The sequence below is a fragment of the Furipterus horrens genome, unplaced genomic scaffold, assembly GCF_987537825.1.
Source record: "Furipterus horrens unplaced genomic scaffold, mFurHor1.1.pri manual_scaffold_3, whole genome shotgun sequence".
Lineage (NCBI taxonomy): Eukaryota > Metazoa > Chordata > Mammalia > Chiroptera > Furipteridae > Furipterus > Furipterus horrens.
In genome coordinates this window covers 181049850-181121938 of record NW_028327173.1, presented here as the reverse complement: position 1 = coordinate 181121938, position 72089 = coordinate 181049850, and the positions used below count along the sequence as shown (strand labels likewise).

General features: G+C 38.9%; 1 protein-coding gene and 1 long non-coding RNA gene across 2 annotated transcripts in view; both read right to left on the bottom strand.

The window, feature by feature from the left end:
* The window catches only part of LOC150016885 (uncharacterized), an 11357-nt gene extending 453 nt beyond the window's left edge, over positions 1-10904 (bottom strand). Inside the window, exons 1-4 of the long non-coding RNA XR_016509842.1 lie at positions 10689-10904; positions 9479-9599; positions 625-740; positions 1-514 (exon numbers count right to left, since the gene is read on the bottom strand). The exon at positions 1-514 is cut by the window's left edge and continues 453 nt beyond it. This is a non-coding gene — a long non-coding RNA (uncharacterized LOC150016885). The remainder of the gene's footprint in view (positions 515-624; positions 741-9478; positions 9600-10688) is intronic.
* A 17114-nt stretch (positions 10905-28018) lies between these two features.
* SYT16 (synaptotagmin 16) lies at positions 28019-58129 on the bottom strand. Its single transcript, XM_090268363.1, has 5 exons — positions 57862-58129; positions 51884-52140; positions 46195-46635; positions 43142-43331; positions 28019-28960 (listed from the first exon to the last, which is right to left on the bottom strand). Exons 1-5 carry the CDS (start codon positions 58127-58129, stop codon positions 28647-28649), a joined length of 1470 nt encoding a protein of 489 aa, XP_090124489.1. The 3' UTR covers positions 28019-28646.
* Positions 58130-72089: the final 13960 nt, after the last annotated feature.

The window sequence follows — 72089 nt, the reverse complement described above, 5'->3', positions numbered from 1 at the left end:
CCAGAGTTCTCTCCGATCAGTTTAGCATGCATCTTGTCTTTGATCTCAAGTGCACTGATAAATAGTGCCTATGTTAACGTCTTCACAATAAACAGTTCAGGCATTTAGAAACAAAGCATCAATGGACTTAACAGTTACTTTAATTCATTTTATAAATAAGCAACTGAGAATTTTGCTCCAAGTGGCTGCTAGTGTAGCCCATTCCATAAATGGCATTTTCCGAAGCATAAGGCACAATATGATACGAATGCAGCTCTTCATAATAGAGAGACTGAGAACAGCATTCCTGTACCATAAACTTCAGCCGTTTTCTTGTATCCGAATAAGCCGTCTTATAACAGGGAGCTTCTTTAAAGTATTCATAGCTCTCCTTCTCCGTCTCTAGGTGGATCTTCCTCAGCAAATTGTTAATTAACACAGACCTCCTCAGGTAGGTTTCTGGGTCTTCAAGAAACTTGAGCTTCTCCAGAGACAGTTTGAGAATGCAGGTCCTGTCCTCGGGCAATATCAGGTGCTGGAAAGCAAACACATCATTAAATCTACTCCTTTAGAAAAATGAAAACCGGAGCTTTTTTGCTATTGACAAGAGTCATAAAAATGAAAGAATAATAAGTAAACCCTTACTTTTGGAAAATACCCATGGCAATCTTGATGTAAATCTTCTTCTTCTGCATATTTTCTCTTAAAGTAGGCTACTTTCGACGTTGTTAATGTGTATGTTAATACTTTTGTTGGATAAGCTAAACAAAATAAAATAATTGGAGAAAAGTCAGATTCTGTGACAAAATATTTTATAATAACAGTTCTACCTGTAAAAAGAAGCTGGTGGCCCCAGAAAATAATATCTCCTCTTCATTTACTAAGCAACGTGGTGAAGTAGTCAGTGACAATTGTCCTGTGACTGAAAAGCCTGTCTGCAGGTCAATGCCACTCTTCAGACACAAAACAGATATTCTAAGTTGCAGAATTGTGCTAATTTTCTCAGGCACCTGCTGGAAAATAAAATACTTACCAATCCTCTATTTAATTTCATGCCATTTAATATCAAAACATACCCAAATTTGAAGTAGACTCAAAAGGAAACAAACAAAAAAAAAGATACTATTTTCATCACTCTTTTGGTTAAACTGCCTAATTTAAAGAGTTAACTTAATGTTTCTGGGTTAACCAAACGGTTCCAAAATTGGTTGGTGGCCCAATTACACTTTCTAGAAATAACTGTGCATGTCTATGGACAAACCCTATGATACGGTCATGGAATATAACCATCCTCATAACACATGGCTTAACAGAGGTTAATCATCAGTAAATGAGAGAATTAAATAACGTTCTGACTAGCAAACTTGACCTTTGTATAATATCTGAAAGTGAAAATCTTTGTTCTTGCCTTTAAAATACTATTGCTGACTTAAGGAAGGACAGTGTTCTGAAAGCAGAGTTTCAGAAAAGAGATGGTTTGGTTAAAAAGCAGTTCCTAGTGTGTCCTCTAGGTGGTGCTCATATCACAGAAAAGACGCAAATTCAACCTTAAAAGCAAAAAGCAAGGCGCTTCCTAATGAAAGCAGTGAATGGATTTAGAATACAAATTGAATCCTGTTCAGGACTCATTCAACCTCAGAGGGCCAAACCAGGAAAAACAACGTTCATATTTAGATATTGTCTATTATGCCTTTAATTCATACCCTCAAATATTTCTAGGGGTTGAAACCATTTGATTCAGAAAATGAAATGTTTATTAATGTGTTGGTTAATTAAGTTTTGGTTAAGACATTTGATGTTTTTCCTCTAATATATTAAATTTTTTAAATCATAAATATTAAAAATGTGCTTTTCAAGAACCTACCTCTCTTTTAGTTTTTCCTTCAACTTGATGACATCTGTATGTTTCCTGTGGCTTTTTTAGTTGGATGGTTTTTCTAAACCATTAGGAAAAGCCACAAAAATCACACCTAAAACACTCCAAATGTTCAATGCTCCACAGTGGATTACAACCCAAGAGAGCCTTAAACTAGAGTTAGTATGTTTTGTAAGTACAATAAAAAATTTTAAACCAGCGGTGTGTCTGACCTCAAAGGAGACAAACATGTGATGATTACTCAAAATCTAAGCAAAGACAATAATTGCTACTATTGTATACAATCTTTGAGTTTAATAAGCAAAAGTCAGCTTATATGGAGTTTTACATGTTTCAAAAGGTTAGAACAAAAGAACAACATTGATTGTATAAAAAAAAGGAAGCATGCTGAACCCAGTTTCCCCAGGGGCTGTTTTTTTTTACTAAACTGCATTTTTAGGTGTATTTTAAATAAATTTAATCAAATAATTAGGTGAAGCTTTAAGTTATTCTGTGATGACAATTAATTACTATGACTGACTGATTTTTAAATTGCTTAATTAGTCGATGCCAGAGTGGTTCTCAAATCTTAGGGAGCATCAGAACCAACTGGAGAGCTCCTTAAAACACAAATTGTTGGGTCCCACCCCCAGAATTTCTAATTCACTAGGTCTGAGCCAGGAGCAGAGAATTTACATTTGTAACAAATTTCCAGGTGATGCTGCTGTTGCAGTTCTGAGGGCCACATTTTTAGATCCTCTATGTTAAAGCATTAGGCTAGCTTGGTAGCAACAGTAAGTTAAAAAAAAAAAAAAAAGAGAGAACATTGAGCCAATCAGCTGATTGCCATATCATCGGAATGCCAAGCAATTGGCTTGATGGATTTCGGTTGTTGCTGTTGCAACATTGGCTATATTGGCTTAGATGCTTTGGCATCATGAACAAAGCCAGACTGCATTTTAACTAAATAGTGAAGAAAGAATGATGCACTTTTCAACATAAACTTCTGGGCTCACATTAAGAAGTACCAATTGCTGTTATTAGCATTACAACTGGAGAAGTTACTGATTTTTTAAAATAAGGTCCAATGAATTACTATAGTGTAGCAAAGAATGAAGAAAGACTTGGAAAGTGAGAGGAGTGACTTTGCCGTAAGTAAAACATTACATATATACATATATCTTTAAATGCTCGTTTTATTTTCCAAAGCAATGCAATGTCTACATCATTTATGACCAATTAAAAACCTTTGAATGAATGATACAAAGGAGGGCAGGTGGCAGCTTGGAGAACCAAATGTCAAATAAAGTGAGTGATGCTCTGGGGAAGATATTTTTATTTAAGAGATCAAAGCCAAATATATATATACCAAATGTTTATATATAAACCAAAGGTTTATAAAGATTCTGTCTGGCTGTATTCAAGCAACCAGTCTAAAATTACGAATGTATCAGACCCTGAAAATACAGAGTAAATTCTCAGGGGACTAGATTCGTGTCTCAGATCCTTGAGCAACACACTCAGCCACTTAGTTTATTGCTCTTAAGAAAACACCCCCATGGGTTGTTGAAATGCTGAAAAGCTTTCACAGCTGGTATCAGTTTGACAATTACCTCCTTGCAGGCTGTTTTGCTATTTGCAATGTTTTCAGCATCAAATTTTGGAGGATGCTTTTAGCCACTTTGAGGCTAAAATATATAGCAAACATAAGTTCCTACATCTGTTTTCTTTGCTGAACTGTAAATTATTATTGATGACCTGGTTCAGCCTCCAAAGTTTATAGATGAGGAAACTGTGGCCCAGAGGAGCTCAGTGACTTACAGTCTGCTATGTGCTAAGACTTCGAGTGTTGAAGTCAGATGAACGTGGGTTTGAATTCTAGCTCTGCTGCTTCTTAATTGTGTGACCTTGAGAAAATTATATCCACTCTCTACAGAGCTCATTTGTAAAGTAGGGAAAGAACTAATACTGGCTCATAGAATCACTGACATCATTCATGGCAAGTGATTGGCACTGTGCCTAGCATATAGTAAGTACACAATAAATCCTAGCTCTTCTTAGTGCCAATGGAACAGCTCTGTCCCACAGAAGCAAATCCCAGTCTGGCCTCCAAGCTGACTCTTTAGAGTCTTTTCATCACCCTGCCTCCCAGAGATACTAGATTATAATTAGAGAGTTAAAGAACTGAAAAGGAATGTATCAAAGAGCCACATTATAAAATATACTACAGGTACTACAGAGGCTCCAAGCAAATTTTTATGGATTTATTGCCACTAGGCATACATTTGGGGTAAGGAAAATGTTTTTGAAACATCCAGACAGTCATTTGCAGTTAAAGTTACTGTGAATACCCAAAGAAGTTTACCTGTTATAATCCAGCAAATGTGTGTAAATCTGTTCCTATAAGTCTCCTGCAATTAAAAAGGCAAACTCAACCCAGCCTATAATTCAAATAAAGCTGATGAAATAAACAAGAAAAAGTAAAATGACTTTGTCTTCATACACAGTGTCCTGTGCTCTGAGAACAATATATATATATATATCACAGAACGGAATTAGGCTGAGTCTAAATGTATCTCTGAAGGTAAAATAGCTAATTCTGGCTTTTAAACTCAAATTGTTGTCAATGCTATACCCTTGGGGCACACAAAACCTCTGTGCTGGGCTCAGTGTATTTCATAGTAAAACAAGCAACAAACTAAGAGTCACAGAACAGAATGACCATCCCTGTCATTAGAGTCTGGCAGTGCAATTTATACATATTTCTTTAAATAAGTTTTTAAAATGTAATTACAAACGATTGCTCAAACGTTCTTTCTTATTGTTCTGCTTCTGCCTCCAGACAACTGAAACCCTATTATTGCACAAGTGATTTCATTTGGTACACGGCCCAGGGCAGTACATTAAGGAAAGATCATCAGCAAATTAATTTACAAACACTTTGAGAGAACAGAGAATAACAAAAGAACAACTCCTGTCATCGTAGCTCGTTCTTTGTCCAAGATTGTGAAAGCCTGAGAGATGATGAGGAACTGGTGAGTTTAACATATCTGAATTTTGGTAAGGTTCTCATGTTCATTGTGTCAATACACCACACAACCAGTATGGAGACCATTCTATTAGATGTGGGCATCTGCAGCCACGAATGAGAGAAGAGTCCATCTAATCAATGGGGAAAATAAGGTGGATTCTTGTCTCAGATCAACAGCTGACTCGTGTTATAAACAACTCATGGTTTTCAGCTTCTAGTCTTGCACTGATTTCACTTTGTATGGTGTTAGCCTGGCATGAGTCTTAAAAAAGTATGTTCCTGCCCATCTAAATAGTGCTTTGCTGGTGGTAGAGCTACCAGACATCCCACTTTAAGGGCATGACCACTGTTGTTTAGAAAGAGCTACCCCATCTGCCACTGTTAGCCACATTCTGCAATCTTGCCGCACGGCTTAAAATACAGACTTCGGCCTGACTTTCTAGTGCTATCCCACAGCCCTGGTTTAAATCCCAGCTCTACAATTCGTTTGCTCGATGACTTTGGGCAAAGTGTAAAACCTCAAAGAGCCCAAGCTTCCTCATCAATGAAATATCAAACTCATTGACTTCTTTGCAAAATAAATGAGATGAGGTTTTAAAAGCATGTACTCAGTGCCTGTCACAGATCCACATATTTTCTGCTTGATGTTAGGTATTATTATTGCCATGACCTCATTTCTGAAATCACACATATATCCTACTCAGCAGTACTATGTTATATACAGGATATTTGTTCTCCCCTTACTGTTAAGCACAGGTTTCGTGAAACATTCACGAGTGTATTCAAGAAGGTAGATGGGGGCAACATCCAAGGCTGTAATGCTGGGCTCTCTGTAGACCTTTAGTTTTGTTGATTACTTAGCAATATTTCATCAATCTCCCTCATAAGGCTTTGCCTGGCATATTTCTGGGAACTATGTTTTATGGGAGCAGAACTCAGTGCCAGTTTTGAGCTCTGAATCAATGAAACAATCTGTTTCTTCAAATTTATCATCTATCCCAAGCACAAGATTGACTCTGACAGTTTAAAATTACCAACACGTTGCAGGTCCTGGAAAACTTTCTTAGAAACTTCCATTGGGCTACTGACAGCCAGTGAGTTAGAAGGGTTTCTCAAGAGCCCAGCAGCATTTCAGATAGCCCCAGTAACAGGCACAGAATATTAAATAAAACTCCACCAATTCCACAAGTCTATCTTGTGCCACACCAGTGGCAGTGATGGCCTCAGAACCAAAAGAGAAGAGCACTAAATGGGATATGACCAGCCATGTCATCGTGAAGTTACCTTAGATGCTGCACCAAAGCCTAACTTCTGTCCTGATCTGGCCCTAGTAATGATAGATACCAAGTGCTGGGGTCTTCATGGTAAACTTTGTGATTCACTGTCCCTCAGAAGTACAGCCCTTGTTTTGAAGATGATGCTCCCTGTCACTACACCTTTCACTGAGGAAAGTAGAAATAAGAAAGTTAGCAAAGCAATCACATAGCTATATGTAGATTCCAAGAAACACCTTACCAATAACGTCTGAGGAGATACGATAACTGCCTTAGAATCCCAGGTCTATTACTCAGAGAGGAGGGTCGTAATCCCTAATATTTATATAGGCAGCAGTGGTCCTTTGAAAGTACCTGCTCTATTTTCACCCACATTATCTTCCACTTTGACACCACCCTCAGGTTTGGGTACATCACCAAAAACATTTAGCCAGGTACACCAAAAGGTTTGTAGAAAGACATAAATGTAGCTACTCATTAACAACTTTACCCACTAAGAATATGTAAGAATTTACTCTGGAAAAGGAACTAGTATAAATAACCCATGGATTGACTGTGGGAGAAGGGGTGGGCTATGGGAGGAGCAATGGGGGAAAAAGTGGGACAACTGTAATAGAAAAACAATAAAAATAAATTAAAACAACAACAACAAAAAGAATTTAATCTGGAGTCAGGTGATTCCCTACCCTCTATTACATGGTTCCTGATTTTTGTCACCACTTGGAGTTGCTTTAGTGGGAAACGGTTCTTCATTCACAGGGTGTCTATCTTCTAAAGAGCTAAAGGTACTTAAATTAAATAGCACTGTGTTCAAGCTCAAGCACTCCACCTAAGTTAAGAACAGTTGATTTATCTCCCACATTAAATGCAGAGAAACTAAGTCACAAAGTGGTAAAACAAGGAGCACACGGGGACAGAACTGAGACTAGGCTCCTGAGTCCTACTTCTCTTTGCAATATCCCCAACTATTCCTGATACATCTGATCCATGCTCCCTTTTGATAAGCATTTAAAATATAATACATACTCTTCTAAACCACCACAGAGAAGTTCCAAACAGTCCTTTCTCCCCATTCTAAGCATCACTGAGATTTAGAAGACACTTGGATCTCTGCCTACCAAGAAGACTTTTTGTTGTACTTTACATTCTATAATTTATAATGGAAAAAGCTTTAAAATTCTAAATACAAAGCTATATTAAAACACTGAACATACACTAGCCAACCCTTAGTGTTTTTCATTAATATCCACCTACCACCCCACTGAGAATTATTGCAGTAAACTAGATGGCTCTGTTACTAGCCTGTTTATATAAATTTAATCAGAAAAAAATAAAAATCATTGTGTTAGACTGAAAAAGGGATACACTGAAGGAATGATACTATTTAGACAGACAACTTATTAAAAATAAGATGTGGTGGGAGGGGAGTTTGACAAGGAACACCTTCCCCTAAACCCGAACATGTACTTCTTCCTCAATTTGAGTGCTGAATGATTATCATCAATTTACTCCCCTGCTTCTGAAATTATTTTAATTTTCGCTTTTCCTGAGTTTCTAAAGCATCTTTCTTGGGTAAACAGAACAATATGAGTTGGTCGTGTCTTCGCTTTCGAGCTGTCGTTGGGAAGCCGGTGTTCTGGCAGCGACAGCCAGCTGGCAGGAGTCCTCAGTGGAGGGCCCAGATGTGCAGGCAAGATGCTCCAGCACCTTCATCAAACCTCTCAACTTTGCTTCATGCGTCAAAGCATCTTCTTAAGCCCATAAACATAACATGACAACACTGAACACAAAATGTGCATAAACATCGAAAAATGTCCAACCAGGGTTGAGAAGACTGAAATTAGGACTTGGTTTCGGTTTTGACCTGACTGATCTCAGCTGTATCTAAGCCTCATGGACCAAATACAGCCACACTTTATAACCCATGATATGTTTAACTGCAGCTGGTATTCCCACTGACGAGAGTGACTACATCCTTAACTATAAATTGGTGGGAATTTTTTCACAGTCTACTTAGGACCCACCCATGTCTTTAGGATTCAATGTTTATGTTATAATAATACTATTTAATTTATTTTTATTTATTTAAAGCTAAATACCATGATAACATTTTCTGGTGAATGACTCTAAACAGATCTGTTCATCAAAAGCACACAACATATTCTGCATATTACACATTCAAGATAAAATCAAAATGAAAATTTGAAAACCTCTTTCACTTGACCTTTTTGATTATGACAGTGGTCTTCATGAAAGGGCAGACTCATTCACATAACTAAAGGGCACTGAATGATTTTAAAGTTCTATGCATATTGCATAAGAAATAGAATGTACATAAATTGCTGAAACATAAGACTAAGGCATATACATGAATCAACACTTGTGGCTGCTTCACTCAAGCTTTTCCCAGATTGAGAGCATCACCAGATCTCTATATACATCTCAGGGCAGGTAACAGTAAATCTTTTTGGTCTCCATGGCTTTGTTTCTCACCATAAAATATAGTAATTTATGATGGAGGAAGAAAGAATGGTGGGCAGTGGCAAAAGCTAATGGAAACCAACATTTTGATGGTTCAAATGTCTTTAACACTTAAGATTATTAAACCACAGATATTTCAATATCTATGGAAACCAGTATTTTTAAAGTCTCCTAATATTCATAAACACTACACTAATATAACTGATATAGTATTGTATACTAACTACACTTAAACAAATAAAAAGCACTACACAACAACCAGAACAGAATAAATTTTCAAATAGGTTTCTGAATAAAATTGTTGAATCACTTATTTTTACAAAGGGAAGTAAGGAAAGGGAAAAAAATGCAGCATGGTATATTTTCATGAATTTGAATGTAATTTTCTAGGCTGGTTGCCTACAGGAAGTGCACATGGAGAGCTCGGTACATGTGAAAGTTACACAATGCTGGAGGGCTAAACACTCATTAAAATACTGTATTCAGTCTTGAAAATAAGTTTAAATGCTTAACACTGATGGGTTCATATCATCAGGATGTAATGCAAATTAAATTTAAAACATCACTACAATCTCTTTTTGCAACTCAGTGTGTTCTTCATTTCCTTCATTCAGACATGCACCATTGTACTGATAGGGCTTCCACCTGACCTGTTCCCCGAGTGAGGCTACCTAATTTGACCCACCCTATTCACATAGGTATAAGAGAGGAAGATCTGCCAGCCCGCAAATGTCCTTTCTACAGAAAACCTCTATTGACTTCTACCCAGCAACCATCTATATAAACAACGCCATATATTGATCTTGTAAGTTATGGTAATGCTACATTAGCATTTATTTCTTTCAAGCTAGTGATTACCTGGTAATGCTGAATCAATCTGAAAAGTGTATTTCTAGGACAGCTTCAGAAAATCTGGTGAGAGTTCCCCTTTGCACAGAGAGCATTTCTCACAGTCTCCGGCTCATGAATGAACGGCTACCTGAGATTTTGAAACAAGGAGACAAGCACAAATAACATGGGAAGAGTCAGGAAGGACTGTACTGACTTGAACTGGTTAACAAGTCAGAAGAAAGCATTTAGTAAGAGGTCACTAAGATGTTCGAGGTGGGCTTGATCTGGACCAGAGAGATAAATACACAAGCCTTGGAACACAATTAATTTAATCTCCTCTAGATTTCATTTCAAATATGAGGAATCTTAATTATCCTAAGAAATTAGAAATAACTGAATAATTGATCTTACCAGTAATTTACTGGGAGATGATCAGTAGGTTAATGTTTTTAAAAAATCAGTCAAAGGTACATAATTTGTTTTTAAATGCCAGATGTTGTACAATTTCAGAAAATAGTCTCTCTAAAGTAACAATCCAGCAGTTAACTCAAAACACTAACTCAGTCATTCTTCGGAATACACACTATTTCTCACAAGATTTGAAATAGCTAAATGGTACTTTTCTTTAAAGGACCATGTTTAACTGCACCGTTTCTACATAGATGTAGGCTTACAGATCTCATCATCTTCTATATTTAGAGAAATGAGCTTTCCAAAGGAAGATAGGCAGCCAATGAGGAAGATCCCATCAAAAGAGAGGTGAGTTACTATGGTTACTTTTCAGGAGGTTGAGTAACAGTGAAGGGCTGCTCTCGGCCAAATGGACCGTTTCCAGAGCAGGACCTGAAAAGATGTTGCTCTCCATACGTGTTGATTCAATTAGTGGAGACTACACTACGTATACCATTTTAGCCGTAACCACAGGCTTTCTATGGATGATAGCTGCTTCCAGCTCTGCTACCGCGCATAAGCTTCCAAGTCAAAGGGAAAACAAGGGCTGAAAACTTCGGAACAAAAACCTAACAGCCACAGACAGGGAAATCCTCAAGAACCAATTTCAAGATTAAAAAAATAATAATAATAATAAGGTCACGTTATTTGGGGCCACCAGCTGACCACTTTTCAATGGCTGGGGGCAGGGTGGGATCTCCAAACACATTCCTACCCTCACCCGCAATGAAAGGACTCTTTTCAGAGCCCTGAAGGAAGGCACCTGGCCGGAAGAGTCCACACCTACCGTGCGAGCTGGGTCCATTCACCAGGAAATGGGCGCGTGCACTTGTTTCGTAAAGGCGCGGGGTTCAGTGCTCCCTCCTGCTTTTGCGTCGCTGTCACTCTTCAGACGGGCGCTGACAGCAACAGCGGACGGTGGAGGCAGCGCGACAGCGACAGCGGCGGCAGCAACTGCAGCACTGCCGGAAGCCCTGGCTGCTGCAGGTCGGTCCCTCCAGTCTCTGAAGCGCCTCTCGCTCTGGTTCGGAACGCGAGGCAGGCGCGCAGCTGTTCTCGGCTCGCATTGGACCAGAGGGAGCAGATGTTACCCGGTTGCTAGGAGCGTTGCTAAGAGGCGATGACGCCCCTCCAACAGCTCCGGCGCAACTTTCCTGCAGGTCTGGTGCACTGGCGAGGCTGCTAGCAACAAGGTTTGAAAGCAGGAACCAAGGAAGGTCGGCGTACAAAGAGTCCCAAATTGGGAGGGTCCTGTTGTTGCCTAAGTTGGGTCTAGGAGGGTGAGCAGGGGATCTGGGGTGGGTGAGCGCCGCAGCGTCCAGTGCCAGGCTTCTTCGGGCTGGGCTCCTGCAGGCTTGGGCAGGTGATGGTGGGTGTGCATGAGCTTCCCAAGGCAGGGTCATTCTCTGTAGGCCCTAGCTGGGTGTCCCCTGCGGGGGTCGGGTTTGGTGACCGGAGTGGGACAGCGCTTTCAGCGGCTGAGGAAGCAGCAGGACTTGGTCAGTGCTTTTTAGACACAGAATTCCACTGGGATGCTCTGTTGCCTTGGGGCAGGTCCTTGGCAAGGGGAGAGGTAGAGGAACTGCACGTGTGAGGCGTGTGGGATGAAGAGCATAAGATCTTCTGCCTTCTGGGACTCTCCTCCCCAGAGTATGCCTTTTGGTGTCTGCGGGTTTGAGCAGTTGATAAATTTTAAAGAGGGAAATAATAACTAATTCATGAAAATCAGACCAGAGTCTAATTCCCCTTAATGCTGTCTGTGGCTGACTACCATCATGGTATCAAAGATATCAAAGATTTCAGAAAAATGTCTCCCCTGGTCTAAGACTTCCTTTATACAGTAGAAAGTCTTCATCCAATGACTAATTAAAGCCTCAGGCTAATATGCAAATTCTTGAAAACAAAAATACACAAAAGGCATTTTTCACAAAGAAGATGAGAAATTTTGCATGTTTCAGTCATTTAGTATAAGTTCACCCAAAAGGTTACATCGTCTCTGATATCTCATTCATGTTATATTTCTTTTTTACCATTGCTTATTGTTGTTTTTGTTCAATGAAGTTGTTGTTCCTGGGTGGAGAGGATAATGAGAACATTAAAGTGGGCAAATTTAGGTAGCCAATGAGCCAAATTAAAGGCAGGAAAATGGCAAACCTGGCAGAAAAATTTTGTGCAAAGCTATTCTCAGAGGGGAACTCTCATTGAAGAAGGAGATACACCACTTCCCTTGATCCCTATAGGGTCAGGCCAGGGCCTGGAAGGAGAGAGCACCACTGGGAATCAATTAAAATGACAAGCTGCTGTCTTTGGAAGCAGAGCAGGGCTGCTAGGCAGTATTAGGTTGATTCTCTGCAAAACTAAAGGGGCCACACAAAGTAACCCTACTCCTCTTAGAGGTCCCTAGTTACTTAAGATAAACCTTACAATTAACAGTCTATTGGCCCTAAGGCTCTCCCCTTCGCTCTTCAAGGTCTAGTCACTCTGGACTTATTTCTGTTTCCTTGAATGGGGCAGGTTCTCATTTGTCTCAGGTATTTTGTACACGCTGTTTCTCCTTCTTTAACACGCCTCCCTTTTACCTGGTTTATACTCCTACTCAGCCTTCGAGTCTGCTTAAATACCACTTCCTCACAGTGACTTTTGTCCCCTTACAGCCTCCCGCTGATTAGTCTCCTAATTACATTCTCAAATCATCCTACTCATCCCATTTCACAATAGTCACCACTCCAGGTTTTAAGGTAGTTCCATCTTGTTAACACGCTGTCCCCAGCACCTAGCTCACAGTTCCTGGTATGTCGAAGATGATCCAGAGCACATGTGAATGGATGGAGCCGCCCTTACTGGACCCCACGTCCCTGTTTATTCCTTAGCTGTGTAGTTATCAGTTTGTGAACTTACACAAGTTGCTGTCCTTTTAGTTAATCAAGTAGAGGGGAAAAAAGCCTATTATACAGAAAATTGTTTTCTGCCTTTAATGAGACATTGTGTGGATACAGCAACGTCTTTTCCTTTTCAAAGATTCTTATAAATATGGTTACCTGGATTTTAATGGATTTGGAAATAACCTAAAAGTCCTTTATATATTTTCCTAATTCTCTTCTCTATCCTCCAGAGTAGGTGTGAGGCCTCTGAGCTGAATTGCTTCATCTTTCCTTAAAATACTCTCCTACCTCAGGTGAAAAGCAGCCTCCATCACCACATGCTTATCTTTACGGAGAAAATAAAAAATTTATTTGTGAAGCCGCTAGTGAACTTGACCAATATGGGCAGCACTTCTAGTTTACTTTATCAGAATAGACCAGGATATATTCCTCTCTCTGTTGTCAATATAACTCACCAAATAGTTGCCAAATCCCCTCTTCATCTGGGACCGCTTCAAGAAAAATAACAGATGTTGAAAGACATGAAGGAAAAGGTCAAGGTAATCTCAAGATCATAGAGTTGCTTGGTGGCAAAGCCAGGAATAGAACACAGGTATGAGTTTAATCTTTTCTGGATTATTTATATTTGCAGACTTGGTTTTTAAATTCTTCAACTCTCCAGGCAAGTGATTACAGCAAATCTTTCACTAAACAATTTTGGGTTTTAAAATTAAATATTAAAATACCATGCAATCTACCTTAGACTTCATCTAAATTCTAATCTTCTCACCACTGAACCTTGTCCCTCCTTGAGACAACCACAGATGTGATACTAATCCTGTCTCCTACTTCTTGTTTGTTTGCTGAAAAGAATGAGATGTTTTATTATGTAGTAGAATGAACATTAAAATTCATCAGAGCTCTGAATTGTCAGCCAATCTTCCTCTTGAGTCATGTCTCTGAATGTCCCTGGAAAAACCCTAGGGAAACTGTTAAGAGAGACTAAAGTTTACAAGACATGAAATGTAATTTGATTCATCAATAAAATGTTACTCAGGATGGTGAATATTTTTTTTAGTTACTACAAAAGACTTCAAGAACCAGAATCATAAATGGCTGTGTCAATTATTTTAACATTTAAGGATGGGTAAGTCTTTGTTGAAGGAATGTCAGAAGTGGCAATTATTTGTCAAGATTTAGATTCTACAGATGATTTACTCTACAAGTCATATACTGAAAAACCTGTTCCCCCCACAATATTCTGCTTTTCCTCAGAATTTGTTAATGATCTGCTTTGGTGTTTTTCATACACATATTTCAAATATGTACATATTTACTAGTGTACTTACACATGTAAAAATGTTCAACCTTGCTCAGGTTATCAGTCCAGAAATGTGAAGTCAAATGATCTTTTTTTGCAACAGCAGCCCCCCACCCCTCAACAGTGTTGAAATGCTCTGAGATGACTGGGGTGAACAAACAGAATCCTTAATCAACCCATAAGGTTCTAGTGCCACCATGGGTTAGAAAGAACACAAGCAACAGAGAGCTTGCAGTTAGCAAGCTTTCTTTAAATAATCATCACTACCACAGCATTTGAAGTAATTTTTTTAAAAGAAAATGTACATGGTGCTAGATACTATCTAGAAAAATCTCACCAAACTGATTTATTTTCCTGTATATACAAACCACAATTCCCAGCCTTAAATATAAGTGGGGCCATGTGACTAGTTCTGACCAATAGAGTATGGACAGTAGGGGATCTGACCACCTCTAAACATGGCCCCTTTAATGTACGTTTGACTCTAAGACCTTTTCTTCCTCCTCCTCTTGCAGGGCAAAAGGATTCCTTCAGGACTCTGAGATGGCCCTCAATCCCTAAGATGTTGCTAAGAAAGAAAGCTGCATGGACAAAAACACATTAGTGAGAAGCAAATCTTTCTTATGGTGACCCTCTGATATTTAGGGCTATGTATTAGACAGGTAACATTAATTACCTCAGCTAATACAGTGTTCAAAATAGGAAAAACCCATTGGTTGGGCATCCTCCTGCAAAGCAAAAGGTTGCCGGTTCAATTCCAGGCCAGGGCACACGCCTGGGTTGCAGGTTTGATCCCCAGGCTGGTTGGGGCCTGTGTGAGAAGCAACTGATGTTTCTCTTCCTCTCTTTCTCCCTCCCTTCCCCATCCTCTAACAATAAATAATCTTTTTTTTTAATAAGAAAAACAGACTTTCCCTGAGACATTTATAGAATTTTCTTTTTTGCTCCTTTTTTGTTTTGTTTTGGGGACATCAGCTATGCTTTTACTGCTATGGAGGTGTCTAATCATAATAGCCCTGATCCCTGTACTTCTACTTTGCTGTATGTGAGCCTCATAAAGTTATTAGAACTGGGTACACATAGAGGGAAGAGGACTCCAGACAAGAACCTCTCTAATAAGCCATACCTACATTTCATACAAAAATACCTACGTTTTACCTTCTCAGAATCCTCTTCAGGTGGAATCAAGTTATTTCAGATGATCTTTATATTTATATAGCTCTTCACTTACCCAATATCCTTAATTTAAATTCTGCACTTTATCATTTGAGTTGATATACATTGATTTTTACACATGTTCATCATAAAAGCCTACAGCACCTTAAAACCAAAATAAATTATATAGATCATAAATGTAATGCTTGTAGTTCTAATATATATGTCTTAGTTGGTATGGTTTTGGAGTTAATGGTTGTTGTATATACTAAAATAAGCAATATCATTCAGGCCCATAAAATTTGCATGTTGATTCTACAAAAAAATGTATCTTTTTTCACATAAAAATTTCACACATATACAGCTAAGCCATCTGCTTAAACTTTATTGACAAAACCAGTAGCAGCAGTTTTACAAAACTGGAATGATTTTCAGATTCGAACTATCATGAGTTCAGTTGCAGCAGACATTTTGTACAAACTGGGGCTAGTGCTTCTATGTTTCTGTTTTAAACAAAAAGCAATTAGAATTTTTCCTCATGCATTTAAATATCTAATACAGAAATAGTTTTTAGGCTGCATAAAATATGCTTCCAAAATCATTGTGAGACTGAATATCTGCCTTAAGCATTATTTGTACAAGAAAAACAGTATAATTTTTTTAATCACAAACTTATTTTTTCTCACAGGTAAACAATTTTATATTTTTAACATATTTTCAAGAGATGATCCTAAAACAAGAGTATCACCATTAAAAATTTACTGACTTGCGCTGTTAAAACACAAGACCTAACAGTGCAATAGTAACACGCTAAAACAATTGTTATGAAAGTTTAAAAAGTACTCTAGTTTTTAACCATTAACATTTTTTTCAAACCTTTTCCTATGTACTAATTAGTCACCGATAGAAGTAATCTTAGAAATGGGCTGGGTCGTTACATTCTATAGCTGTTTGTTCTGGTAACAGCTGGAGTTACATTCATGCTTCTTAAGCAGGAGACACCGTAGGTCAGTAAGTCATACCATGAGAAACCTAAGGACACCTACATGGAATGTTCTGAAGATGTTTGGAAGTTTCTGAAATTAGAGTTTAACCCTTTGGAGGAGAAAATATTTTTTTGTTTCTTTCTTGAAACTCTGGACCACCCAAGGGTTCTCCTCTGGAAAACTTTGGATAAGGACAAATGTCAGCAGCCAGGCCTGGAAATGCCCATGAAACAATGGGGGAAGTTTGTGGCCGCTCCCACCTTACAGTTAAGTCGGGCTTTGAACAATGAATTTGACCAGGAATGCTGTCCAGTGATTTAATAATCTAAAGGAGGAGCAGCCGTGGCTGCTGTGGCTCAGTGGATTGAACGTCGACCTGTGAACTAAGTGTCGCAGGTTCGATTCCCAGTCAGGGCAAATGCCTGGGTTGCACACCACATCCCCAGTTGGGGGCGCATGAGAGGCAACCACACATTGATGTTTCTCTTCCTCTCTCCTTTCCCCTCTCTCTAAAAACAAATAAATAAAATAATAAAAACATTTTAAAAAATAAAGGAGGAGCAAGTTTTATATGAAACCATGTTATGCTAAACTGTCCTCATAAGTGAAATCCATAAAACTACTAACCACCATTCACAACCACCAAAACTTCAGGACAGTCTAGTGCATATAAATAACTCATTCAAATAAACATGGGGTAGAAAAGGTACAGATTTACAATATTAAGAAACCTTCGTCATCCAGCTGTAAGTAGAACAGAAATACAAAGTACACTCCCTGCTAAGAGCAATGTGCTCCACGGAGGGTAAAATTTCTCGAAAATAGTTACATATGTTCAAAATGAATGAATCATTCATGTTTACATTTTTAATGCAAGTTCTTCAAGGACGCCCATCAAAAACTGAGATAAAACAGAAAGCCAATAAAATATTTTAAAACAACAGAGTTGCACACAGTATACATACAGGGAAACATAAATGTGTGAATGTGAACTGTTTTGGATGCCCTGTGAAGAACCCCCCAAAAAACAAGAAAACCAGACTTATCTTGCCCTGTGAACACAAAATATTGTTATGAAATCTCAGATGTCCCTTGAAAATATTTTTTATTTTCCTTTTTTTCTGGGAAATAATAAGTGGTATTTAGGAAGAAATGATTACATGGGTGAAGCAAGTCACTTGGAGCAGAGAGACGGAGAAGACTAATTCTTCAAAAGAAAAATAATAACATAGGTTGGAGGATATTTTTAGGTGGGGGAATCATCTTTACAAATACTGTATCTAAATCCCACTTTATGGGGAAAAAATGCTATTCAATTGAATACTTTCCCTATACTCAAAGTTAAATTGTTCTTTAAAAAAAAGTCTGCATTCAACTCAAAGATTGGCAAGTCTGCTGAAAGATGGATTTTCAATTTGTTCTGTGGTCAAGGTGTCTGAACAAAAGAATTAGAAGCTAATACTTCATTTTTCTCAGAGGCAGAATGGCTTAAGACCATTCCAATGTAACTTTTAGTCAAATTACTAACATTCTGTGAATATAGCTCAATGATTGGCAGAGATCTAAAAGTGTCAATTACTTTGATATATCAACATAAACAAATGATTTGACCTTAAAGTAAAACTAATAAAATGTCTTGCAGTCTTTCAAAACTCTTAATTCTGTGAAGTATTTTTCCATCTATTACTCTGTCATGCTACATAGTGGAAACACAGAATGTTTGGTATATTAATGAAGGAATGAAGGAATCTTATTCTTACAACAATCTGGAGAAAATGAACAAAGTAAGTATCACTATTTTCTTCTGACAGATGCCAAAATGAAGGCTTGGAGCCCTTGTGAGTTGACATTCATTTTAGAGCTCATTAGGGAAAGATTTGGTACTAGAACACAAGCCTCATTAATTTTAATCTAATCCAATATTCTTTCCACAACCACACTGTCATCTCTGCAGTCATGCCAGGTTCCACAAGTTGCTGCAGCTACAAAGTCAAGGGCAGTCAGTACACATATAGATAATGTCACATGTTCACCAGATATTGATCATTAGTCAGGCCTCCCCACTCACTCAATGTGATTACCCACATTCACCCACTAGCTCAGTCAGCCTGTGCACGATCATGGGTCATCCTCCATTCAGAACTCAGAGATGCTGTAGGAGCCAGATGCTCACATACCACTCTTAGTTTGTACCATCGACATTGGCAGGATGCAGTCACAAAGCTTCCCTTCTCTTGGCAGCAGCGGGAAAATCATATAAAATAGTAATAGACAGTAGTTTTCTATTATGAATCAATAATAACACAATTAGCACTTTTTCACAATGTATATTTAAATCATTGTTCAACAACAGAAAATGCTACACAGTCACTAAATTTGGGGATCACATCCTCACAGCCCTCAGGTCGTCCTCTGTTTAGATTCCAGTGCAAGTTAACATAAATTATGAAATGGTGACATTTTTCATACATCTTCTCAGATGTAAAACAAGCCCAATATCAACTGAAATAGATTCCAGATTGGAAGTTGCTACATTTTAGTTGATGAATCATGTGAATTAATCCAACTATTTTTCTTGAGAACAAGCACATTAACAAAATGTACCATAGCAATTAGCAATTAGAACTACAAATAAAAGTAAATAAACAAACTGGTACATCCAGACAATGAGATATTATTCAATGCTAAAAAGAAATGAGCTATGAAACCATGAAAAGACATGGAGGAAACTTAAATGCATATTAGTAAGTGAAAGAAGCCAATCTGAAAAGAATACATACTATATGATTCCAACCATATGACATTCTGGAAGGGGCAAAACCATGGAACAGTAAATAGATCAGATAAGTGGCCTCCAAGGGTTTGGGGGAGCAATGAAGAGGCAGAACACACAGGATTTTTATGGTAGTGACACAGCAAGAGTGAAACCGAATCTGAACTATGGACAGTGGGTGACAATGATGTATTATTGTAGATTCATAGATTGTAACAAATGCACCCATCCTGGTGTGGGATGTAGGTAGAGAAGGAATTTATGTGAGATCAGGGGTAGAAGCTATATAGAAATTCTGTGTACTTTCCACTCAATTTTGTTGTGAATATGAAATTGCTTTAAAAATTAAAGTTAAATATTTTAAAAGTAGAGAGAGCACAAAGTCCCTCATGCTTTATCCTAAAAATATAGGTCAAATCTTATTCCAACAAAGATAATTACACAAATTTCTCAATCACAATAAAGTATGTAAATACTAACTTATTTATAAACCTAAAATCTGCAATAAAATTAAGTTTAAAAATTCTAGAAAAGACTTTGTATATCATAGTAAAGTTTAATTTGTGGCTGTATTAGTATGGTGGCATAACAGAAGATTGCATTATAATTTGGTGTAGTTGTGAATTAACAAAGATTATTATGGGTCACAAGAAAATGTGGCAAAATTAGTAAGTTTTGCTCAACGTGTCAACTATAAGGAACTTGACCAAGAAACTCTTAAGAGAGATATGTGGACCTAGAATGTGAATATATTATACAGAATAACATAGATGAAAATATTCTTTTAGTATACATGTTCCTCGCTAATCAGTTTTTATTCGCAGCCTCCTGATATCTTTTCCAAAATATCAGGTCTTCATCAAAAAAGAGATGAAGCAACAGGGCAACACTAAAAATTTGTGTTCAGTAAGAATTTCTAGGACATTATAGATTCTGATTTAATTCACATGGATTGAGACTTGTTTAATATGGCAGCTACTGTCTTCAGTTCACTCTTTCAAAAAGTAAAAGATGGCAATGCCTTTCAACTATTGAAACACAGAGCTTACAAGAACTGTGTCACATTTGTTAGTACAGACCTAGCCTTCCAGGGTGATTTAATATTCAATTATAAAAATAAAAAATTCTAAACATCTAAGTTCTATTTCATGCCGTAACTCAAGTAATTACTGGAATGGAATGCTACATTGCTTCCTTCAGATGCAAAGGATATCCCTTTATTTCAAAAGGGAAGCAAAGACTAACCAAAAAAAGTAGACTTCTTAACTAGAAGCAGAGTAGTAACTCCCACTTTTCTTAAGTCTTTTCCCTTTCAGTGAGGGGTGGGGAAAAGAAGGAGAAACCATGAAAGATAGCCAGACTGAAAGGAGGGTAGGTGGACATGAGCTAAGGTGGGGGAGGGGACAAAAAGAGACTTTGCTTGAGGACATGAGCACAGGATGCAGTGTGCAGAGGATGTTTTGTTGAGTTGTACACTTGAAACCTGTATTGTTTAGTGAACCAATGTCACCCTAATAAGTTCAATTTAAAAAATAAAATAAAAAACAAAACTTTGTAAATAATTAAATTAAATCAAATTTTAAGAAAGGAATATTTAGAAACAAAAATGATAGTTAAACTCAAACTATTTTACATATCTGCTATTCTACTGACCCTAGCCTAGAGTCTGAGACATAATATACTTAATAAATGTCCTTTGAATGACTATGTTTTATATAAACTAAAGTAATTTTTTTAAAAAACAGCAAGTAGACACTTTAAGGAGAAAATGAAGTGAACAAAACTAATGCACAAAAAAGGCAGCCTTCTCACATCCTCAAAGTAGAATTGGTTACATTGATATGAACTAAAAACTGCCATGGAGAATGGAGACACCTCGAGGCAGCATTAATGAGCAACAGAGGGCAGGCAGGAACATCCAGTGGTGATTTTATTCTCAGAAGGCACAAGCCTCCATAACTGACCGCCTCTGCATTTGTTCTGTGAATACTCAAGCTGTTTCCCAGGTTCCACTGTGGCCACAAGTAGAGCTGATTCTTGTCCGTGTGTCTAGGATATTGTTTTGTGATCCAAGGGTAACACAAATAGTCAAAGCCCCATGAGAGAGGAAACTCACTTGGAAGCCCAGAGACATTCCCAGTCACCTAATCAAAGCCTTGACAGCAGCTAACTCCCCAGAGAAAGTCTTGTATGATACAGACTAAAACCAATGTGGAAAAATGTCCAAAGGGGAAGAGGACAGGCCTAGTTTTCTTATTGTTGATTCTGTATGGAGGTGGAATATAAACTATTAGACTTAAAAGGAACTTTATAAAGGCTTCTTCCTGGGGGCCCTTTCATTCTCCTGTAGACAGAACCGACAGCTTATGCAGATGTTCCTATTTTACAAGACTTCCAAAGATGATGATTCTGTGATCTCCCTGGGTGATTCCCTTTCCTATGTGACCATGGCTTACTTCAAGTCCCAGGCTTCCTAGACATTTTCTTCAATAAATTCAGTCAATATATTTTTACTTCTTTCCAATAACGCATAACAAGGAAGTCTACTTTTTAGGGAACATGATTATACTAATATGTTGGTGAGCACTGCTGGTGTTATTATGATGACTAATGTTTCCATATGTTGTCACAGCCCCAGAAAACATGTTAAGTCTTGTGCTATCCCAAAAAGCATGGTGTTAGACACAAGGAACCCCAATGAATACATTTTTAGTTAATTCAAAACAGCCTTCACATAGTTCTCCTTATATCTTAAACTCTCTTGACCTTGAATTAGGTGGAGGCTCTGACTCTGTTCACATGGTCAAGAAGAGAAGGAGGGCATTGTCCTCTTGGTAAGAACCCTTTACATCCTGAACTACTATTACTAGAAATCATTCCATAGCCTTCTCAACTCCCTGCCAACACCTTTAACCTCTCTATGTGCTGAATTATTCCCAACTAAAACTCCTAAGCTAAGCAATTCTTCTCCAATTTCTTCATTTTTCTCCTGAATTGGGGAGCCCAGAACTTGAGTCAACATATTGACAATTTGGGAATATTGGGAATATAGCCTTACACTTCCCCATCCCAGAATCATGCTTAGTTTAAAAACACAAAGAGTACATGACTGGCTCATGGCACCTGTTACACTAAACTTGAGGAAGTTAATTATCGACCACTTCTTTAGATTAAATGTTCACAAAGCTCTTTCAGCTCTTTCTAAGTTCTCAGAAAACTTGCCTCTTCACTTAAGGTTTGAACACCAGAGAATAGCTGGATATGCTTTCTATTGTATCAACAAGCCACTCTTAAAACTTTCCAAAAACAAGCCAGTATCAACTCTGATGAAACTCATCACATTAAGATCTCTTAAGTGGAGACTTCCGGCCAAGATGGAGGCTTAGACGGACACGCTAGGTCTCCCTCTACAACTATAGAGGAATACAACTACTTCAAAACAAAGGATAACTAGAAATTCCAGAAAATAAAACTACACGGAAGCCCAACATATGAACTTATAAACCAGCGGTGCCATTTGGGCAGGTAAGAGTTAAAGAAGGCAAAGCTGTTTGCGGAGCGGCGGGCGGGGTGGCGAAAAATCCCGGAGGCAATCAAGCCCCTGGCGTGCGCGACTCCGGCGCTGGGGAGAGCGGCCGCCGCATCGCCTTGAACAGTGAGGCCCAGGGGGGCGGGAGGACGGATCCCGGTCTCCTAGCTGAATAACTGTGTGAATCCATCTTGGACCCCCGCCCCCACAGAAAGCACCACAGGGCTGCGAAATAGGTCGCAGACAGGCACCGGTCGCTAATTTGTGACGCGTACACAGGCACTGCCCCGGACAGCCGGCCCAGGAAAACAAAACGCATCTGTCAAAATGAGGCAGACAACTATAGAAATCCCGGTGGCACAACTCACCAGACAGCAGATAGAGAACCTGACAGATGAACAGATAAGAAACCTGTCAGAGGCTCAGTTCTGGGCCATTGTTATCAGGTGGCTTACAGAATTCACAAAAGAGCAGGAAAAAGATATGAAAGAAGCGAAAAACTTTCATAACGAAAGGAACTAAACCACATACGAGACAGATGGTGAGGAATCCAGAGTTCATTTCAACAAACTGGAATATGGAGAAGGAACAAGCAGTCAACCAATGCAGCGAGAGGAAATGGGAAGCAACAATGAGAGGATCAGAAACCTCTGGGACAGCTATAAAAGGCCCAACATAAGAATCATTGGTTTGCCAGAGAATGAGGAAGATGAACTAGAACTTGAAAAATTGAGTGAAAATATAATAAAGGAGAACTTCCCAGACTTGGGGAAGGGAATAGACTTGCAGGTCCAGGAAGCAAGGAGAGTTCCCAAGAGACTGGACCCAGGGAGAACCACTCCAAGACACATTATAATCAAAATGTCAAAAATTAAAGATAAAGAGAGAATCTTAAAAGCAGCAAGAGAGAAGAAAAGAACTATGTACAAAGGGGTCCCAATTAGACTATCAGCAGACTTCTCAAGGGAAACCCTACAGGCAAGAAGGGACTGGCAAGAAATATTCAAAGTAATGAAAATCCAAAACCTACAACCACGAATACTCTATCCAGCGAAATTGTCATTCAGAATAGAAGGACAGAGAAAGTGTTTCCAGGACAAAATAAAACTGAAAGAGTTCATTAGATCCAAACCACTGTTATATGAGATGTTAAAGGGACTGGTTTAAAAAACAGAAGCTAGGGAGATGAAACAAAGGCAAACGAAACAGGCAACGAGAGTGGAAAAGGAACTGTGGGTAAGGGAAGCATATTGGGGGGAGGTCAACAGGGAGGGGGAGTGGGGAGAGGGAGGGAGATGATATAGGAATTGGGGATCATGGTAGGAGGGAATGGAATAGACGGAGAGAGGTTGGGAGGAACTGTATGCACAACTAATGGACATAATCTAAAAGGGGGGGACAACTGGAGGGAGGGGGGCCACTGGGTGGAGGGGAGCAGAGGGAAGGGAAATTGGCACAAATGTAATATTTTAATCAATAAAACACATTAAATCTGAAAAAAAAAAAAAAAGATCTCTTAAGTGAAACAATGATAAATAACTGATCCTAAATAGAAGTTCCCATTCCAGCCAGTTTGATAAGTTTTGATAGTTGCATTATTAGGTCATTTAAATTTTCCCCTGTAAAGAAATAGTATGGATGTATAATATTGGCCAAAAAAAAAAAAAAAAAAAAAAAAAAAAAAGTGTTGTCTGCTTTATAAAGAGTGTCAGTATAGTGCCACAACATTTACAATATCTTAGTTTTTCAGATCAAAATTGAAATATGAACTCAAGTTGCTCTCTTCACCAACTCTTTTTCATGGTGACAAGGTGCTCTGTCCAGATTCAAATAATAGAAAAGAACTGGGGATAAGGAGAGGTCTTATGATTGTTTGTTTCTTATAGTTTGCATAGCTTTGTTTTTTCTTTGGAGAAAAAGAATGATTTTTTTTTTTTTAGAGAAAAGAGAAATGGAAGGAGAAAGAAAGGGAGAGAAACACCAATGCAAGATAGAAACATTGATCAGTTGCCTCTTGTATGCACCCCAACCAGGGGCTGAACCCACAACCTAAACCTGTGCCCTGATTAGGAATCAAACTGGTAATCTTTCACTTTGCAGGACAACACCCAACCGACAGAGCCACATTGGCCAGGGCAAAAGAGTGACTTTTTTTTTTTTTTAAGAATGGGTTTTTATTTATTTATTTATTTATTTTCACTGTGTGGTTGCCTCTCACTCGCGCCCCTAACTGGGGACCTGACGTGCAACCTAGTCATGTGCCCTGACTGGGAATCGAACCAGCGACACTTGGCTTGCAGGCCAATGCTCAATCCACTGAGCCACAGCAGCCAGGGCTTAAGAATGATTTTTTAAAGGCAAAAATACTTTTGCCACTTCAGGATTACCCATCAGTTGCTTTTGTTGTGAATCAAACAGAACGAAATGTAGGTTATTTGGACAGTTTTCTCAAAGGTAAGAGGAGATGATGCCACATGAGTTTTGCAGTCCTTTCCTTCTCATGGAAGAATATGCACTCACGTGGTTCTAAGTCACCTCCCAACAACCCTTCCCTACTCAGTTATCTGATCTGAATGTACTAAGTGCTCTGCAGCAAAAGAATAACCAGGCTTGGGGCAAACTCACAATTCAAAGTGCACACCGAACCATCAATTTAATCAATTCATTGGCTATCAGAGAAGCACTTTCATGTAACCTGAGAGTAATTTCCACTTAAATAAGGCTTTACTCGAAAAGAAGAGAGTTCCGATTTTCAGATAAGACTGCCCGGTACAGCCAGGATGTAAAGCAGCACAGTTCCCGCCTGAGGTGCGAACCATTTGTAAAGTTTGTGTGGGCCTGCCTGTAGCGCCTAGCACAATGGACGGTACTGGCGCTTGAGGTCAATTATTGTCTTTGAAGGAGGAACAGGGTGAACAAATGACAATGCAATGCTATACTCTCTTTTCTTTTGAAATTACTATGACGAGGACTCTTTCTCAAACTTTGTGCAGGTAGAATGCTGAGTATAATACAGCTCACAGCATTGCAAGTACTTTTGTTAGGAAGGCAAGACCTTCCCTCGCAGTTATGCAACATTAGCCAAAACAGGTTCCCAAACAACTGAACGGCACACTGGGCACCCGTGAAGGAGGGAGGAGAGAGAGCAGGTGCTCAGCTGCCTAGTGAATGGCCCATTCACAAACCCAGCAGTCGTCAGAAGGGTGGCAGGGAGCATAAGAGCCACCACCGTGATGGTGAAACCAGCACTTCACGATTCAGTTATAGACTCATGCCCTGCAAGAGGGTACACTAGGAAATTGATGTCCATAAACCTAGTGCATCAATATCCCTCAGAAATTGAATTTAAAAATCACCTCTTCAGGAAAAATCATGGAGAGAACCACTCATGCAACAAATACTGGTGCTTCCTTAATTTCAAATGTCCCTATGAGATATTAATTATAAGCTAGACGAAATACATAAACGCAGCATTTTTACTTCAGAACCAACTAATTATCTTTCATAATCTTTTGAAAAGCAAATATACATGTAAAAGCTCAAGTGAAACACAAGTTAAATGCATCATGTCTGAACTGCCAAGAAAAAAAAGGAGTTTAAATGCACAAAATCGAAAGATCTTACTAAACTAGAATTTCAAATCAATGTAAAAAAATTCAACCTCACATTTTAATGTATCTTGTCATTGGCATTTTATATGGATACATCAGTTTTAGGGTGGTTTTTGCTGTATAATCAAGATGTACATACATCCCACATGGTGAGTAGCACCAATATTGTAAAATTATAAAAATAAAAAATGCTTTTCAGGTGTCCCTTCCCTTGAAATGCTGACATTCCTGTAACTGTATGTGATGAACAGACTGTTGGGAAACAGATCAAACACACAAAGATATCTTTACCACACCAGCAGAAAACCTTTAAAATGGGTGGGTCAAGGCAGCAGCAAATGAAGTAGAGGTGATTATTGGGTGCCAAGAGAAGAGGGACACAGCAGAATGTAAGACAGGGAAATATGAGGGAGGAAGAAATGTACTGTCTGTACAATATATGCAGGTTTTTTCAAATGTAAATTTTTAAGTGAATGCTGCTTTTATGTGACTGCATAAAGGAACGCATAACAAGGCTGCTCCACTTCCCTTTAAACACAAGAGCATAAAGAGAGTAAGGGATGTGAGAAGCCAATTCTTTGAGCCACGACTTAATCAATTGCACTCAGTTCTCCTTATTGACAAAGCCACACTGCAAAGACCACTCAGCAGTTAATGGATATAATGTTGGAGAAGCACTTTGAGGTCTTCCAAAGGAAGATAGGGTAAAAACCCAAAGGGGCATGGTTTTATTACTTATTCCCAATTAACTGAGCAGCATTAAATGTGAAACTCCCAGGACCTGGAAAGAAATTGAGATCATTTATTTTGCTTATTTGGATTATCCCATATGAAAGCACTTTATTTCAAAGTTGGAATTTGAAATCCTGGTAGGGTTATTTTGTGCCCTGCTCTGGTCTTGTCGGGGTAACCAGGGTAAGGAATAAATATGTTCTTCAAGTGTTACAGACTACATTTATAATCTGTCAAAATGGAGAGCTGAGAGGGAGTTATGTGTTTTTAACTGTATATATCCATCACTAGCTATCAGTCTGCCCACAGACAGCAAAAAGTCAACAATGAAACATAAAAAGCTAAAAATAACTGACAACGATTGCTCAGAAGAGCTGCACATGGGCACAGTGTTTCATGTACACACGTTCCTTCTATATTTTATTACTGGCAATTTAAAGTAATTGAAATTAAGGGCTCAGACCTAAGAAAAACTAAGTAAACATGCATTGCAAAAATATGTAAAAATCATTCGGAAGTAAAATTTCATGCTCATAATCAAACAGCATCACTGTTCCAAATGGCACATGCCCAGATACAGGTAGTAACTAATATATGTTGCTATAAATGCCATAAAAAAAAAAGGATAATTATAGGCACATCAAATGCTCCAAGAAAAATGTAGTGTCATTCCATACAAGCTGGAAATATTTCTCCACTCACAGGTATCGTAACATGTTCATTTCTAAGAGTCAATAGAATCAATATTATTAAAGACCCATTGTTTACAATTTACTATGCTCTAATGATTGAAAATATTGCATTAAAAAAGAGTATGGTTTACATGCAGGCATACATTCAAAATATGTCTGAGCATACAACTGCATATAAAAAGTATAATCTAAAAGGAAAGCACTAGATTCAGAAAAATCAACAAATCCATGACTTAAACAGATTTTTTGGTTTTCCTCTCATTCTGTATGAGTTCAGTAGGTGAGAAAAAGAGTATAAAAATCTTGGAAGTTACAAGTTTGAAATCTTAACATTTAAAGGAGACAAATTGTCATTCAATAGTAGTTTTTGAACTATTTTTTAGCTTCAGAATGATTTATCTAACCAAACCTCATAGGAAACCACAATATATGAGATAAAAAAGAGGTATATAATTAATACAAATTTGCTTTATAAGTGCAAATTTATATAACATTTATTTGTCGGTAAATAAATGAGGGGGGTAGATGAAGAGAAAAGTGTGAAATAGGGGATCATGGGTGACAGTTACATTCCTATTTTGAGCCTCAGTGCCTGACTCATTTCTGTATTTTGGAGTTATTGCACCGTATCAAGAAAATTCTGAATCATACACATAAGTAGTTGCAAATAGTAACATTTATCAGCTCCCTTACAATCTTAGGTTACTTTTCAAGCAAACGGAAAAGGGAGCCTGAGAAGCTTCATTCCATAGCCTGAACCCAAACTCAATAATCTATTAACATAAATTAACTCATTATCACTGCTTGCAACTGTGGTAACATTTTCCACATAGTTGACTGTATATGTAGTTTGTTTTTTTTTTAATTACAATACTTAAGTACAAATCAAACCTTTGAGAAACCCAAAGATCCTCATCCCCCACCCCCCATACCCCCACACAGAATGTCCTGGGGGTTAGTGGAATTCAATCCCTATTTGAAAGCCTGTCTTTAAAAAGCCTGCCAGATACACTGAGTAGGTGCTAGTAGTCAACACCTATGGCCACTAGAATAGATGTAGCATATAGACACACCTGTTGATAAACCTAGGATTCAAGCAAGGTGTGCCACCTGCAGACCTGCTGGCCTTTGGTCTCCTTCATTTCCTCCCAATGGTCTTGTTCCTCCTCTCCACTACTGTTTTGGCCCAGGGCAATCCAACCAATCATCTCTTTACGCTTCATGGTACGCCTGTTATAAATGGAAATCATCAACGTCACATCAGAGAGCTGAAAGAGGGCCACCTGGAAAACAAAGGTCTCCTTATAGACAGGATTGGGCTGACCACGTCGAATGGATGTCTTGCAGCGGGACATCTCTTGACCCACAGAATTGAGGAGAAAGAGTTTTCCATATGTATCTAAGAAAAAAACAATGGAAATGAGAAAACATCAGTGCTTTCTGTTTTGCCGGTCTAGTTGTAATATTTACATGGGTAGCAATTTTTTTTCTTTTTAACAAACTGATCAGCATCCTTAGGCCAGTACTTGCTGTAGGACTAACATCTTACATGGATGATTAAGGAAAAAGGATTATTACCTTGAATGTGCCACGTTACATGCAGCCCACTATTGGGCATCTTGCTGATGTTCACTAGAAGCTCTACATGTTCAGGAGTGTATACATGCATGGACACATGTTCAGTGGTATTTGTGGACATGCACAGTTTTTCATTCAAATTTTATTTATGTAACAAGATAAATACATACATTTTGCTCTCGGTGGTTTTCTTTCCATAGTCAAAATACTGTTTTATGCCTGAGTTAGAGAGTCTCTTGTTTTCTCACTGTGTACATATTCTTTGGACCATGTCATCTACTCAATGACAACAACCAGATCTGTATCTCTGGACTAGACTTCTCTCTCAAGCTCAAGGTCCAACTGAATACTGCATTTCTCTTCGTGGACATTGCACACACATCTCACACTCATCATTTTCCCTACTCTGAACAACTTGCTACTCCAGTGTTCCCCATCCCTGCGAATGGTAGCATCATCCTCTCTATGACCCAAATCAGAAATGAGGACCACATTTTTTACAAGGCTGACCTCCTCACCCTGGTCCAGCCAATGAGTCACCAAGTAGGACTGATTCTCTCTTAAATAGCTCCCAGATTGGCCCTTTTTTTCCATTCCAATGCCACTGAACTCTCAGTGTCCACCATAAGCTCAGATCACCAGCATCCCTCACCTGCATTACGACACACTTGCCAACCGAACACCAGTCACTGGTTAGAGCGATATTTGTAAAATGCATATCTGATTGTGTTACTCTCACTAAGAAGCAAAAATAAATCTTCAGTACTAGTCACAGGATAAAACTAAATTTCTTGGCAGACACTACTCACTTGGGCCCTGTTTTTTCCCCCTTGTTGCCTTTATCATTGCAATCCAACTATTTTGAACTACCTTTATGCCTCCAACCGCACCTGCTCTCTTCCTTTCACTCCTGCACTAGCTGTACATGCCCTGATATTCCAAATGATACCCACCTCCACATGACTTCTACTCACTAGTTTGGTTTGGACAATACTTTATCCAAGAACTTTTGCTGACTACTCTCCCTCCCCACCAACCCTAGTTCAGATAACCCTCCTGTGGGCTTCACCAAAATAGTTTTACAAACTCATAGATACAGAGAACAAGCTGATGCTAGCCAGAGAAGAGGAGTGTTAGAAGAGTAAGTGGAAAAAAGTGAAGGAATTGAGAGGTACAGATTGGTAGTCACAGGGATGTAAAGTATGGCATGGGAAATATAGTGAATAATATTGTAATAACTATGGATGGCGGGTACTGGAAATATTGAGAGAAACACTTTGTGAGGTATGTGGTTGTCTAACCACTATGCTGTACACCTGAAGCTAATTCAAAATAATATTGCATATCAACTGGAATTGAAAACAACAGATTTTTTAAAAAATCGTTTTAACTTATCTCAGCACTTATCACCGAGTATTTCATCGCCTGTTTACTTGTCTGCAAGACTGTCAGTATCCCAATGATGGAAAGAGGAACTGCCTTATTTACCATTGTACCCCAATGCCTGGCCCAGGGTCTAACATGTAGTAGGCATTCAATAAGTATGAAATACTTTATAATAAATGTTCCCGACTGGCCAGGAGGCTCAGCTTTCTTTTTTCTTTTGGTCTCAACTTTTTTCAAACTTGCAAAATACAACTAAATGCCTTGTTTTGTAATCCTTGCATTAAAATGCTATAAAATGGCAACTGACATCATATGTTTAGTCATTTATAGAAAGGAAAGAAAATATCCAAGTCACTGATACAATCTAAAGCTTTTGCTAAAATTTCTGAAAGGATCATTACAAAGACCATTATCTCCTGAGACAATTCTAGTTTTACTAAAAATCATTTATTTCTTGACTTTTTTCTTAACTACAACTTTTACCAACTTATGAATGTATTCTCTATTCTTTTTTAAAAATCCTAAATGCTAAGGTGTTTCCCAAATTCTATTTTTCTGTACACCTGTTCAGACTGAGAGCTGATTTTGTTTACTGCTCACTTTTCCATCTCAAACCAGTCAAACTTTTAAAAAGTGTAAACCCCCATGCCTCTGTAATTTACTGTTCTCTACAAGAGCACTGTATGATAGGAAACAAATTACAACCTGCAGATTTCTATGTTGATCTTTCTCTGTTCTGGCTTGATGTGTTATTTTATGCACTTATCTGCTGAGAAACACAAGGTGTGAAATTACACTTCAAGTGGGAAAACACTTCTCTGTCTCAGAAACAGGGCTCTCCACTCTTCAAACTGCTCTACAGAAAAGCTATGAGAAAACCAACAACAGGGGAGTGGATTGGCGTTTCCACAGCTATAAAGGGCGACGTGATTCATGAAGGAAAAGTTAATCCAGTTACCAAACTGCTCTGGGAATTCTGCTGCCAGTAAGCAGTGGGAATTGAGTTAATCTTCCGAAGGCCTGCTCATTTCACAGAGAGCAATTTCAAGCTTTATCCTGTCACAAGATTGTTTTCTAATTATGAGAAAGGCTATTTACTACCAAAATTCCACCACTGAAGCCTCACGGTAAGTGACAAAAAGGGAAAATGATAACTTTATAAACAATCCAGTCTGAGGACACCTGACTAAAAGAAGGAAATGTTGCAGACTGTTCTAGCTCAAAGGGGAACCTTTATCATACTGTGAAATGATTACCACAATAAGTTTAGTTATTATCCATGACCACACATAGTTACAAATTATTTTTCTTGTGATAACTTTTAAGATCTACTCCCTTAGCAGCTTCCAAACATACAATACAGTATTATTAACTATAATCGCCATACTGTACATTACATCGCCAGGAGTTATTTATCATACAATTGAAAGTTTGTACCATTTGATCACCTTCATCCATTTCACCTTCCACATATCCCATCTCTGGGAACCACCAATCTGTTCTCAGTATCTATCTTTCGTTAAAAGAAGATACCACATATAAGTGAGAGCATACAATATTTGTCTTCCTCTGTCTGATTTACCTCATTTGATTTTTAGGACACCTAAAATTAATCTTTGTGTGTGGAATGAAGCAGGGGTCTAATTATCTTTTCACATGGGAAACATTATTCATTAAATAGTCCATTATCTCCCAGCTGATTTGTAATACAACATCTGTCAGGTATCAAGTTTCTAAGTTTGTGTGTCTTTCCCTAAGCCTGGTAATATTTATTATCATCATTTTATACACATCCCTCTATCATCTTTTTCTAAAACTAAGTTATTCTAGGCTTTTGCTTGGTTTAACTGGTTCTTGCATATGAATTTTAGAAACAGTTTATTATGTTTTGTTTTTGTTTTTTTTAAGGGCAAAACATACCAAAAAACACTGTTGGGATTTTGAATGGGATTTTACTGGACATACGGATTAAGATGGGAAAAGATGTGGAATATTCTCACCAATGAACATGGTATAGCTATCTATTTAGCTTCCTTTTGTGTTTCTTTAAAAGTTTTATAGTTTTTCCACAAATTTTATACTCATCTTTTATTGTTATCCCTTAGTTTACATATATGTGTATATACGTAAATGTCTATATACCTTAGATATTTTATTGCTGTTGTAAATAGTCATGTTTTAAAACTCTATTTTCTAATTGTTCCTGATGTATTAGAAAACAACTGCTTTTGTATAACAAACATCTTAGTTTAAATTTGTAGATTTTCTTGTTTTTTTTTTTTTTTTTTATGTAGACAACCATATTTTCTAGGAGTGGACCTCTTTGGGTCCATCTTGATTGGGACCCTCTGTGCTTCCTGGACTTGCATGACTTTCTCTCTCATCAAATTAGGGAAGTTTCCTGTCATTATTTTTCAAACGGGTTTTCTATCCCTTTTTCCCCTTCTTCTCCTTTTGGTATCCCTATGACATGGATATTCCCTAAAGGCCTCTTTATTCTTTTCGAACCTTTTTTCATTTTGTTGCTCTGTCTGAGAATTTTTTTCAACCTTGTCCTCCAGCTCACTAATTTGATCCTCTGTTTCATCTAGCCTCTTTTAATTCCTTCTACTGTGTTTTTCATTTCAGATATTGTATTCTTCATTTCCTCCTGGCTCTTATTGATAGTTTCTATGTCCTTTTTCATGCTGGTGTACTTCACAGTAAATTCCTTGTGGCTTCCCTGGAGTTTTTTGTAGTCCTCACTGAGCACTTTAAGGATCCTTATAACCATTGTTCTGAATTCAGTGTCTAATAGTTTGCATGCCTCTATTTCATCAAAGGGGATTCCTCCTTTCCTTTCCATTGGGGGTTGCTTATTTGTCTCCCCATTTTTGGTGACTGTTCTTATTTGTTTCTGGATCTTAGATTGATCTTCTTTGACTCCCTGTCTTTGTGGTATGACCTTCTGTGGTAGGAGACCTGTGGGGCTCAGTGGCGCAGTCTCCTTGATCTCCTGAGCCTGATGCTCTTGGGATGCCCTTCATGCTGTTTATGTGGGCCCTCTGGTTGTAATTGTGTTTTGGGTGTTTATGCTTGTTCTTCAGTGGGTCCTTCCCTCCAGCTAGTTGACTGAGAGTCGCTTCACCCACCACATCTTGTATGTTGTTGTACAGGTGCACTGTCTTCTCTTTCTGGATCTACCCCTGGTGATGTCAGATCATGTCCCAGTCTGGATCTAAGCAGCCTGTTCGAGACTACCAGCAATCCCCAGTCTGTGGCTGTCTTCTTCAGTTGTTAATCTAGTCAGTCATGCTGTGATGAAGTGACTTCTCCTATCTGTCTATGGTTATAAGGCTTCTCTCCAGCCACTGCTCAGTTGGTCATTTTGGATGTCCTCTCTATAATTCCAGACTGCAACTCCAGACTGGTCTAGGAGGAGGTCAACGCAGTTCTCACTTACTCCTCTACCATCTCAGATCTCTTAACAACCATATTTTCTACAAATAATGATAGTTTCATTTCTTCCTTTCAAATTTTAAATGGTGGGTCTTTTTTTTTCTTATTCTATTGTATTACCTTCAGCCTCTCGTGCAATGTTGAAAAGTGATACTAGTAGGAGCCTTATTTTGTCTTGACTTTGAAGGGATTTCAGGATTAAGAAAGATAGTGAGTATACATTTTCTTAAAATGTCCACTATTGAAGTTAAGCCAGTTTCATTCTGTAGCACCTATCAGTTGTTGATATGCAATACCATTCCTACCTTTCTAAGCTCTTTCCTGTACCAAAGGGGTGTAAAGCCTTAAAACTACATTTGCCTAAATCTCTTGCCTATAAGGCCCCAGTTAGGTTCGACTAATGAAAGCTACTTTTATGAGACTGGAAAGCTGAAGGAACGGGGAGTCATAACCGTCTAGACATAGTTGCAGATACATGTGCAGCATTAAAGACTGCAGAGCAGGGGTTCTGCCCATGGTGTCCAAGCATCCTCATGAGCATCACCCCTCCATGTGCTCCCAACTCAGACCATACTGGCATCTTTCCTGTGACACCTGTACTTCAGGACTTCACGCAGAGAACCTTTCCGACATTTTCTCTCCAGCCCCCATGCTTAAACCCTGTAATAAACAATTTCTGACTCCAAATACCTAGAGTATTTTCTATTTTCCTGATAAAATCTGACTGATGTAATAATTAGTCATTTGAACTAGAATGTTACCATTAAAAAATTGTTTTTTTAAGAATGGGCATTGGCCTAGACGTTGGGTGCCAAGTTATGAAGAAACATATATCAGAGGCTAAAAGAGTGGACAGTCATAATCCATATTAGGTGACAATAAAAGCCACCATCTGATATAATTTGGAAGGAAGAGCACATGCCTAATGAGTTTCTTGCTCTCAGGAAACAGAGTGAGAAACAGAATATTAGACATGCATGTTTAGTATGACTGGCTTCATTTGGGAGGTGCAGGGAGGTGAAAGGTAAGGCAGGGGAATGACTGACCAGTGTGCAAGGAAAAGGAAAGGAGAAGAGAGAATACAGAAATTCAGACCCTTTTCTGCTTGGGAAAACTGATTGCTTCTAGACCTCCAAAGAGCAAGAGATGAATTTTAAAAGGTGTTGAACAACAAAGGCCTAGTAAACCTCCTTTGGTGAAGAATGGTTGATGATTCAAGTCAAATAAATTAAGGATGGAGGCTTCCCACCAGATTTCAGTTGACTGGGCTATGGGACAAAGTTCTTAGCAACACATCATGAGAAGAGATAAATGTTACCTTCAGTCATGGCTATATTTGACCACTCCCACCAAGCAAGGAGTCTCCCATGCTGCGCCCCCCCCCCCTTTTCATGACAACAATAGAGGGCATGTTTGAATATAATATTATCTCCTTATTAAAGGGCCTGCATGCCTCAGTCACAGATTGGAGGAGAGTCACCTGGCTCACTTTGGAAAGTGATGCAAGGAAGAAATAAACCTTTGCTGTGTAAGCCACTGAGACTGTAGGATAAAATTGTTATTGCATCCTCGCCTATTCTGCACTAATACCCCTTCTATTATGTATCCGCTAAGAGTACTTTTTATCAACAATGGATAATGAATTGTATCAAACGCTTCTTTTGCACCTATTAGAAAACCATACTGTTTTCTCATAAGTCAGTTAACATGGTAAAATATACCAGCAGATTTTCCTAATGTTGAATTATCCTGCATTCCTGAGCTAAGCCCAATTTGTTGCTTATTAGGTATTTTTTCTTATTAGGATGCTGAGTGGGCCCAATATAAACTGCAGTGTGTGTGAGAGGTTGTGGGATAGAGGGACAGGGAGAGAATGAGAAGGGAAATATTAATCTAATGTTATATCTATTTTTTACATAGCAGTCCTTTTACATTATGACCACTGAGACATTTTGATTTATTTGTATTGCTTTGGTTTGCACTTCCTATCTATTCTGCATTTTCTATGCTTTTTAAATATTTTTTTCTGCTTTATGTTGGATTAATTGAAGTTTTTTATTCCTTCTACTGGCTTGAAAGCTGAATTAAAATTTTAACATGTACACTTGATTTAATGTCTCAAATTAATATCTCTTAAGCAACATTAGGACCTTAGAATTCTGTGATTTCCATCTCCCTGTCCCATGCTTCATGTTATTTCTGCCTAGAATTTTATTTCCACTTTGTGGTTGCACTTCCAATGTTGTTCATTTGTCCTCCTGTTGCTGTTTTTGATCTAGAAGTCTACATATGCTTATATTTACCTACATGTTTACCATTTTTTTGTTCATTATCCATTATTGCACTTCACTTCTTACAAGTTCAATTTCCTTCTTCCTGAAAAACATCAGTTAGTAGCTCTTCCAGTGATAAAACCTTTTAAACTTTGTCAAAAATATTTTTATTTTTCTTCCACTTGCACAGAATTCTAAGTTGAGGAGTTTTCCTCTCAGGATATTGATGATATTCTCTCCATGTTCTCTGCCTTCTATCATTGCTGGGGAGAGGTCTGTCCTCCAACTTACTGTCATTCTTCTGGGGGTAACTGAGGTTGTTCATTATTTTTCCTTTTTATTTGTTATTTTTCTTTTCTTTTTGCTTTTTAAACATCTTTATTTAGATATAATTCATATTCCATGGGAACTGTATTTTCTCTCCTGCTGCTTTTCATATTTTCTAACTTTGATATGGTTGTGAGACTTCGGTGAGTTAATATAAGTAAAGGAAAACCATTTAGGCACTCAACAAGTTATTGTCGTGTCCACATCCTTCTACAAATTGGTCATAATTCTGAGCACAAAGTGGCTATTGATACTCATTGTATTTAACTGAAACACGGACCAGGACTTTTAAAGAAGGTGGGACTCCCCACATCTTCATTTAGTCCTTTTCTCCCTGCATTTCATTTGTAGAGTGCATTCCTGAATCCCACTTTTTCTTCACACTAAACACAAGATAGTTTGATTTGCTTTTTTGTTTTTCTTTCCTCCAGTCTCCGCTCTTGTGAGTGTCTAATAGGTTAATATGCTGCTGCTGTAAGTATTATCATTTAGGATGTAATTATCACATGCATTCAATCATGCACACGCTAAGAGGCTCAGAAACTTGTTTTTAACTGGCCGGGACAGCTTAATGAGAGTTTTGACAATGACCATTACTTGTGAGTATATATACACATATATACACAATGAAGTAACAGCACGTTGGAGAAGAAGACACGGCAAAGATGAAGGTGGAGGGAGAAAACCTGCAACAGAGAAGCTAACATTCATTTTAACTGGCACTTGTATCAGTAACATTAGCTTGTTAACCTCATTTAATAGGGAAAAAAATGAAATTCAAGGAGGTGAAATAAAATGTCGAGCCATGCAGTAATTGGGTGGCAGGCCCAGGAAAAGGACAGAACAGAGCTGCTAGTGAACCAAATTCAATAGATAATCAAATGTTTCTTATTCTCAATGATGACTTTTTCAAAAGCATTTGCAAGAGCATGTCAGGACTGCTGATCCCAGACACCATAATCTGCTTTTCACCTAAGCCATTCACCACATACAGACACGGGGACTGTCCCTGGCTTCCAGATTTGTAGACTCTCTGGTACCATCTTAACAGCAATTATGACAATATTTTTGAACACTGACCATGTGTACTAAATGAGACGTTACCTTGAAAGTGCCTAGAATGATTCTTGATATGTTGTTCTATGACATGGACTAAGATTAGTTCATGTTGCCAGCTCATTTACATAGAGTTTCTGAATAGGGTCTATGGACTAGTTTCAGTATTTTTCAAATAGCTTATTTTATCTTTCCGAGCCCATCTATGATTTGAAAAACACAGCAATTTATAACATGGTCACTTTCACCAAAAAAAGATGGATAAACATATTTTTAATATCCGTATCTAAATCTGCATTATCTATCTACCTATCAGATGAACAAAGAAAAGGCTATACTTGAAAATGGAGAAAATGCCCAGCCACGTATTTTTTCTTGAGTGGAATTTTGTTTATGGGTGGTACTACAGAAAATGTCCTCAGGTTCAGCTGCTTGGTACCCTGTCTACCCTGTCCAAGGTTGAGTCAGGGGAACAGGGTTCAACCTTGAGATATCATCATAATAAAAAACAATGAAATGCCAACCACAGAAGCCCCTATGTATGGCTAAGACTCTTGTTTTATTTTTATCCTCCTGACCCAGCTGAACTATTCTGGACCATCTTTTTTCTGCCAGTATTTTTTAACTAAAATTGTCAAATGCACGAAAAATTTCCAATAGTTATAGAGTGAACACCCTTATACCCATCACCTAGATTCTTCAGTTGTTATATCTTGCTCCATTTGTGCCTTGGGCTAAATGTATATATTTTCCCAAAATTCACATATTGAAGCCCTATTCCTCAATGCGAAGCCATTTGAAGGTATGTTGGTATTTGGGGCCTTTGGGGGTAATTAGGTCATGAAGGTGAAACCCTCATAAATGGGATTGGTGCCATAAGAGAGACATGAGAGAAATAATGTTTTTCTTTCTCTTGTTATGTAAGGACATAGCAAGAAGGTGTCTGTCTGCAAACCAGGGAGATGGTTCTCACCAAGAACCAAATCAGCTGGCACCTTCATCTTGGAGTTCCTAGCCTCTGCAACTGTGAGAAGTAAATTTCTGTTGTTTAAGCCAACTAGTTTATGGTATTTTTGTTATAGCAGCCTGAGTTAAGGCAGTTTGTTTTCTTATGTATCTAGGCATCTCTCTAATCATCAATCCATCTTAGCTGTACCATCATTGGTCTTTACCCTAAATATTTCAGCACACATTTCATTAACTAGAATTCAACATTTTATTGTTCTTTTCTATTTTAACTTAAAATTTACATACAGTGAAATGCACAAAGCCTAGTACTACTAAGTTTTGACAAATACAAACATTCATTTAACACATACCCCTATCAAAATATAGGACATGTCTATCACTCCAGAGTATTCCCTCATGTCCCTGCCAAGTCCATTCTGATACCAATACAAATCCTAAGGCAACCACTCTTCTACTCTCTAAATTCACTATAGATGAGCTTTGTCTCTTGTAGAACTTAATATAAATGGAATTATGCAGTACGTACTCAATATGTTTTTGAGATACTTCCACGTTGTTAAGTGCCTCAATTAACTTCATTCCTTTTTATTGCTGAATAGTATTCCATGATAGAAATACATATATCTTAATTTGCTTAATCATTCATGAAGCCATGAGGACTTTTGCAGTTTCTGACATTATGAATAAAGCTGTTATGAATATTCTCATGCAGATCTTTTTAAAAAACTGATGGGTAAATGCCTAAGGATGGAACTGCTGGATTTTTCAGTGCATGTTTAGTTCTATAAGAAACTGCCAGCCTTTTCCCAAAGTAGTTGTTTCATTTTCCACACTTGGTGGAATTGGTCTTTTTAGCTTTATCCATTCTGGTTGGTGGGGGGCGGCCGGCGTGGAGACTCACATCACTAATTATGCTCCCACCAGCTCGTGCTCATCAGAGTAAAACCTGCCCCTCACTGAGCCTTGTTCCCAAGGATTGAACGCAAAAGTTTGGGGAATGGAGCTTACATTTCAGTGGCTTATTTCTTTAAGACCCTAATAGAGGAGAGGAACTTCATCTACTACTTGTCCAACTCTTCAAAGACAAGTTTAAAATATCAGAACAGTCATCTGACTAAATCAAGCTGGTGAATTCAAAGTTATCTTCTGTTTCATGATATATTTTGAGACAAAAAAAATTCTCACATTTAAATCCCAGCTTTTGTCTCTGTTTCCAGCAAGATTTAGAACCATCAATATTCTAGGGGAAAAAAGTTCCCAATATTCAAGCTCAGCCTATTTTCCTTCAGGTTCCCTAAGAACTATTCTTTACATCATCATAGCTACCATGTGGCCCTGGCTGGTTTAGCTCAGTGGATTGAGCGTCGGCCTGCGAGCTAAGTGTCGCTGGTTCGATCTTCCAGTCAGGGTACATCAGAGAAGGAAAACTCTGACTCCAAAAAACCTCCGCTGCCTTGCGGCATACCTCTTCAGGGGAAAGGCTAAGGGAGTAAACCCCGACAGAAAATCCGGAGCCGGAGTCCCTAAGGCGGTTTGACGTTGTAGTCAACACCGGCAACTCCTGCGGCGCACCTGAAGCCAAGCTGTATTGACTCCGTCTTTCCCTTGGATCCTTCAGCTGCGAAGAGAGGGGGGGTCTGCTGCATGGGCAACAGCGGACCCTCCATATTACCCTGCCCAGGCTCTGTAGCTTCAGCGTCATCGCAAGATGTCGATTCAACACGGGAGGAGACAGATACTACCATGTCACTCCCGAGTCGGACTGCACAGCCATTCTCGGCGGTGCAGATAGACTCTTAAGAAGCTACACCATCGTCTCTCGAGACGGACGGCTGCCGACGACGACGAGCTACCATGTGAGACAGGATTGATATCCCCACTTCACAGACAAAATAACTGCACCTGTGCCCAGAGTCCCAAGCACAGGATTTCTGACCCACACACATACATGTCCCTACGCATGTCTCCACTGGCAGGCACCTCCTTCGTGGTAAGTGCTAACACAGGGCTTTTGGTCACACACCCTGCCCTCCCTCCACCTCCACCTTGGAGGCCAGTGCACTTAGCGGGGCCCCTCTACCACCCCCACTCCCAGTTCCATTCATCTCTCCACGTGCGTCCTCTCTCCTTCTCCCTGCCCCACCTCACCGCCGTTTCTTCCAACTCTGCTCAGTTACCTCATAAAACTCTTGTTCCCTCACCCTTTCTCTCTCTTGTTCTCCTCCATATGGGAACTAAAAATGTATCCGAGCTTGCCTGGTGACTGCCAAAGTAGTGCTAGTGGTGTGATGAAGTGGGACATAATGGAGAGCCAATGCCGTCAACACCTAAAGCCCTTGAAAGTACCAAGAGGTCCCTTTCAGAATCCCCACAAAGGAACCTTCTTTTTCAGCTCCTCCTAATTAAGCTGGAATTTCCTCAAGTACCAGCATTCTACATAAACAAAAAACTTGTGTCTTCCCTATTGGGTTTCTATTTTAATTAATAGCACCATAGCAACATTGTTCTATTACTTTGTTTGCAAAGACACAGCATGACAGTTACATTTGAAGTTAAACTGCAACACTATGTCTCTGAAGAAGCATGCAGTAAATGCCAAACTGACTTTTAAACTTCTAGAATCAAATCAATTTCTAAATTAGAACTTGCAATTTTTTACTATTTTGTTTTAAACATTGATCACAAGAATTTCCCTTTGGCATATTTTCTTTCATATATGAATGTATGAAAAAACAATAGTACTGTCCTCAACATCACAGCTTTATATGCAGTATGCCAAGTTAGAAAGTATATATTGTTATGACTCCATTTTACAGATGAGAAAACTGAGATTCAGAAAACTTTAGTAACTCACAGTTGGTAAGTGGCAGAGTCTGAATTCACACTTTAGTTTTTGGGCCTCCAAATGATGCTTTCTGAGCCTCCGAAGCTGTCCTCTGTCACCCCCTGTATAGCCTGGTACCACCCAGCACACAAATTAAAGCTTCCCAGCATACACTAGAATGAGTCATCCCCATCATTTTCTGCAGCACCACCATGTTCTTCCCCCTAAATTGTTCAGATCTCACCAAAGCTCAGGAGGACAAGGAAAGAGACCAGCAAGCTCTAAAGATAAAGCAGTAAATCCAGATCTTTCATAAATCCAGAGCTATTTTAAAAAGCAAAGCTATATCTAACAAAGAGAGTTTAGCTACATAATTAATAATCAGCATCTATTATGCATTTTAAATAGCTCTCATCTGATGAGTGTCAATACAGGTTATGGTTTATGCTCCCATCCAATGTGCTGGGCTTTCCTTATGAACTTGCTCTAATGGGGTTAACACAGGTTGGCTAACAAGACACCACTGAACAAAAGACTTCATGGGATAAAGGACAGTTAAAGGCTAAAAAATGTAAGAGCCCAGATTTGGTTGTTGAAGCCAACCGTTTTCTACTAGTTCTGCTGGCTCTTCACCTGATGCTGACATGTGAGGCCAGAGTCCATTGACTCATGCAGCCTACCACGTTGTTCTTGATTTCATTATTATATCAGGAAGACTTTGGTGTCATTGAGGGGCAGGCTCACTTGCCCTCCACCCTATCCTCTTCTAGTTTACCTCCCTTAATTGAAAGACTGGAAATTCAACAATATTTTCCAGACTCTCTTGCAGCTAGCATTCTGGATACAATTAGGTTCCTCTGATTAGATGTACTTACATGAGATCCAGAAGGCACAACTGAGGCAAAAATTATCTTCTTGTCCCCTTTTAAGCTGTTTCATTTTTTTCTGACAAGCAAGATCATTAACAGTAAGCTCATTTTTAGCAGCATCATTCCAGTGTTCAATCTCCAACTTCTTGGGTATTGAGAGGTAGTTGGCAGAAGCTGCTTTCTAATTCTGATTTGCTGAACCTTGGACTGCAGTTACTGGAGTATGTCATAAGCCCCTTTTTCCACTGTTAACCTCAGAAGTGGTGAGTCCGGCCTGTATTGCCCCAGATCTTCCTCCTTCACATCCTCTTTCATCAACACCATAACCACTAACATTTCTAGTATGCCCACTATGTGTTAGGCACTATGCTAACACTCTACATAAATCATTTTATTTATAGCCCAAAAGAATTCCATGAGGAAGATACTATTAATATCCTTTTTTTTTCTAGGTGAGTCTACCAAGATTCAGAAAATATAGGCATATTGCAAATCTCATGGGTAATAATGTAGACCTGCCTCACTCCAACACCTGAATTCTACCTCTTTAAGGGTTTTTGAGGGCCTGGGACCTATTAGCAGATTTTAATTGCCCATACACATTGTGTTGCTGAAAAGACATCATTCCTTTCTCTTATAAAATATACACATAAAAATCAGCCTATTTCATGTCAAGATGTGTCTAGATATCAGAGAAGTCTTCACTCTAATTAAATAGAAAGGCACTTTTAAAACCCAGAGGCATCACTTTGTAAAAACTCTCTAAGCCATACCAAGATCACGTTTATTATAAAAGTTAAAGAATTAAGGTGAAAGCAGACACAGCCTTGTACTTGCCCCTGGAAGGAGCATGTACTTACCAGGCGCTCTGTTCACAGAGAGGTTTCGGAAATGGCTGCCTTTGATCATTTCCACAGATAATCGTCCCGTTGTGGCATTATAGGACAGCCCCACCAACAGCTCTGGCACCCCTCCATGAGACAGTGACTGCGTGGATGAAGCACTGTCACTGTGAGAAACAGCAGATGGGCTGAGCGGAGACTCTCCACTCTGGAGGGGAAGAAAAACAAAGAATCCATTGGTCCATGCTGCACTGCTCTCCTTTACAGAAAGCCAATATTATGTTTGGTGAAATTGTGGCCCAATCTCAACAGCTGCCAAAAATTACTGAGGAAGGGCGCACTCCGTGTGAATGATAATGGGTCTGGGGAGCACAGCCATGGATGAGAGCCCTTGCATTATTAGCTGACATCTTTGTTTCAAGAACTGTCTCCATTCAATATTTCCTCTCTAAGACAAAACGAACCAAGATGTTATTACTAGCGTAAATCAAACTATCTAAGATACATAGAGAACTAATAATACATTTAATATAGATTCAAATTCCCTCCTGTGTAATTTGTGCTCCGATGTTTCTGTGGAACCCATCTGCCCTGTTCTCTGCAGCTTTGTGATGAATGTAGCAATTCAAAGGGCATTTTGTCTTCACTAGGGAAAAAAATGACCACTGGATGTCTACCACAACATAGAACATTTTGCCCTTAGTTCTGCTTCTTAAGGCCAGGAATATGCCAGGTGCTTTATTTTTTTCTCCTAATAAACTACATTGAAAATGAGCACTTTTACAAATTTTTGATACAGAAGTCAACACATGAATGCAATCTCAGAGACCTTGCAGGTACCAGGTGTGCCCAGGGGAGAGACCACACCTTCTGTTATGTTTATTCATGTACACACTTCTCCAAAGCACCCACTTTTATGCACCGGATGTGTCAGGAGGAGGAGAGTGAAGCAGATCAGCAGGCTGCTTTTCCTTCAGGAAGGGGGAGTAGGAATCAGCTCTGTAGGGGAAACCAGCCAGCCTCCCGGAGCCATCACCTTCCAGCAGAAACAAGTACGTTGGACTTTGCTCAAACCTTTTTTTCTCCAAGTTGAAAATCATTTCCTAGAACTTCTTATCAGAAACTCCAATGAATAGATGCATTAAAAGTAATTAAACATTTTTTTACTCCTGTAGGAAAATATCCCGTTTACCAAGCCATGAGCATCTAGAGCCCGGGCTTCCACGGAATACAATTTGTAAACTATAGGGCCAGGTGGTTTTGATAGATACCTATAGCCCCTGCTGGATGATGATAACCAACAATGGAATATTTGCTAAGTTGTGGGTGAGGGTCACACCCTCCCCTCTGCTTCTACGGCAGCATCTAATGTGGCACCTATCACTGCATAGCTTGCCTCTCCCATCAATCCCCTGGGCCCTTTTACGACACCACGATTTTCCCTAGGCTATGCCCCCTGCAAATGCCATTTACTGTCTTTGTTCACTCAGGAAACTCAGACTCCCCTAATTCTTATAAATTTCTCAGGCCACAGTGCATACATAATCCAATGTCTGGCATATAATCACGCTCAACAAATAACTGGGGAAGGGAAAAATTTTGACCCTCAAAGTTCTTTCACCCTGAATCATTTTCCCCATTCAACTCTGCACTCCCAGCACACAGCACAGGGCCTGGCACAGAGAAACAGGGCAGGAAGGGCCCCTGCTGACCTCCTGCGGCCTCTGTTTTTCATTTCAGATATGCTTTACTCAGAGCTTAAGAAGAAAAGAGTGATTGAAGCAGAGATGAGACATGATCTGACTTATGTTTTAAAGGGTCAATCTGAGCCCATTGTTGGGAAGAGTCTGAGGGGGCAAATGAAGCAGGGAGAACATGAGGAGCCCATTTCATCCAGCAGACACTTGGGTTCTGGTTGTATTTTGAAAATGGAACCAATAGGATTTTGACCTGAGCAACTAAAAAAAGATGAAATTGCCTGTAGCCAAGATGGAAAGACTGTAGGTGGAATAGATTAAGGGAGGCAAAAGTCAGTATTTCAGGTCTGGAGACACTAATTTTGAGACATCTATTTAAAATGTCAGTGGCTCGATCTCCCATTGCTATCCTCCAGCCTTTCTGGCTCCTTTCCTCATCCTCACACCTGATGAGCTCCTTTCCACCCCCGGACATCCCTGACAGCTGCACATGCCGCCCTCTGACATCCCTGTCCTCCACATGTTGCCAACTTCTTCCCTGAGTTCTGGATTTTATCAGCATCTCCAAGAAACTTTCTCTGATTCTTCTAAACAAATGGCAGCCTCTGTCACTCTCTTCTTTCCTTCCTGCCTCGGTTTAGCTATTGGTGCCCTCCGCCACCAGGTTGTAAGCTCCCCGAGTATGGAGACATCACCCATTTTGTTCTTTCCCGCATCCCCTTCCTGACATACAGTAGGCACTCAGTTGGCCCAAAAGCCCAAGATAGCTAGCTGATCTTTTTACATTTTTTTAAAAGGTGGTGCTCATATCAGATGACACATTACCCATGGCAATAGTGAGCTTCCCATCTTGTAGACATACAGGCTATACTGTCTTTCCTTGACACCCCAGGGGATGCAGAGGATGGGGCACATGGAGAAGCTTGGTCATATAAATGGAAGGTCTTAGAAGTGGTTGGAGTTTGAGGCTACTGTTTGCAGCCTACGTGGGCACACTTGTCAAGGACCTCACCTTGACAGTCCCATCTCTGAAGTTCTTCATAATGCATATTGGGGGCAGAGCAGGGGCAGGACAGGTCGTAGGACCACTTATTAGCTAACTAGAAGGCCTAGCCACCCCTGCTATTTTTCCCATGCCCCCCCCCCCACTGTGCTCGCTTCCTAAAATGGACATCCATCAGCTTACAGGGAAAATGGGCATGAAAACCCACCGAAGCATAAAGTGCAGATCTTGGCTTATAAGAATGAGGAGAACCCAATGGAAAATTAAATTCAAGTGTTTGAATTCACAGGCTGAATGTACTAAACCAAAAGTTGACAATTCCACATCCCCCAACACACCGCATCATTGGCAGCACCATTTGACATACTCACACTGATATTACTTCTTGGCTCCAGAACCAGAGTCACTTTCGTTTCCCCTTCTGGGTGCAGGTGGCTGAGATAGAACAACTTCTCCCCCATCATTCTCTCACGGGTCATCTTGCGGGCGGCATACAGGCGGAAGCGGATGGCACAGGCAGCCATATCTCTGGGCTCCAGCTTGGCAAAGGTGACCTTCTCCCTGAAGACAGGGTTGGGCCCTCTCTGTATGCCCGTCCTACCCCTCTGTTTCTTACTGGGCAGCAGGACTACATGAACTTGCCAGGAGTTGATGCCACTTCGGTCCTTATCTGGGAGGCCCTGTGCTTTCACGATGATCACTGTGAGTTTCTGGCTAGCCGCTCTATAGTCAAAGATGACATCCAGATCACCACATTTTGAGATGGGCTCTGGGACCCCAGATGGCACCTGAAAATTGGCCCCGTCTTGATCCTGTTGCAGACAGAGGAAAAGATCAGGAATGGAAATGATAATGCCCAACTACATTTCAGAGAGATGATGCCCCATCCGTGCAATGTCAGAACCCTGTACTTTCTGTTACCTCAGATCCTTCTATATTATAAAGGTCTGTTTACTACTCTATTTCTCCATCAGATTGTAAATTTTTTGAGGGCACAATGCCTGGTATATGGTGAGTCTTCATGAATGTTTTTGGAACAAATAAATAAAGCTTTAATATTTTGCAGTATTTTCATCTACACTGCCTCTCAAAAAACACAATTGCCCACTATCATTGAAAACCAACTGGGAAACAAAGTCTAAAATTATTCAACTATACAATTGCCAAGGGGTAACTATCCTGAGTCCCAGGAGAAATGGTTAAGCCTGGGACTGTGCTCTATGGGTCAAGACCTCCTGAAGACAAGAATTCTAATAAAACTAAGATTCAATCTACATGGGAGAAAAAATCAGGGCAGAGCCTCTCAAATGTTCATGTGGACTTACATCATCCAGGGATTCTAATTCAGTAGGACTGGGTTGGGGCCTGAGAGTCTGCATTTCACAGAAGGTTGTGAGGATGTCACAGATGGCCTCATGTCACACTTTGAATAGCAAGGGTTTAGGGAAGCATCCCCAGTAGCTTTTTAGTGAATAGCAGCATTGGACTTGGAGACAGGAGGCCTAGGCTTAATATACATATGAGTGCCAAACAGAAATCATAACTCTACCACTGACTAGCTTTTTGACCCTGGCCAAATAGGCCATCCTTTCTGTACTCTTGCTAGGGGGAAAAAAAAAAGGCATTAAGATGTCTACTTGATAGAGTGCTGTTGTGAGGTTTTAATAGATGTGAAAAAAATATCTGGCTCAGAACAGACTCTATAAATATCTATTTCCATCAGTCTACTGGTGCTACCTATTTTCAAACAGGTTCCCATTATGAAATATCACCCTTAGACAGCAGTTCACCTGTAGCCAGTCAGATCTGATGACCTCACTGAGAAAACTGAGCTGAACTGCATTTACTGTAATGAACCACCCTCCAACAAACTATAAATAATGTCAACCTAATTTGATTTTTCCCTCTGAAGGCATGACTCTTACTCATAACTAAACTTTGGTCTGATTTCTTATTATAAATCAGAATCAGTTCTTATTTATGTAATGGAACACCAGACTTTGCTCATTTAGGGACTTTATTAAAAAAAAATATATATATACATATGTATATATATATATATATATACATATATATATATATATATAATAAAACACCTCAAAACACACCTGCATCAACATAACTTTCCAACAAAACTCAAATAAAAATGCACAGTTCTCTGGAATGAGACAGTCTTAGAAACCCCGGGTCTACCACTTGCTACTGCACTGACATTGTGTAATCATTTCCACTTTCTATTTTTCACAACAATAAAATGGAAAGGGTACCTATTTTAGACGATTGTTGTGAAAGTTAAAGGACTTGACATATAGGAGACATCTATTAAATGCCCTCTCTCTTAAAATTCACATTAGTCGAGCAAGAAAATTTAGGCTTCTTGCAAAATAAGAGAAGCTTCTTCTCTTTTTCTCAGAGCATGCATGCATTCATGTGTGAGTGTTTCTATTCAGAGGTACTTAGTTTCAAGTGATAAAAGTGGTTGCTATAGAGACTTTTGAATACAACTGACTAGTGTAGATATAATATTAGAAGCAAGTCTCCAAGGAGTTAGGCCAACTCAAAACTCAAATCACAGTCTTCTGTTAAAACTCCAGTCTATTTTAGCGTACTCTTGATCAGCTCTATATTGCTTGCCAGAGCATACTAATAATAGATAACATACAAAGACCTCCCTTATGCCAGGTGCCATACTATACCCTTTATAGGGTACAAAAGCCCACTTTTATGCACTTCACACCTTCTTGGCCTTACATCTTATTCCCTCTTCCCCTACAGGCACAGCCTGTCTGGGCTCTAAGTGGCTTCAGCCTGGTGGAACTCAATAAAGTCTTCCTTCCTGCCATGCCACGTAACTCTCAGCTGCCACCAAAAGCTCTCTGTTCATGTCAAGGCCTGGAAACTTACAGACTCCTGCTTGGCACTCACGTATAGAAAGTCGAGTGTGTAGGGGGAGTTAATGCCTCCTGCACTAAACTTTTCTCCCCTTGGAAAGATGTCCTGAGATGAGTTTATACAGCTTCATAGAGTACAGGCCCACAAGATCAAGCTGTGAGTCACGCTTAGTGGTGCCAACTTGATTATACTCATAATGATGTTCTGTTCTTCCCTGAACACTCCCTTGTCCGTCACTCTTTCCTATTTTTGGGGGGGAAATGCAGCTAAGAAATACTATCTTTTAAAATACTTACATTAACCTAATGAGGTAGGTATTTTAATATCTTCCTTTTTATGGAGGAGGAAACTAAGGCTTAGAAAGGCTAAGTAACTCACGCCCTTCCCCCAGCATCATCAGCCCAGCCAGGAGGACTATCTAGGATTTACCAGTACAAATGCTTAAAATCCCAAACCTTATGTTGAATACGATGTGTCTCTTCCTTCCCCCAAACCTTTCACCATAGCTAATTATATATGTAGTAAGCGCGTGAGATAAAGAGGGAATGAGATGGGGGAAGGGAGTTGGAAACAACTACTTTGAATTTCACACCCTTTCAGGCCCCTGCTCTTAATATTAGTTAACAGTTGTTTTATCATCAACTTCAATGCCAAGGTAAAAAATATACTAGTTAATGACTGTCTCTCCACTTATCCATCAGGTTATCTATTCAGATAAATGCTCACTGCACCTGCAGGTGTGTGGTAAAGTCCTGGGGATGGGGGTGACTCTGAAATAACTAAACAAGACACAGCTCCAGGCAGAGACCAGGCTCTGGACGGGGACGGTTCAAGCAGTGGCTCATGAAAATGGGGTTTGTGGCCCCTTCCTGGATTGATCTGAAATGATTTGTGGAGGCTGGTAATTTCAGAGCAATTAGTCATTTCAACACACATTACCTATCTATCACCAGGCAACTAAAGGCGCTCCTCATGTGAGTACTGTTAATATCACTAATCCATCTGACCTTCCTGCAAGGTAAAAAAATCTCTTCATTTTTATCCCCATTTGGCAGATTTTAATTAACTTCTCAAAGCCAACCAGTTAATCAGTGGAAACAGAGATGTAAAGTGGGACATCTGCCTCCCTGTGTGCTCAGCAGCACAAGCCAGCCTCCCCATTGTCTTCTCCACTGAGCCTTGGGTTTGCAGGAAAAAGTCGAAGGCCTTTTCCAGCAGAGAAGAACCGCACATGACAATCCATCAGCCTAACAGATAGTTGCACGCATGACCAGTTTCCTTCCGAGTCAAAATGAATGATTTCTTCAGCTCACGTGGCCCCGATTTTTCTTTAAGATGGGGCCACTTGTGCCACATTGTCCAAAACGCCTGTACGTTTAAAGATTTTCTATCAAATTGAAAACCTTTCTGTTTTAGTAAGATAGTGTTGATGTCATCTGTGTGGCCCAAAGAGACCCACAATATGTTCCCGATGCCAGATACACGGGGGAAGACAGGGTTCTTAACACAGCTAAGAGGCAAATAAATCAATTCTTAAAAGGCGAGCTAAGCCTGCCAACCAGGCAGTTACAGGAACTGCCTCTGAGCCACATTTGAGGTTCTACTGTAAGAGCACAAATTACAGTTTTTGTCTCAAAATAGATAGGAGGTTGAATGGAGCACACAGAGATGTCTCGGTATTTTTGGAGTCTGAGAACATTTAGTGCCCTCATCACCAAGTCTTCCATTAAAGCCCCACGAGGCAGGCAAATGCCAAGGTGAACGGTACAGTGATCAAGGGAATGGAGGACCATGAGGCAGGTAAACAGTTCTGTTTTGTTTTTGTGGTGAGAGAGCCAAAAGTAATATTTTTAAATGTTAAATGTCATTGTGTAGTATCTGATATAACTCTTAGCAGTAAACTGACTGGGAAGCACTTTTTTTTTTTTTGACAAAACTTATAAGGTTAACAGCTTTGGGTGTCTCCATATGAAGGAAGGGCTGCTTTTAACAAGCCACACACCACATAGCTGAGTTACCATCTCCTATCCTTAGCAGGAACACCAACACACGGGCATGCACACACATGTGCACACCTCCTTATGCTCTCTCCACATGCCCCAGTGCATTAGCAGTAAGGATTTGGAACGTGATTTTCTGTGATTTTTTTCCTCCTTAATGAGCATTTGTGTGTATGACAGTCCAGGCCCTAATAACAGATTCATCCTATTTGTTTTCTCGGTCAGACTGATGCTAACAAACCCACTCACCCTTTTCCTTCCTCTATCTCTACAAATTACACTAAAGTATTAGATGCTTATGTGACAGGGCATGAAAATTAATTTCAATAAGGGTATTAGAAACTGTTATTTAATATCTCTTAATGTTATAGAATCATTATAGAAGGGGTATAGCTAATAAGGAATAACCATAAATGCCTATAAGTTAAAACAATATTTGTAAAATCCTTATCACAGTTCTTGGCACATAGTAATTTCTCAATAAATAGTAGTTTCTAGCATCACCATTTCCAGTCACATTTCTGGTTGATTAGGCATATTGTGGAGTAAGTTTTAATTGAAAAATAAATTTAGAAGAAGCATATTTTATCACAGATTTACTTCAAGAAACAAAGTCAATGGCCAGAGGGTCGTTACAGAAAAATGCCATCTCTTAGATTTTGAACTCAATTAAAAGCTAACAAATATGCTACAAGATCATCATCCTAATATCTTATATAATTTCGTTTGGAGGGCAACTGTATTTAGTTTAGTTTTCAAATAATTCTCATATTCAAATAATCATCACTCAAAATTCAGGGTAAATAAAAACAGACTTCAGTTAATAGAAACTGTAAGAGAAATAAACCAGCCTCTCTAAATAACAAAATACTCCTTTATGTAAAAAAGAAACCTGATTGCTGCTGGGCCCATTCTGTCACCATTTTTATTCCTATTTTTCCATTTTGATAGAAATGTATTTATGACTCTTCTATTGGTCCACATAGGGGTCAGACCTTGGTCATCTGAACAAAAATTTATTTAAATAAAGGCTCTTTAGGTCTTTGTTTTTCAAGGTAATGCTTTCTTTTTCTTTTTTTTCTTGAGGGATGGGGGAGGGGTGGAAAGCACAAACGAGAAAGTGGACAAAACACTGAAGCAGAAAAAGAATGGAAAACCAGTAACTTGCCTCTGGACTCCACACAGAGGAACTGTCCGTGGCATAGGAGTCTTCCAGCCCCCGGTTATTAAAAGCGGTCTCTGTCTCCAGGCTGCCCTCCGTGGACTGGCGCCTGAGGCTGCGGGCCACACTGGTCTCTTGGGGAGGTGCACCATGGTGCCTGGTGCCCCCCACCTCACATGGGGCCTGTGAGGGGGCAGAGATGAGGTCCTCTTCACCATAAGACAGATTCCCAGAATAATTCAGTTGGCTGCCTCCATCCAAATCTGAATTCACAATAAGAAAACTATGTCAAATATATTATTTTATACTTTTTTATCTAGAGAAATTGAGCAAGAGCAACTACACCAATCAAGACTTCAAAAACAAAACCCACAAAATAACACCTGCAGAAACATAATTCTAATCATATGATGGATAAACTTGGTCCATAAAATAAAAAAGACCATTAGTTCATTATGTGGGGTAGAAGGTTAAATAGTTTCTAATAATAGGAGTATAAGGGATGTGTATATATGTTAGGAGAATAAATTAAATACATTAGCATGTTGTTGGAGCTAAAGACTACAAACAAAATTTGGGGGATGGATCTAGAAAGCAAGAACAGCAATCTACTCTGGAGACCATCTCAGGTAGAAAGTTCTCTACTTGATTCACGCAAAGAATACTGAACTTGGACCCAGATGAACTTGGCTTTAAGAACTTAGATAATTTGAACCATCTGAACCTTTGTTTCCTTATATATAAAACGACAATAAAAGCCATCAGAGAGACACATCAAATATTAATAACATCTGTCTGGTAGCCACCAGGCCTTCCATATACACTAGCCTTGCTTACTTGTATGGCCCAAATCATCCTCATCTAACCCAGTAAACTTCATTTTCTACTACCTCTAACTCTGTCACCTGTGGTCTCACTGACTCATGAAAATGCTCGTTGTGTATTTCTGTTCCCAGAAGTTCTCAAGCCCTCCCTCTTGTCCTTTCCTTCCTGTCCATCTAAAGCCTCAACAACTACTGAATCTTCCTTGACTCCTTCAAATTCAGTGTTCTTCTTGGACCTTGTCCTTTCTCTCCTCCTCCTCCTCTTCTCTTCTCTCCTTCCTCTCCCTCACCGCCCCCCCCCCCCATTTCCTTACTCGGTTCATCCCTTGACTCTCTTCCAATGTCTACGTTGCTCTCCAACAGTAAGGAAAAACTGACAGTGTCTTCCTAAGCTACTGCTTTCCCCCTGACTTGCCTCCCACACCCAAAAGGTCACCAAGGATGTCTTATCTCTTTGGCTTTCAGGCTCTGCAGCAGCCCCGATCCCAGGATGAGAGAAAATTAGAGATGTAGACTAGATAAGTGAGTGAAGCATATATCATAAATTCAGCTCTTACTTATACACTGTATAACAGCAATTGTTTCCACTGTTAGTCTTAAAGGTTCAGTTAGAACATAAACTCCTTGAAAGTGCTAAGCCACATACATAAACTGCATAGTCTTTATTTACCAGTGGATTTCACTGAATTCTCAAATAACTTCAAAGGCTAGGCAGGTAACAAATACTTGAAGCAGCCAAGTGTGTAGCATTAGGGACTGGTGGTGACAGTGGTTTATCGGACTGTGTATGACCTACCATGCAAACTTAAAAATATATTACGAGCTTTGCAAACTATATAAAAACATTTTCAGGCAAATTTGGTCCTCAGTGCACAACCTCAGACTCTTGATTTTGGATTTTGCAAAACTGTGGCAAGGCAATGAGAAGTTTCCCTATCTGCCTTGTTATTCTTAATAATTCAGTTCAGGTCTCTTGGAAATACTTTCATAGGAAACCATCACGTTTTTACATTCACACTTCCAGTTATTTGGCAGATATACTTTTAAAAAGACCACAGAAAATGACAGAACAAGGGATATTCCATATGCAAAACACTACAACATAAAGTAGAATTTTCTTCCAAGGCTCTAATTAGCACATCCATTCCTCACACACATGAACACTAAAATGTCCTATTACACAGTGGGTCATCCATCAACATGTGTAGCACCCAGCAGGATTTCAGCACAAAATCTAACTTTGCCAAGAAATTACCCCCGTAAAACTGTCTCATGACTTCAACTCCTACAGTGATAATACCTAGATCAGTAATAAGGGAATTTTCAAAAGCTACATCAAGCCTTGGAAAGCTATTCATAACCAAAAAACATAAGAACTATATTAATGTAACAAACCATTTTCCTTGACAGACATTCAAGGATGAATTAGACAAGCAAATCTGGGGTACGAGTCAAGCTGCAAGGAGCAGAAAAGAGAAAGGTGATTCACTGTTACATAAAGCAGTCTTCCCAAGCTTTAACGAAGCTCATGTCATCTTAAACACATACAAAAAAGTAATTGCCTGTTGTCAGAGAAATGTATCCTGGCTTCACAGAAATTATAGGGCATAATTATGTCACATCAACCATATTAATTTTAGCAGGGAAATTCTTGAATTTGTTTGGTCCATATCCTACTTTGATGGAGTGTAACCAATTACTTCCTTTTACCCTCGCAAACTCCTCTCTCCCACAAAATACACAAATACTTCTGCTTACCATCAATGATGGCCAGTTTTATGTGTCAATGCGGCTAACCTATTAGCCCCAATTATTCAATCAAAAACTAATATAGGTGTTGCTCTAAAGGCACTTTGTAGATGTGATTAAAGCCCTTAAGCAGTTGATTTTAAGTAAGAGAGACTATCTTACATAATCAGTCCATTCAAAGGCCTTGTGAGGAGAACTGAGAGCTCCATGGAAAAGAAGAAATGCCACCTGTGGACTGCAGCTTTGGCTTGTACCTGAGAGTTTAAGCCTAGCCTTCCCAACAGCCACTGCTGTTCATGTCAGAGCTGTGTGAGTCTACTGCCTAGCCAGCCTTTGCAAGTGCATAAGTAAATTCTTTGCAATCTCTCTCCATAGATATAGATATAGAAATATACATAGGTAAAGATACTGATATAGACAGACAGATAGACAGATAGATAGATAGTTGTGAGTACCTAAGACACAGTTTATTCTTATATTATTGTATTATTTTTCCATATAAACAACCATAAACCTACTTTTGCCCCACCCTAATACATATATAATTCTGATTGATGTACTATTCCCCAACAAAACTGAATACAGATTCTGAAGACAATTGAGCTACTTTAATGGCACCAGGAAAGTAATGTCTAGCTTCTTTGTAATATCCTAAAACCTAATATTTGACAAGCAAAATTAGGGTTGGCACAAAAATGGGGGGAAAACTCCAGTAAGTGAACTATTATTCTGCAGCCCACCTTTCCTGCCTAAAGCTCTGATAACCAGCCTCTGATCCAGATCACTTAGCCCAAACCCTCTTTGACATTATCAGGAATGTAGTGACAATCAATGCAAAATAACACTAACTCAGATACATGAGACAAGAGAGAACTTGGCTAAAATACGAAGATAGCATTGTCTTGATTCTTAAGTTACCTCACCATTTATTCTAGAATGAAGGATTTCACTTAAGCTGAATCATGAAACAATCTACCAGTGACTCATTTGTGGTTGAGATTCAACTTGAATTTGGACCTTTAATTTTACTGGTCCAACATTTTGAATGCATTTTTAAAGAAAGAATTGTCTATAATTAAATTCGATCTTATAAAATCATGTTTACAATAGAGTGAAAAATAGCTAAATAGAAAATGGGCCAAAAAAAAATCCTGTTGGGGTGCACACTAAGCTCTTCAGTATTTTTTACTACTGAAACAAATTCACTGATCAAAAGGACAAAAAGAAATGACACAGAAAGATTATTATGCCATAAAAGTTACATCAATATTTCCATGACATTTGATAACTTAAAATTTAGTATGCAGTTATTTATTCCTATGAAATTCCTGCTGGTTTTCTTCAAAATCTACAGGTAATTCATTCACTGCAGTGAACTTTATTTTCTCTCTCCAGTAGAGAAAAATTTATCTTTTCTACCACCATCTGTCAAAAAACTCAGAATCACCAGTTACGACAAAAGACATTGCTAATTTCAGGAATAGTGAGGGTTAGAGTGGTTGTCAGAACTCCCAGAACATCAGCCAGTTGTATAAATCAGAACCTAGACACTTAGGCTTCTGGGAAATGGGGCCATTAGCTTTAGAATTAAACCAGCTAATCCAAGGGAAACAATTACCATTAACTTTCATTAGCCAGCATTTGCCCTCTCAGTGGAGAGAGAGGAATGTTGTGAGGTAACATGAGAGACAGAGAGAAAAGCGGAAGGTAGGAGGCACTGACAGAGGGTCAATATTGTGCTCTGGTTACATAAGACATTTATTTCCTGGCTTACATTGGGCTACAAAAAGATAACAAAAAAACATGCTATGTTGCCCATATTGGAAAGTAAAATTACATGATGGAGAGCAAATTATGATATTTCTGCTGAAAAACAGAGTAAAAAATATTGCAAAAAAGATAAGCCATGAAATATGATATGTTGCCCTGGCTGCGGTGGCTCAGTGGACTGAGCATTGGCCTGGGAGCAAGTGTCACATGACTAGGTTGCACATCAGGTCCCCAGTTGGGGGTGTGAGTGAGAGGCAACCACACAGTGATGTTTCTCTCCCTCTCTTTCTCCTTTCCTCTCTCTTTAAAAAAGTTAAATTAATTAAATTTAAAAGAAATGAAATATGATATGTTGCCTATAGTGGCAAGTAAAATTACATGATAAATAGAAAATTATGATATTCCCACAGGAAAAAAAAAAGAGTTCTTACTGTTAATTCTCCTTTTTATCTGTGCTTTTTTTCTGCTTCATCACATATTAAGTCACATTTCCTCTCTGTTATCTCCTCTCAATTTTGTGCTTTCCTTTTTCCCTTTTCTTCTTCTACTCCTATGCACTGAAAAACCATGGAAGACCTACAATCACGCCCCCCTTGGTTTGACTGACCACACTCTCAAAAGGAAAGAAAGGAGAGATTAGAGAGTCCAGGTCGTTTAGATCAGGTGGCTAAGGTGGAAGGCATGGCATTGTTCTCTAGCTTTTTACAAACTACACTTTCTAGACCCTGCCCTTTCCCAGTGTCCTGTGCCTACTCAGGGTTCGGGGTACAAAAGAGTCAAAGAGATTCCTGACCTTCTCTTGGGAGAGAACTAAGAAATATTGTGCTGTCCTTTTTCCAGGTTATTCTGTGTAAGTGGTGCAGAAGGGGGAGGACTCTGAACAAGGCTGTCCCTCCATCACTAGCTGTCCTTATCCTGCTCTGGAGTGTCCTCCCCTCCCCTTTGTGAAGGGTAAACTTAATATGAAGTTTCTAGAGGATGGCATAAGACCTTGTTCTTGCCCAGAAAGTCTCATGTGAAGTGGGGGTGGAGATGTTCTGAAACTAAGGGAATGAGGGAGAGGGTGCAGGGAGTGTGTTGTTTGAGAGGGTTATTCAATATTATCATAATACATGTTTTTATTTGGAAAATAAAACATACCTACTGTTTTTAATAATATAAACTATTAAAACAATTGCTTCAGAAATTTTCTGAGGTTACATAGCTATGTGGAAAATAAACTTGATGATTGCAAATAGGAGAAAGGGCACAGCATCTCAATGTCGATGGACAGGTATGTGAAATGTCTGTATTTATCAGAAAGCAACAAGATGTTACAAAGCTTGATAGGTACTGTCCTGGCCATTAGTGTTAAAAAATATACAAAGTAGTAACTATAAAGAAGGAAGGGGTCCCACAAATCAGGGGTCAAGGCTCAGCACTTCTGATCCATACCCTCCCCCAGTTCCCTTCAGGATGACCTCCCTCGACCCCTGCAAAATTTGGAGCAGCCCTTTCCTTGCTCCAACCTCTGAGTCCTGCACCATTTTCTCTCCAGTTCCGGACTCTCGGATGCCAGTGCAGAGGTTACATGACTCAAAGACATTCTTCCCCTTTGGCCATCCCTGGTCTAGGTAAAGGAAGGTTTGATGCAAAGATTACCTTCACAGGCAGACACTTGTGTGCTGTCCTCTTCACCAGTAGAGAGCAAGCGACAGAATTTTGGTTTCTGCTCCAATCCTGTCTGCTTGCCTTTCTCAGGAACTCTTGAACGGAAACTTTGGGACCGGGACACAGAAATCTCAAATTGCTTGATCACCTCCTCATCAGAGTCAGAAGATGTGCACAGCTCTTCGTCCTCTCCAAAGCTGTTCACTAGGAGCAAACAAGAGCCATGAGTAGGCTGCAGGGCCTGCAGGGATACAGCCATAGACAGTCAGAGAAACAGAAGAACATGGGTGATTAGTCTGGATCAAGCAGTGAGTGCCAGACTGGACAGAAACAATTTAAAGCATGGTTGAAACACAGATTTGAGTCCAAAGCAATAAAATAGGAAGAGATGGCTCATGCGGGTAATGGGAAGTAGATGGCTAGAACCCGGGGGAAACCACTGGGATGGCCCTAATCAACACAATGAGCCCTCTTGTTGAGCAAGGCAGCCCTAATGACTTCTGTTGCTGACACGTGCTCATAACTGGCAAGAGGACAGTTACCCGTGCATGTGCCTTATGTGTAGATCTAGTCAACCATGACGGAAAATATGCTCTTTGCTTCATCTCAGCTATTAAAACCCACAGAGCCAACTAAGGTTAGCCTCTGAGATTTTCCAAAAGCTTCCTGGTGTGAGTGTCAGAGTGTGAGTGTGTGTGTGTGTGTGTGTGTGTGTGTGTGTGTGTGTGTGTGTGTGTGTGTGTGTGTGTGTGTGTGTGGTTATCTTGTTTCTACTAGAAATGTTCTGATGCCCTTCTCAACACCAACAACCCAAACCCAAACGCCCTTGGAATTATTCACAGCACGTTCCCCACACTCCCTGCTTCCCGGCACTCTGGTCCCCCTTCAGGTTCCCCAGCATGCCCAGATCATTCCTGCCTTTGAGTTCTTTGATTTTGCGTTCCTTCTGCCTGGAACCCTTCCTCCCCTGGGTCCTGTCACCACTCAGGTGTCAGCTTGACTGTCACTTTACCCTAATAACTTTCCTGATTATCCTACCTTAAGCAGTTCTCATAGAACTTCTCATCTTTACTTCTCTCTTCTCTCCCCTAACTTCCACAAAAATAAAGACATCACCTGTTTTGTTAACCAATGTGTGCCTTTTACATAAAATAAGGCCTGTTGTATAATAAGTGCTTAATAAACACTTGTTAAATGTTGAATAAATTGATGAATGCCCAGTGTTGTATCCCAACCCTGAAGGCCTCCCACATACACACTGTGCTTGGAATATTCTTCAGCTCCCACCCAGACTAGTCAAGAATCTATCTCATGATTGGTGTCTCAGCATAGACATCACTTCTTCGAGAAAGCCCTTCCTTGACCCCTTAAATCATGTTCAGGGCTCCTTCTATGGCTGTAAAAATCTCCCTGCCCTGCCCTGGCAGTGCCTCCTCCAGTGTTGTGGCAGAAGCACCTGTTTAATTGCCAACCATTCCATCTAACCTGTGCACACCAAGAGGGTAAGGGGCACATCAGACCAACCACCTTTACATCCCTCCAGACTCTATCTCTGTGCCAGGAACATGGCAGACTACTCTGTAAATATTTTCTAAATGTGAATTGAAAATGATAAATAATAAGAAATTAGTCTCTGAATATTTCCTTCTATCCAAAATCACACAATGATTCTGGAGAAGAATATAGTTGTTAATTTACAGATGGGTCCTAAAGATCACTTCTGAATCAGAAGCTAAGAAGAAATTAAAAAGCCATATTTTAAGTGAGAGAAAATACTTTAAACACCAGCCTGGTCAAAACATTTATTCTCTGGCTTATTTAAGAGTTGATATTTTTGAGGTTCTTTGGGAGACTAGTAATAATAACAAACACTTTCGGAATACAATTTATGTGCCAGGAACAGTCCTAAGTGCCTTATACATATTATCACATTTAATCCACACAAAATCCCTATTATTGTTCTCATTTTCCAAGTAATAAAACTGAGGCCAAGTGAAGTCTACAATAGGCTGAAGATCACACTGTCAATAAGACGGAGAATCAGGACTTGAATCAAGACAGCCTGTCTCTAGGGGCCATGTTTCTAATCACTATGCTGGAGAACCAGAGAGAGGTGATGGAAACAATTCCTGTTCTCTGTATTCACATTAACCAGTAGCCAAGTCCCTTAACCTCTCTTGCCATACTTCACCACTTCTGGATCATTTCTAATATCTGGATCATTTCCTAGGTCTTTCCTAGATCTAAATTGTCCAATTCCAAACTTTCTGCCCACAAGCATTAAAATTTTATCTGTTTCTCTCTTTTTTTGGAGCAACTAATCCAAGAACAGAAAATTCATCACTGTCAGCTCACTCAGTTCTATCGGCTGTGACCAGGGCAATGGAAGGATCTGAAAAGCAAAGTGACAGAAAAGACTAGATTTTCCACTAATACTCCAATACCATCCCAATAAATAACCATCACAATGAGCAGTCTGCTCATGTCTTAACATGCTGGGCATCTCACTCTAGCATGGGGTGAACCATCTCATGTGGGAGACATCCAGAGACATACTGGAGTAAAATTAAACCCCTTCCACCTTTAGAGTATAGGACCAGCTACGCACCTGGGAGGGAGGCAGGGGAGTCAGGGGTATGCACTGGATTAGATATCCATTTGGAACTCTTTTCAACTCTGAGATTCCATTCCACTTGTATTGCTAGGCAGGCATTTTTTCAATTTAACTAATCATAAGTCATCAATTTCAAATTAAGGGAGTTAGCTCATGGATATTTCCCCATGTATAAAATTAGTAATTAGAATTCATTAATTTATCAGTATGTGGTCCCTGATTTGTTTCCAGTGAGTCACTGATCACCCACACAGCAAGACTCTCTTCACTTGATATAATAATCATAATAGTAATTTTAACATTTCCCATTTACTAAACATATACTATAGGCCAGGCACCTTTCTTGGGACTTTGCACTTATTATCCCGTTATTTATTTTTTTATTATAAGATGACAGTTATTAGCATTCAGTAGAACTAAGCAGGTAATCTCTTCTCACTTTCAGTTCCCCAAATTTTTCTTCCTCATATCTTCCAATGAACATTCTCATTGATTTTTTTTAAAATTATTGGTTTTTTAAACTTTAATCTTTATTGTATTTTTTTCCATTACCAATTAGTCCCCTTATAACCCCTTTCTCCCAGCAAATAGCAACACCAGGAAGTAGATGATGATGATGATGATGATGATGATGATGATGATGATGATTCCTATAGGAAACAGAGGCACAGAGAGGGTAAGTAATTTGCCCTAGGCAAAAAAGTTAGCAAAGTAACAAAGCTGAGACTTAAACATAGAACCTATATTCTTAGCCACTGTGCGTATCCTCAGACGTCTTTGCATCAGGACGCTACATCCATATGTAGCTTACATTTTAGAGCAAGTTGAGAGGAAACTGCCACCTCCACCCTGAAATCTGCCAGGAGGTTGCTTTCTTTGTAAGAAGAGAAGAGCAGTGGGAAAAACAGTCAGTCCGCGTAGGAGTGAGTGCATGTAGGCAAACTGCAGTATAACCGGCTATTGCTCTTTATGGCATTATAAATACACCTGCCATGCTATTCTAAGTCTTACTCCCCAAGGTTCAGGGAATTCTCCGCCCAAAAAACAAAACCTTTCATCTCTCCTGGAAACCACTGAGCAGCAACAGAAGTCAGTGGTGATACTATTATGATGATAAAATGAATCCCATATACAGTATTTATCATATACCAAACGTTGTTCTAGAACTTTACATATGTTACTCTATTTATTCCTCACAATAACCCTTAATTAAGTTAGTACTTTATTATCCCCATTGTATGGATGGGGAAAGTGAGGCCCAGTGAAGTTAGTAATTTGCCACAATCATAACAGTTAATAAATAGTGGAACTAATATTTAAACCCAAGCTGTCTTCCAAAGTCAGTGTTATGAATGACCATCAGCTGCTTCAAGAAAAAACTTCTTAAATCCTGGTCATAATCTACACAACTGTGTTTTATCACTAAGAAGACAAAAATCACATAGATTGGGCTGGAAATAATTTTCATAAGCATCTATCTATTCCCTCACTTTAACAAGGAGAAACCAAAGCCCAAAGAAGCAAAGTGTTTTGCCAATAGTTATACCATGTGGTCTCCAGTGTTCAATGGCTTTGCTACATTCTTTTCCAAGCTCTCGCTCTGATGGGCTATTTTTTCAAATTCAAATCTTTACTCTTATCTTTTTTGAAAGATCCCAGCTACTTGCTTTGTAATGAGTCTATGTCAACAACTAAATAACTGATCTGGGTTTCATTCAACTCAAATATTTGAAAATCACAAAGTCTCATCTAAGTTGTGGCGTTTATTTCAGAGATTAAGATTACACCTCCCTCTGTAACACCATATCAAATACCAAGTTTAAATCCCTTTCAAGCTGAGTACCTGAGAGCACAGTGGGAATTTGTATTAAAATTTCACCCCTTCTTCACTCAATTAGCTTGCAAAAACAACAGGGAAAATTTGCACAATTGTCATGGATGTGGATACATCTTGAAATTGTAATTATTCATTTCACTCAGTCACAGAGTGCAGAGAGATCTTAGGTACCATCTAAATATCAGACTCCTCTGCAACCTTTCTGATCCATAGTCACCCAGCTCCATCTCTTCTTCACACACTATCAAGGTGCTGCTGTGGGCTTTTTGCCCTGCCAGGAAGTGCATGACTTTGACACTCAAGGAGAGCTATTTATAGATCCATCAATATCCAGTCCCTACTTTAATGAAGTCTGAGTGTCCCCCCTCTAATTTTAATGATTTGTTTCTATTTTAAACAGAGAGAGGCAGAGGAAATGATATCTTCATCTTGCACATTTAGGAGAGGAAGGTGGGTCCCCAGTGCCACAGAAACTGCCTGTCAAGTGTAACATCAGTTAAAACTGGAGCAGTTAAGGATGTGGAATCTGGAGTCAAGCTGCCTGAGCTTGAGTTTTCTATTTGTTATTTTGAGACCTAAGAGAGCTCCTTAATCTTTCTCAACATCATTATTCTTATTTTTATATTCCTTCTTAAAATTGTTGAGAGGGCTGAATGAGATAAACCATATAAAGACACTTAGCACATGCCTAGCATATAATATGTTAACTATTATTATTTATTTTAAGTATATTTTATTGATTATGCTATTACAGTTGTCCCAACTTTTCCCCCCTTTGTCCCCTTCCACCTGGCATGCCTCTTTCCTCTAGCAATTCCCCTCCTTAGTTCATGTCCATGAGTTATGCATGTAAGTTCTTTGGCTTTTCCACTTTCTATGTTATTTTTAACATCCTCCTGTCTATTTTGTTCCTACAAATTATGCTTCTTAATCCCTTTACCATTTCTTCCATTCTCCACCTTCCACTTCCTAGCTGATACCCCTCCAAATGTCCCATACCTATGATTCTGTTTCTATTCAAGTTATTTGCTTAGTTTGTTTGTTTTAGATTCAGTTGTTGATACTTATGAAGTTATTGCCTTTTTAATGTTCATGTTGATCTTTTTCTTAAATAAGTCCCTTTAACATTTCATGTAATAATGGCTTGGTGATGATAAACTCCTTTAACTTTACCTTGTCTGGGAAGCACTTTATCTGCCGTTCCAATCTAAATGATAGCCTTGCTGGATAGAGTCATCTTGGTTATAGGTCCTTGCTTTTTCATCACCTTGAATACTTCTTGCGAGTCGCTTCTTGCCTGCAAATTTCTTTTGAGAAATCAGCTGATAGTCTTATAGGCACCCCTTTGTAGGTAACTCTCTGCTTTTCTCTTGCTGCTTTTAAGATTCTCTCTTTATCTTTAACCTTTGGCATTTTAAGTATGATGTGTCTTGGTGTGGTCCTGTTTGGATCTAACTTGTTTGAGACTCTCTGTGCTTTCTAGACTTGTATGTCTATTTCCTTCACCAAATGAGGGAATTTTTCTTTCATTATTTTTTTTAAGTTTATTATTATGCCCCATCATGGCAGTGCCCTGTGTGGAAATCCTTTTATGAAGCCTGCATTTACATGCAGAAGAAAAAATGTGCCTGTTTTTGCAGTGTCTAACTTGAAACCTCATCATCAGAGTTGTGGCAGAAGGGTGGGAGGAACAATGACCGGATAGGGAAAGATTAAGTTGAAAATGTGGATTGTATGATCTTCTTTACCTCACCACTCTATCTCCCAAGTCTGGAGGTGGGGCACTCTATAAAAGCTGGCAATGCTGTCTGGATGTGGGTGGTGCCCAACACTTGCTCATTTTGTTGCTTCCTTTACGACAAGAAAACCACCAACTGGTGATGCAAGGTGGTTATTTCTTAAGCCTGTCTGCTGCTGTTTTACAGATGGAGAAAGAATTACTAAATTATCAGTACAGCTCCAAGATTATTAATTTCTTCCCTCCCACACAGGAGCAATTAGGTGGAGGGAAGTACTACTCACATCTTATAGATGGAAAGTGGAGACAGGCAGGGTGGGTTCTGCATGGTGGTGCAGTTCCAAGTGCCACTTTTAGCTACAATTGCAGGAAATCCCTTATGTACCATATTTCTCAAATACCCACAGCAAATACCTGCCCATGGTGGCCGGATAAAGATAGACGTAAGAATAAAATGTTGGTTAAAGTGAAAATGCAGAAGGGAGGTCAAAGGTGACAACTGCACATTTTAGATCCTGAGAAAATGGCCACATTTCTAGAAGCACCATCTAGCCATTCTTGGATTCAGGCAGAATAGGAAAAGATTTTTACAAGTCATCCAGCCTTGATTTTCTTTTCAAACAATGCTCTGTGGAAATCTAGAGTTCTACAAGGAAGCTTCAGTGCCACTGTACAAGTGGAGGTGGGGGTGGCTACACCAAGCAGGCTCAGCTATCTATGCACCATCTACAATCAGGAATATTTTACTTTAATATGGTTTATATTTTTGTAAGATTCTTTTGGAAAATAGAAAGGTGGAAGTCCTGACACTTTTTAAAAGTTTGAATATTTTTGATAATAACCCAACCCCCTCATTCTATAGAATAGAATCTGAGAATGAGACTACTTAAGAGACTTATTTATAGTCAAATAGCTAGTCAGTGGCAGAGGAAGAATTAATTAGCATCTAGTTCTCCCATGCACACCTGTTTTGTCATCCTATACCTTGTATAAAATGTTTTGACAACTCAATTCAATACATAAACAAAGAGGTGGCACTTTAATTGTTAAATATGAATGAGTCAAACAGAAAATATTTTATAAAAAATAGTAACATACACATTCCTATGCAAGAGAAAAGTAAGTTACAATATTGAGGGTTTCAGTTCAGATAACACTAGAGTAAGTGATTCGAACTCACCTATTCATAATAATTATAAATTCACCAAAAAATTGTAAACTAACTATTTGAAGGCAAAGAGAATGAGCAAGAGCAGGTAGAAACTAGAAGAAATCCAATTTTTGAAAGAAGGAAACTTCCCTGGGTGAGATAAATGATTACATTGCTTTGCTGCTAAAAGTACTTCTAAGTCAATGAGGCCACAGGGCACCTAGGACTCAGGCAGACATCAGAAATCTATTGAATTGAGCTATACAGAACTCATAACAGCTGGAGCAGCTGGAAATAGAGGGAGAAACTTCAGAAAGGAGGGAACCACAGAGGGGGAATCCCAAAATCTGCATGTGAACTTACCTCAAACACTTGGCTGAAATTTAAACTATAAATGCTTGAGGAGGATTCCAAGGAACTCAGAAAAAGTAACAGCTTGGAGGCTAAAATTTTGAGAAGACATTTTGGCTGTATCCTGTCTTGGGGAAGATCGAGTTAGGAGCTTGAATTTGGCCAAGTTGGAAGGGTTTGGGCAACACAGCAGGTTTTCAATAAAACCCTAGAAGGGTCAACCTTAGAGGTAAGACTAAAAGTGAATGTGCAAGAAAAAGGAGGGCATTGTAACAAAGTATAAAACCAATACTTCACAAATTCAAAGGAACCAACTAGTAATGTAATTGTCGGCTAAACCAAAAAGTAACACTCTTTAAAGGAAGATGAAAGGATCTAATGCCTCTACGACACATCATCCTTCATGTGCAGTGTATAATCAAAAATTACTAAATATACAAAGAAACAAGAAAAATGTGAATCATCAAGAACAGAAGCAGTCAATTGCAACTAGCCCCAAGATGACTCAGATATTAGGTACAAAATATAAAATATTTAAACCACCTATTATAAACATGCTCAAAGAATCAAAAAGAAATAAAGATCACAATGAGTAAACAGTAGGATAATCTCAGCAGAAAATAGAAACAATAGAACTAAATAAATATCTATAATTAAAAATAAAATCTGTAATAAAGATATTACTGGACTGGTTTCATAGCCAATTGGAGATGGCAATGAACTTTGAGAGACCTCAGTAGAAAGCAACCAACTGAAGAACATAAATTTGGAAAAAATAAATAAAGCCTCAGTGAACAATGATGGCATGTCAAGTTGTCTAAAGTAGGTGTAATTGGAGTGCAAGGAGGGAAAAAAATACAAAAAATATGAAAAAATATTTTAAAAAAATAGCTGAGCATCTCTCAAACTTAGTGAAAAAAACAATTAACATACGAATTCAAAAATTTTGCAGCCTAGTTCAAAAGTTCAACAGCTAAGCACACCATAGTCAGCTAGCTGAAAATCAAAAATGAAGTAAAACAATTGAAAGTCGTCGTCGTCGGCAGCCGTCCGTCTCGAGAGACGATGGTGTAGCTTCTTAAGTGTCTATCTGCACCGCCGAGAATGGCTGTGCAGTCCGACTCGGGAGTGACACGGCATCTGTCTCCTCCCGTGTTGAATCGACATCTTGCGATGACGCTGGAGTGTCCTCTCCAGTGGAGCTGAAGCTACAGAGCCTGGGCAGGGTGATATGGAGGGTCTGCTGTTGCCCATGCAGCAGAACCCCCCTCTCTTCGCAGCTGAAGGGTCCAAGGGAAAGACGGAGTCGATACAGCTTGGCTTCAGGTGCGCCGCAGGAGTTGCCGGTGTTGACTACAACGTCAGACCGCCTTAGGGACTCCGGCTCCGGATTTTCTGTCGGGGTTTACTCCCTTAGCCTTTCCCCAGAAGAGGTATGCCGCAAGGCAGCGGAGGTTTTTTGGAGTCAGAGTTTTCCTTCTCTGATGTACCCTGACTGGAAGATCGAACCAGCGACACTTAGCTCGCAGGCCGACGCTCAATCCACTGAGCTAAACCAGCCAGGGTTACAGAAAGGTATAGCTAAAAATTTAATAGAGAAATTAAAATTGAATGCTAAAAAACAGAATTAACAGAAGGTAAAAATCAGATGCAACAAACAGAAAACAAACATCAAAATGACATATTTAAACCCAATAATATTCATATAGTAAATACAAATGAAATAAATTTCCTATTTGAAAGCAGAGATTATCAAACTGAATAAAAATAAAAGACCCAACTATATGATGACTATAAGAGACACACTTTCCATATAAATACAAGATAGGTTAAAAGTAAAAGGGTTTAAAAAGATATGTTATGCAAACTGCAAGCATAAGAAAGCTGTTATATTAAATGTCAAAGTAGATCCAAGACAAGAGTTTTACAAGAGATAAAGAAGGATATTTTACTTAGCATAATATCCTCTAGGTTCATCCATACTGTCACAAATAATAAGATTTCATTCTTTTGGTGGTCAACTAATATTCCATTGTCTACGTGTTCCACCACTTTTTTATCTACTCACCTATTTTTGGGTACTTGGATAGTTTCTATATTTTGGCTCTTGTAAATAATTCTGCAACAAACATAAAGTGCATATATTCTTTCCAATTAGTGTTTGGGGTTTCTTGAGATATTTACCCTGAATTATAATTGCTGGGTCATAAGGCAGTTCCATTTTTAATTTTTTGAGGAATCTCCATACTGTTTCCCACAGTGGCTGCACCAGTCTGCATTCCCACCAGCCATGCATAAGGGTTCCAACTGGCAGTAACAAAATAGGCATGGGGATGAAAAGCACAGCATAGGGAATATAGTCAATAACATTGTAATAACTGTGTACCAGGTGGGTACTGAAAATATCAGGGGAAATACTTTATAAAGTATATGATTGTCTAACCACTATGTTGTATACCTGAAAATATTACATAATTATATTAAATGTAAACTTTAATTGAAAAATACTTTTTTAATAAAAAAGAATGATATTTTAATAATGATAAAGTGATTCATCAAGACAAAAAAATATTAAGTTTGTATACACCTATTAACACAGCTTCAAAATACATGATGAAAAAACTAATATAAGTTACAGGAGAAATGGGCAAATTCAAAACAAAGTTGAAGATTTTATACATCCCCTGCTCTGTAGTTGATAGAGCAACTTAAAAAAATTGTAAGTATATAAATTTGCATTATGACCTAACAAATAGTCAACTGTGGTAATGTGGACCTGAAAGGATATTCTGCAGTTTTGGAGTACAGAGTTCCATAAATGTCAAATAATGCCAATATCTACATTACTCTTATAGAAAGTAGAGAAAACATTTCTAAAACTATTTTATGAGACTAGCAAAGTCCTAATACAAACATCTGACAAAGATATCACAAGTATAGAAAATTACATACCAATATAACCTATGACCATAGTTACAAAAATCCTTGGCAAAATATTAAGAAATGGACTTCAGTAATGTACTAAATGAATTACACATTATAACACATAAGGTTTATTCTAGAAATGCAGTGTTGGTTTAATATACTGAAATCAATAGATATAATTAATCAAATTAATAATAAAAAAGGAACACCAAGTAATTATCTCAACACTTACAGAAAAGCTGTTGCCAGTATTTAACATCAATTTAAGATTTTAAAAAATCTCAGCTCACTAGGATGTGCATTAATCTGAAAAAAAAGGGAATCTACTAAAACTCTACAGCTAACATCAATGATGAGACTATTTAGTGAATTTAGTAAAGTCATTATATAAAAATCATTTCTATTTCTATGTTCTGACAATAAGTTGAAATTGAAATTTTAAAAGATTATGTTTACAATAACATCAAAATACATTAATAGTGAAGAATACATTTAACAAGAAGTATTCAAAACTACCACACTAAAAACAATAAAATACAATATCACTGAGAGAAAATATAGAACATTCAATATTAACATGTTAATCTATACAAATTAGTCTGATTCAGTGCAAATCAAATCAAAGCAGATGTTTTACTGAATTTTACAAGTAGACTCTAAAATGTAGAAGAAAAATAAAGGATTTAGAATATTCAAAATAATTTATAAAAAAGAAAAAAGTAGAAGTACCAACATACTTGATTTTAAGACTTATTACATAGCTACACTAATCAAGACCATTTGGTATTGGCACAAAGAATGAATCAATAGAATAGAATTAGAGTTCAGAAATAGCTCCATACAAGTATGGTCAAGTATTTTTTTTTAAGTATCAGAGCAATTGAATGGAGAAATTAAAGTCCTTCCAAAAAATGATGCTAAGCAAAATGAAATTAATATGAAACATCAACCCATATTTCACACGGTGTGTGTGTGTGTGTGTGTGTGTGTGTGTGTGTGTCTGTGTGTGTAGATCTAATAGTAAAACTTTAAACAATAAAACTCCCAGGGGAAACAGAGGAGAAATTCTTGCAACCTTAAGATATACAAAAGCATGAATTATAAAAGAAAACACTGATAAATTAGATTTCATCAAAATTTAAAACTTTGAAAGATCATTAAGAAATGAAAAGGCAAGCCACAGAGTGAAAATATTTACACATGTATGTCAGATAAAAGACCTGCATCCAGAGTATTAAGAAAAGTTTTACAACTCAGTAATATATAACTCAATACAAACAACCCAAGAAAAATTTTCCAACCAACACTTTACAAACTAATATATGCAAATAGCCTATTAACAAATAAAAAGATGTTTAACATCAGTGATCATAAAGGTAATACAAATTAAAACCAAAGTGATATATTATTTTAAAGTGATCATATCAAGAATAAGGAAGTAAAGCATCTGGAGCTCTTGTACATTCCTGGTCAAAATGTAATATGGTAAAACATATTAAAAATTCAAACATGCATTTGACCATATAATCTAGCCATTTCACTGCTAGACATTTTCCTGAAAGAAAAAATTTTAGAAAGCACATGTCCATGCAATGATTTCACGTACGTTCATAGAAGCTTATATTTGTAATAGCCAAAATCTAGAAGCAACCCAACAGTGCAGCAATCGGTGAATGGATAAGCAAATCGTGATCTATTGATCCAGTGGAATATTAGTCAGCAATCAAGAGGAATGAACTACCTATACCTGCATCAATGTAGATAAATCTCAAAAGCATTAGCTGAGTTGGGGCGGGGGTGGGGAGGTCCAAAAAGAGTATACTGGTAAAAATAATTTAAAAAGTACCCATTATATGATTCCATTTATACAATATTCTAGAAAAGTTAAAATATATTGTGATAGAAAACAGACCAGTAGTTGTCTGGGATGGGGTGAGAAAGAGGAATGGATTACCAACAGGCCTGAGGAAGCTCTGGGAGTGAGGTAAAGGCTTGTTTTCTTAATTCTGGTGGTGGCTTCACATATAGTAAGTCAAACTTGCCAAACTGCACACTTTATATACATGCAGCTTATTATATTTCAATTACACCTCAATAAAGGTTTTTAAAGGTGGTGGGAATAAAGCTCTATCTCATGGGAGCCTTGCCTCTCCCTCTGCAAGGCATGAGGACTCCCCTATTGACTGAAATATTCCCAGCCTTGAGCCATTTCTCGGCAGTTGAGAAGCCTCCAGGCTAATGAGATCTAGAACTTGCCCTCCTACTCTAGACTGGGAAAAGGGGTCCAAGGACCAGAGCTCTCACCAAACGCCAAACGAAGCATCTCCCTTATCCCGGCTGTGTCTACCTGGGAAGTTCTTCTGGCTTTCTGACTTATATTCTGGGTTTCTAGATAAGACTTGAAATGCACCCCTCATTTAGCTTTTGTCTGACCTCTCTACTCCCAACAGCCAACAGATACTAACTAAAGCCAAACCTAGCTAATCCCAAAAATGGGCAATGCTGCCACAACCTGGAATCCCCTCTGCCGGCTCAGCTCACCTTATGTATCAGGGGGAGGAAAGTGTTTGCCTGAATCAGCCCCAAATTTTTCTTGCATCTCCGGACAGGAATTTGTATCACTAGTTATTCACCACCCAAGGGATCAGCCCTTTATCCAGGGCTACTTTAGCCTCTTTAAAACGTATTGCCCTCTCCCATCTGGCCCAAATCATCCAAGATATGAGAAGAGGCACAGTGACAACATTGAGGAGCAGGGTGATGAGCTCTGATTGTGGGGGTATTCTGAACAGCCCGGTATTGCACTCACTGGGCCCTCATTTCTCACTATTTGGACTCTCAAGTACAAATGTTTTCTGAACAGTTGGCTTTGACAATCTCTCTAAGCTGTTTCATCACTGCGACAGGGATGACCTGGACAAGAGCAAGTGCTAAATTGTCAAACCCCTGTGGCTTTCAAGCTCATCTCTCTAATTTGTATGTCTCCTACAGGGGCATTTCTTGATAGGACCCAAGTGTTGTGTTGTTTTCCTACAATGGTGGCATTTACATACAAATTAATGGCCAAGACTGCAATTTACTTGCTGAGAACTGAGGTGACCTGATAATTAAATTTCTGCACATGCAGAGAAAACATAAAATCAGCATGATTTTTCTTGCTTGCTTTCCCCAATTCCCAATAGTTCTCCATCACTCCAAAGAATTCATACAAGCAAATGTGAACCAACATTTTAATTTACAAATGTTCTGATTGGGAAGACAAAAAAACAATCCCATTGCCATGGATACTAAAATGCAGGGCCCGAGTTGTGTAACCAAGGCTGAGAAAGATAATGAACAGATCTTGTGATTTGCAGGTGTTGCTGCTGAGTTTCTAGCTGTTCACTTCATTCCCTCATCTTCCCATTCTACACTGCAAATCATCCTCAAGTCAGTTTTTAAAGTTTTGTTTTATCTTGCAATAGACCCCAGCCAACCCACAGAGATAATTACTATAAGACAGTTTCAAGTCTCCTCAGCACCAAATCTACAGTAAATATATCCAAATATATCATGGCAACTGAAAAGAAATGCACTGAAATAATCACTTAGCTAAGTAACAGAC

Bases quoted from the DNA above. Each gene is read 5' to 3' on its own strand.
- SYT16 (XM_090268363.1), bottom strand. From the start codon at position 58,129: ATGGCTGTATCCCTGCAGGCCCTGCAGCCTACTCATGGCTCTTGTTTG. The intron at 46,636-51,883 runs GCAAGTTACTGG...TGTCTGCAACAG, and splicing joins CCTCTGTGTGGAGTCCAGAG to GATCAAGACGGGGCCAATTT. The intron at 28,961-43,141 runs GTAAGTACATGC...TTTTTTTCTTAG, and splicing joins CTCTGTGAACAGAGCGCCTG to ATACATATGGAAAACTCTTT.